General features: G+C 44.1%; 1 protein-coding gene and 1 pseudogene across 1 annotated transcript; both read left to right on the top strand.

Annotated features, from left to right (window-relative positions):
• Positions 1–36992: 36992 nt before the first annotated feature.
• On the top strand, positions 36993–40858 carry LOC123183108 (disease resistance protein RGA5-like). Its single transcript, XM_044595846.1, has 2 exons — positions 36993–37867; positions 38741–40858. Exons 1-2 carry the CDS (start codon positions 37068–37070, stop codon positions 40704–40706), a joined length of 2766 nt encoding a protein of 921 aa, XP_044451781.1. The 5' UTR covers positions 36993–37067; the 3' UTR covers positions 40707–40858.
• A 4217-nt stretch (positions 40859–45075) lies between these two features.
• On the top strand, positions 45076–68982 carry LOC123059194 (disease resistance protein RGA5-like; annotated as a pseudogene).
• Positions 68983–72089: the final 3107 nt, after the last annotated feature.

The following is a 72089-nucleotide window of genomic DNA, read 5'->3' as shown; positions in this document are numbered from 1 at the left end:
CACAGAAGAGCTTGATCGGCCCCGACGCATTGGGTATGACTCCTAGGTCGGTGATGAACTCCTTCACCCATATTGCTTCATGTGCTGCCTCCGAGGCTGCCATGTACTCCGCTTCACATGTAGATCCCACCACGACGCTTTGCTTGCAACTGCACCAGCTTACTGCCCCACCATTCATAATATACATGTATCCGGTTTGTGACTTAGAGTCATCCAGATCTGTGTCGAAGCTAGCGTCGACGTAACCCTTTACGACGAGCTCTTCGTCACCTCCATAAACGAGAAACATTTCCCTAGTCCTTTTCAGGTACTTCAGGATATTCTTGACCGCTGTCCAGTGTTCCTTGCCGGGATTACTTTGGTACCTTCCTACCAAACTTACGGCAAGGTTTACATCAGGTCTGGTACACAGCATGACATACATAATAGAACCTATGGCTGAGGCATAGGGGATGACACTCATCTCTTCTATTTCTTCTGCCGTGGTCGGACATTGAGCTGAGCTCAATTTCATACCTTGAAACACAGGCAAGAACCCCTTCTTAGACTGATCCATATTGAACTTCTTCAATATCTTATCAAGGTATGTGCTTTGTGAAAGACCTATGAGGCGTCTCGATCTATCTCTATAGATTTTGATGCCTAATATATAAGCAACTTCTCCAAGGTCCTTCATTGAAAAACTTTTATTCAAGTAGGCCTTGATACCGTCCAAGAGTTCTATATCATTTCCCATCAAAAGTATGTCATCTACATATAATATGAGAAATGCTACAGAGCTCCCACTCACTTTCTTGTAAACGCAGGCTTCTCCATAAGTCTGTCTAAACCCAAACGCTTTGATCATCTCATCAAAGCGAATGTTCCAACTCCGAGATGCTTGCACCAGCCCATAAATCGAGCGTTGGAGCTTGCACACCTTGTCAGCATTCTTAGGATCGACAAAACCTTCCGGCTGCATCATATACAATTCTTCCTTAAGGAAACCATTAAGGAATGCCGTTTTGACGTCCATTTGCCATATTTCATAATCGTAGAATGCGGCAATTGCTAACATGATTCGGACGGACTTTAGCTTCGCTACAGGTGAGAAAGTCTCATCGTAGTCAACCCCTTGAACTTGTCGATAACCCTTAGCGACAAGTCGAGCTTTATAGATGGTCACATTACCATCCGCGTCTGTCTTCTTCTTAAAGATCCATTTATTTTCTATGGCTCGCCTTTCAACGGGCAAGTCAGTCAAATTCCATACTTCATTTTCATACATGGATCCTATCTCGGATTTCATGGCTTCTAGCCATTTGTCGGAATCCGGGCCCGCCATCGCTTCTTCATAGTTCAAAGGTTCACCGTTGTCTAAAAACATGATTTCCAAGACAGGGTTGCCGTACCACTCTGGTGCGGAACTTGTCCTTGTGGACCTTCAAATTTCAGAAGTATCTTGATCATTATCATTAACCTCCTCTCTAGTCGGTGCAGGCACCTCAGGAACATTTTCTTGAGTTGTGCGAGTTTCCGGTTCAAGAGGTAATACTTCAACAAGCTCTACCTTCCTCCCACTTACTTCTTTCGAGAGAAACTCTTTCTCTAGAAAGGACCCATTCTTGGCAACAAAGATCTTGCCTTCGGATCTGAGGTAGAAGGTGTACCCAATAGTTTCCTTTGGGTATCCTATGAAGACGCATTTTTCCGTCTTGGGTTCGAGCTTCTCAGGTTGAAGTTTCTTGACATAAGCATCGCATCCCCAAACTTTTAGAAACGACAGCTTAGGTTTCTTCCCGAACCATAATTCATACGATGTCGTCTCAACGGATTTCGACGGAGCCCTATTTAAAGTGAATGCGGCAGTCTCTAAAGCATAGCCCCAAAAAGATAGCGGTAAATCGGTAAGAGACATCATAGATCGCACCATATCTAATAGAGTGCGATTACGACGTTCGGACACACCATTACGCTGAGGTGTTCCAGGCGGCGTGAGTTGTGAAACTATTCCACATTTTCTTAAGTGTGTGCCAAACTCGTGACTCAAGTATTCTCCTCCACGATCTGATCGTAGAAACTTGATTTTCCTGTCACATTGATTTTCAACCTCACTCTGAAATTCCTTGAACTTTTCAAAGGTTTCAGACTTGTGTTTCATTAAGTAGATATACCCATACCTACTTAAATCATCAGTGAGGGTGAGAACATAACGATAGCCACCGCGAGCCTCAACACTCATCGGACCGCACACATCAGTATGTATGATTTCCAATAAGTCGGTTGCTCGCTCCATTGTTCCTGAGAACGGAGTCTTGGTCATCTTACCCATAAGGCATGGTTCGCACGTGTCAAATGATTCATAATCAAGAGACTCTAAAAGTCCATCTGTATGGAGGTTCTTCATGCGTTTGACACCTATGTGACCAAGGCGGCAGTGCCACAAGTATGTGGGACTATCATTATCAACCTTACTCCTTTTGGTACTCACATTATGAACATGTGTAGCATCACGTTCGAGATTCATAAATAATAAACCATTCACCATAGGAGCATGACCATAAAACATATCTCTCATAAAAATGGAACAACCATTATTCTCAGATTTAAATGAGTAGCCATCTCGAATTAAACGAGATCCCGATACAATGTTCATGCTCAAAGCTGGCACTAAATAACAATTATTAAGGTTTAAAACTAATCCCGAAGGGAGATGCAGAGGTAGTGTGCCGACGGCGATCACATTGACCTTGGAACCATTCCCGACGCGCATCGTCACCTCGTCCTTTGCCAGTTTCCGCTTATTCCGCAGCCCCTGCTTTGAGTTACAAATGTGAGCAACTGCACCGGTATGAAATACCCAGGAGCTACTACGGGCACTAGTAAGGTACACATCAATTACATGTATATCACATATACCTTTTGTTTTGCCGGCCTTCTTATCCGCTAAGTACTTAGGGCAGTTCCGCTTCCAGTGACCGCTTCCCTTGCAATAAAAGCACTCAGTCTCGGGCTTGGGTCCATTCTTTGGCTTCTTCCCGGCAGCTTGCTTGCCGGGCGCGGCAACTTCCTTGCCGTCCTTCTTGAAGTTCTTTTTACCTTTGCCTTTCTTGAACTTAGTGGTTTTATTGACCATCAACACTTGATGTTCCTTCTTGACTTCTACCTCCGCTGATTTCAGCATTGAGAACAACTCAGGAATGGTCTTTTGCATCCCCTGCATGTTGAAGTTCATCACGAAGGTCTTGTAGCTTGGTGGAAGCGACTGGAGGATTCTGTCAATGACCGCATCATCCGGGAGATTAACTCCCAGCTGAGATAAGCGGTTATGTAACCCAGACATAGTGAGTATGTGCTCACTGACAGAACTATTTTCCTCCATCTTACAGCTGAAGAACTTATCGGAGACCTCATATCTCTCGATCCGGGCATGAACTTGAAAAACCATTTTCAGCTCTTCGAACATCTCATATGCTCCATGTCTCTCAAAACGTTTTTGGAGCCCCGGCTCTAAGCTGTAAAGCATGCCGCACTGAACGAGGGAGTAGTCGTCAACACGTGTCTGCCAAGCGTTCATAACGTCTTGGTTCTGTGGGACGGGTGGATCACCTAGCGGTGCTTGTAGGACATAATCTTTCTTTGCAGCTATGAGGATGATCCTCAGGTTCCGGACCCAGTCCGTATAGTTGCTGCCATCGTCTTTCAGCTTGGTTTTCTCTAGGAACGCGTTGAAGTTGAGGACTACGTTGGCCATTTGATCTACAAGACATATTGCAAAGATTTTAGACTAAGTTCATGATAATTAAGTTCATCTAATCAAATTATGAATGAACTCCCACTTAGATTAGACATCCCTCTAGTCATCTAAGTATTACATGATCCGAGTTAACTAGACCGTGTCCGATCATCACGTGAGACGGACTAGTCAACATCGGTGAACATCTTCATGTTGATCGTATCTTCTATACGACTCATGCTCGACCTTTCGGTCTTCTGTGTTCCGAGGCCATGTCTGTACATGCTAGGCTCGTCAAGTCAACCTAAGTGTTTGCATGTGTAAATCTGTCTTACACCCGTTGTATGTGAACGTCTGAATAAAACGCCCGATCATCACGTGGTGTTTTGAAACAGCGAACTGTCGCAACGGTGCACAGTTAGGGGGAACACTTCTTGAAATTAATATGAGGGATCATCTTATTTACTACCGTCGTTCTAAGTAAACAAGATGCAAAACATGATAAACATCACATGCAATCAAATAATAAACGTGACATGATATGGCCAATATCACATAGCTCCTTTGATCTCCATCTTAGGGCTCCATGATCATCTTGTCACCGGCTTGACACCATGATCTCCATCATCATGATCTCCATCATCGTGTCTCCATGAAGTTGCTCGCCAACTATTACTTCTACTACTATGGCTAATGCGTTTAGCAATAAAGTAAAGTAATTTACATGGCGTTTCTCAATGACACGCAGGTCATATAAAAGAATAAAGACAACTCCTATGGCTCCTGCCGGTTGTCATATTCATCGACATGCAAGTCGTGATTCCTATTACAATAGCATGAACATCACATATAGATCATTCATCATTCATCACAACTTTGGCCATATCATATCACAACCCACTTGCTGCAAAAACAAGTTAGACGTCCTCTAATTGTTGTTGCAAGTTTTACGTGGCTGAATTAGGGTTCTAGCAAGAACGTCTTCTTACCTACGTTAAAGCCACAACGTGATTTGTCAACTTCTATTTACCCTTCATAAGGACCCTGTTCATCGAATCCGCTCCAACTAAAGTGGGAGAGGCAGACACCCGCCAGCCACCTTATGCAACTAGTGCATGTTAGTCGGTGGAACCGGTCTCACGTAAGCGCACGTGTAAGGTTGGTCCGGGCCGCTTCATCCCACAATGCCGCTGATGCAAGAAAAGACTAGTAACGGCAAGAAAGTTGACAAATCTACGCCCACAACAAATTGTGTTCTACTCGCGCAAGAAGAACTACGCTCCCCAACTATGCTCCCCAACGCTCCCCAACGTCGCCCATAATCATGATGCCACTGTTGGGGAACGTTGCAGAAAACAAAAATTTTGCTACTCGTTTCACCAAGATCATCTAGGAGTTCATCTAGCAATGAGTCATCTGATGCATCTACATACCTTTGTAGATTGCGCACGGAAGCGTTCAAAAGAACGGTGATGATGTAGTCGTACTCGACGTGATCCAAATCACCGATGACCAGCGCCGAACGGACGGCACCTCCGCGTTCAACACACGTACGGGACGGGAGACGTCTCCTCCTTCTTGATCCAGCAAGGGGGAGGAGAGGTTGATGAAGATCCAGCAGCACGACGGCGTGGTGGTGGATGCAGGGCGTCACAAAAGCAGGGCTTCGCCAAGACTACGAGGGAGAGACATAACGGGGGGAGATGGAGGCGCCAGGGGCTGGGTGTGAAATCCCTCCTCTCCCCCCACTATATATAGGGGTGCCAAGGGGGGGGGGGCGCCGGCCCTAGTAGATGAGATCTACTAGGGGGGCGGCGGCCTAGGGGTGGGGGGGCTTGCCCCCCAAGCAAAGGGGCGCCCCCCTTAGGGTTTCCCCCAACCCTAGCCGCATGGGCCCTTGGGGGGTGGCGCCCCATCCCACTATGGGCTGGGTTCCCTCCCACTTCAGCCCATGGGGCCCCCCGGGATAGGTGGCCCCACCCGGTGGACCCCCGGGACCCTTCCGGTGGTCCCGGTACAATACCGGTGACCCCGAAACTTGTCCCGATGGCCGAAACAGCACTTCCTATATATAATTCTTTACGTCCGGACCATTCCGGAACTCCTCGTGACGTCCGGGATCTCATCCGGGACTCCGAACAACATTCGGGTTACTGCATATACATATCTTCACAACCCTAGCGTCACCGAACCTTAAGTGTGTAGACCCTACGGGTTCGGGAGACAAGCAGACATGACCGAGACGACTCTCCGGTCAATAACCAACAGCAGGATCTGGATACCCATGTTGGCTCCCACATGCTCCACGATGATCTCATCGGATGAACCACGATGTCGAGGATTCAATCAACCCCGTATGCAATTCCCTTTGTCAATCGATATGTTACTTGCCCGAGATTCGATCGTCGGTATCCCAATACCTCGTTCAATCTCGTTACCGGCAAGTCACTTTACTCGTACCGTAATACATGATCCCGTGACCAAACACTTGGTCACTTTGAGCTCATTATGATGATGCATTACCGAGTGGGCCCAGCGATACCTCTCCGTCATACGGAGTGACAAATCCCAGTCTTGATCCATGTCAACCCAACAGACACTTTCGGAGATACCCGTAGTCTACCTTTATAGTCACCCAGTTACGTTGTGACGTTTGGTATACCCAAAGCACTCCTACGGTATCCGGGAGTTACACGATCTCATGGTCTAAGGAAAAGATACTTTGACATTGGAAAACTCTAGCAAACGAACTATACAATCTTGTGCTATGTTTAGGTTTGGGTCTTGTCCATCACATCATTCTCCTAATGATGTGATCGCGTTATCAATGACATCCAATGTCCATAGTCAGGAAACCGTGACTATCTGTTGATCAACGAGCTAGTCAACTAGAGGCTTACTAGGGACATGTTGGTGTCTGTTATTCACACATGTATTACGATTTCCGGATAATACAATTATAGCATGAATAAATACAATTATCATGAACAAGGAAATATAATAATAATGCTTTTATTATTGCCTCTAGGGCATATTTCCAACACACCGGAAGGGTCCCGAGGGTCCACCGGGTGGGGCCACCTATCCTGGAGGGCCCCATGGGCTGAAGTGGGAAGGGATCCAGCCCAAAGTGGGCTGGGGAGCCACTTCCCCTAGGGCCCATGCGCCTAGGGGTGGGGAAACCCTAAAGGGGGGGGGGCGCCCCCTTGCTTGGGGGGCAAGCCCCCCACCCCTTGGCCGCCGCCCCCCTAGGAGATTGCATCTCCTAGGGCCAACGCCCCCCCTAGGCCCCCCTATATATAGTGGGGGGGATGGAGGACCTCTTACCTTTGCCTTTGGTGCCTCCGTCTCCCTCTCCAACACCCCCTCCTCCTCCATAGAGCTTGGCGAAGCCCTGACGGAGTACTGCAGCTCCACCACCACCACGCCGTCGTGCTGCTGCTGGAGCCATCTTCCTCAACCTCTCCTTCCCCCTTGCTGGATCAAGAAGGAGGAGACGTTACGCTGACCGTACGTGTGTTGAACGCGGAGGTGCCGTCCGTTCGGCGCTAGGATCTCCGGTGATTTGGATAACGTCGAGCACGACTTCCTCATCCCCGTTCTTTGAACGCTTCCGCGCGTGATCTACAAAGGTATGTAGATGCAATCCGATCACTCGTTGCTAGATGAACTCCTAGATGGATCTTGGTGAAACCGTAGGAAATTTTTTGTTTTCTGCAACGTTCCCCAACAGAGAGATCGGTCGGTGTACGTCCATTTGTTAGAGGCAAATAAGGCCCAGCGAGATGGATAGACAGAGAGAATGGAGCTAGGAGGTGGTGCGAGAGGCCCAACTACTAGCTAGATAGTGGGAGGAGTGTGTGGTTGTGAGAGCGATGAAAAGAGGGGCGAGAGTTTACACGTGTGTTTGACCGTATGAGAGACACGAGGCAAGGACACATAAAGGAGGAGATTGAAGGTGTGTTTGTATGTTGTAGGCAGGCATCGCTGGAGAGGTTTATCGATCGGTGTGTGTTGGAAAGGAGTTGTGGAGACTCTGGGAGAACGACCTAAAGAAAAAAATGAATGTGCCAGGTGGATAGAATGCCAAGGGAGGGGGAGGGCGAGGAGGGCATGTGCATGCACGAGAGAAAGTTAGTGGTAGCTACAAAGGTTAGAGGATTGTGTGGGTGTAAGAGACTAACAAAGATCATAATTTGATATGAAAGCGGATTCATATATTTGAATAGGAGATCATAGTGTTTTAAACATTGCATGCATGAATATAGCGGTGATACACGTGATGTGCACATGTTATACCATAATGTGATAATGCATGGCGTTTGCAACTCACAGCTAAATGCCGAACAATCTAAACCATACTATACATCAAATGATCTCACATTTTATTTGAATTTGTGATAATGTGTGGCGTTCGCAGCTTACAACTAAATATCGAACAATCTAAACAATACTATATATCGAACATTCTCACTTTTTATTTGAATTTGTGGTAATGTGTGGTGTTTGCAACTCACATCTAAATACTTGTAGGCGTAGGGGGCGGGGCACCATACATAATGTGATAAACACATTATACATATGCGACATGGTTTATATTATGAAGATCTAGCTAGAGCTAGAAATGTAATGTGATTTGAAATCAAAATAAAGTGGATTCAAAAAATCTAGTTCGAGTTCATATAGTACACATAGTTCATATGTAACTCGAGACTAATCATGTGGTGTGCTGTGAAGATAATACACAAACGATGGTTTAACTTGACAATAATGATGATTGTAGATCTTATTAAAACAGAGAAACGAATTCAAATGCTTTGACTTCACAACAATCATTACCGTAGATCTTATTCAAATAGAGAAACGAATTCAAATTTAGTTCATATTGAAGCGGTAGTATATACGTTTGGAATGCACTAAAACGTTCATTTGAGTAGTAGGTTGCATGCATTATACATGTAGAGAAATATTTTAATTGAACATAACACGAATTCAAAGTTTTGAATGACATTTGTAGGGCGCATTGATTTGGGACAGTACACGTTAGGCTTGTCCGGAAATTTCAACCCGCGCCTTGTTAGCCCGAAATATTTAAGATATATCTTTGTATCGTTGTGCTCCGACAACTCCCTCCATCTCAACCCGCGCCTTGCTATTCCGAAATTACAACGCGCGCGAAAACTCCCACCTCCTGTGAAATCCCGACACGCGAAATGCCCGTGGTACCCCTGAACCGAAAGAACCGCCTCAAATCGGTGGGGGTACTTTCGTAACTTACCCCACATTTCAGACAAGCGCGTCTTTAAGCCATGGTTCCCCACTGCCATCCCATCCGCCCACCCATTCATACACCGAGGCCGTGAAAACCCGCGACGAAACCCCACACCCTGCTCCGTCCGCCACCCAGCCGGAGCCTCTTCCCCGACGACGTCGTCCATAGCAACACCTCGATGTCCCTCATCCACCGTACCAGATGAGGATCCGTCGTCGATCTCATCGTCCCGCCGGTTCAGCCACCCTGTCCTCCACCTCCAAGGAGCTGCCCCGACGTTCCCCTCATCTTTCGCGCCACCTCCATTCCCACACCGCCGTCTTCACCTGCACCACCGGAAGAGCATCATCATCACCGTTTCCTCGGATGGAGCTGCGGCCTAATCGGCGCCACCAACGAGGTTGTACACTAATCGCCGCATTTTCTTCTTGATTCGATCTCACGGTGCTGCCGGCGCTCGGTCCCGAGCCGACACGGCGCGGCTCCATCCACGGCGTCGCTCCCTCGGCGGCGACGTCCACATCAGTAGGACCTGCTGCTGCGTTAGCTCTCGCTCGCGCTTCTGCTCTGCTCTTGCTCTCGGTCCCCTGCCTGGTCTGCTCTTGCTATTGCTCTTGCTCGCGCTGCTGCTCTCGCTCTTGCTCTTGCTTGTGATGCTGCTCCGATTTAGCTACACTTTAGTTGACTAAATCGAATTTTGGGTCAGTCGATTTTCAGGGGTTGGGGGGGCTCGCCGGGGTGAAGGAAGAACCAGCCGCAGCGGGGAGGGGGGCTCGCCGGAGAGGTACCCCACTATCTATCTTAGGGTTCAGGATGGGGGTGGTGGTCGCCGGCGGTGGCGGGGCGTTGGCGGGGTGGTGGCGTGGGGATCGCCGAAGAAAAAGCTAGGCACGGGGGGGGTGGGGGCTAGAGGGATGGCCGGGGCGGCGGCGGACCGGCGGTGGGGAGTGTTTTCGGGGCGGGCGGGGCGGCGCACCGCCGGCCGCGGGCGGCGGGGGGCTGTTGTTTGGCCGGCTCAGGGGGGTGGAGGTTGAAGATGAACCGCAGGCCCTTGATTTCGTATCCAACGGCTGCAAAATCGACTGACCAGAGATGAAAAAGTCAGTCGACCGACGTGTAGCCTCACCTTGCTAGTGCGTTCAGTTTCGACAGCAAAATTCAGTTTCGACAACAAAATTCAGTTTCGACAGTTAAGTTCAGTTTCGACAGTTAAGTTCAGTTTCGACAGTTAAATTCAGTTTCGATAGTTAAGTTCAGAGATGAGCGGCTGATGTATTTTACATCTAGCACTTTGTGGTTTTGTATTTTACGGCATGTATTGGAGATGCTATTAGAATTCCACTCAGGTTAACGTTGTTCGTTGTCTCTCTTGTCCTGCTTCAGCCTCGGCGTCGTACAACTCACCGGAGCTGCTCCAACGACGAAACCCTCCATCACAGCGGAGCAGTACCTCGGGCTCCATCTCCAGACGCCTAAGATCTTCTTCCCCTTCTCCGACAGCCAAGTCAGCCAGAGCATCCTCACCGGCCAACCCAATCACGCTGAGATCGACATGGCTTGGCCAAAGAGGTTCTACACTTGTTGCATCTCTTTTTTACTCTACATGTTATATATATTGTCCACTGAGCACACGGATTTGTTCCTTTAGTGTCTCCTTGAAAGAAAAAACGTAGGAATTTTAATTTTCACTTGTCCTCCTTTTCAAATTCCTATTCATGAATCACAAGACTAAGAGATAGTAGCATAATAGCATTATAACCGTACATGTTCTTGTGGTTTGACTTAATGTCACCATGCTTCTTTGCATCCTGTGATCTTCCAATTGTTGTGAATCAAACACCCAAATTGGCAGAAATCCTGTGTTTTTAAATTCTCTGTTTTGCACGTGCATTCCTATCCTATTCATGTCTATTTCCTATCCCTGCATTGTTGGAATCCTCCAATTCAAACGAGCCCTTACATAATTAATTCTCTTACAGATAGTTGTCAAAGAAAACCTTGCGTGGTTTGTCCCTCTCCTGCTGCGCCGTCGTCCACCCCAGCTCAGCTGCTCCAACGACAGAAGGGTCCAGCACAGTAGGGATCCGGCCTCCAGACTGTCTTTCGCCGCCTCAGATCATCTTCCCCGCCGCTGGCAGCCATGAAAACTGCACTACCATCATCAACCGAGCAGATGACCTCGAGGACTACACGGGTCCGCAAGAGAGGTCTCACTGTCTGCTTACGTTATGCATCGCTTAATATTACATGCTACTTTATCGTCCTGTTCACCGATTAGACTCTGAGTCAGCTCCAAACTAATGGTCAAACTTGAGTTTTTAAATGGTTGTGGGGTACATATCGGGGCCGCTATCAATAGTATCTATCTACTCTCTGGTTAATCTCCGGTGTCTACTATGAGTTTCATGTTGGGTGGGAAACAAACAGTAAAGAAGCCATTATCTTTATTTTTTAACTGAAGCCATTATCTGCCTGCTATTATTGGTTTTGGGTCTATCCACAAGTTGCTACCATCACTCTGGATTTCTACATGCACTCCTTACATAATCTCACTATGTTTTATTCCTATGCATGACAGTTATTGTAAACAATGGAACTGAACATGTAGAGCAAAAGAGACGAGCCTTGCGTGGCAATAAAACTTCATGCAGACGTCGCTCCATGGTAGGCGCAAAGGCAGCCCCCCTCCACGCATTTCGGATTGTAATCGAGAGGAAGATATCTGTTCTGAGGGGGATTCAGAAGGAGAAGACAACTCCTATTTACCCCCTGAGGTCTTCGCTCTAACTTGACATGCTGATGTTGGTTATATCATGCATATGGTGTCTTGCATTGCTTACTTTATACATCAAATATGTCATCTGCTTAGTTTAGACATCCTTTGTGCGAATGCCATCTGTTTAGTTTATTCATCGTTTATGTGAATTATGCAACGCCATCTTGTTTAGCCAGGCATCATATATGTGAATTTTGCAATGCCATCCTGCTTAGCCAGTCATCTTATATGTAAATTATATCAGGCCATCCTTTTTTTTGGTTACATATTACATTTGTCAAAAATGTTATTACATTCAACTGCTCTTCGTGTGCATCAGCCATTTGACACGGTGATGGAAAATTCTGGAGTGAAAACAAGGTCTTCAGAGCAGACTATGCTATCTGACGAAGCGCATATCTCGCTGGTTACGGATAGCTCCTCAGAGGAGGATTCAGAGACAGATGACCAGTCCTATTCCCCCCCCCCGAGGTGTATGCTCTAACTTGGCAGGGTTATGTTGCTCATATCGTGCGTATGGTGTCTCGCATTGCTATGTCATTTGATTAGTTTAGACATGCTTTGTGTGAATGCCACCTGTTCAGTGTCTAATTACCATATATGTGAATTATGCATTGCCATCTTGTTGCAAGACATTATATATATGAATTATACAATGCTATCTTGTTGCAAAGGCATTATATATGTGAATTATGCAATGCCATGCTGTTTAGCCAATCATCATGTATGTGAATTATATCATGCTATCATTTTTTTGTATTACGTGTTCCATTTGTCGACAACGTTTGTATATTCAACTACTCTTCCTGTGCATCAGCCATTTGAAGCGGTGATGGAAGTATCTGGAGTGAAAACAAGGTATTCAGAGCAGACAATGCTACCTGCTGAAGCAGACATCTTGCTGGTTACAGAGAGCTCCTCAGAGGAGGATTCAGAGACTGATGACCAGTCCTATTTTCCCCCCTGAGGTCTATGCTCAAACTTGGCAGGGTTATATTACCCATGTCATGCATGTTGTCTTCCATTGCTTAGTTTTTACATCATATATGGATTGCCATCTGCTTACTTGCTTACTATATAAATCATATATTTGAATTATATCATGCCATTATGTTTACATAGTACATACACATCATCTATCTGAAATATGGCATGGCAACCCATTTAATAAAGACATCATATAGTTATATCATCTCATCCTGTTTAGTGTTTACAGTCATCATATTTTGAATTATGGCATTCTATCCGTGAATGTATGTGAATTATGGCATGCCAACCTATATAATAAACACATTATATAGTTATGTCATGTCATCCTGTTTACATAGTCTCATATTTTGAACTATGTCTTTCCATCTTTTTAGTTAGCCATCATAATGTGAAATTGTGTCATGCTATCCTGTTTAGTTAGCCATCATATATGTGAAATTGTGTCATGCTATCCTGTTTGGTTAGACAACATAAATATGAATTATTTCATGCCCTCTTTTATTCCCCACTATCCATTGCACCTGTCTATCATAAAATGTCTATACTTTCAATTACTTTTCTTGTTTATTAGCCATTTGAATTGGAGAGCGTGATGGCAGTATCTAAGGGAGTAACAACATGGTCTTCAGAAAAGATAGTGCTACCAGTTGATGCAGATAGAACCACGGTTGTACTTGCCCAAGGACCAGATCCACCGCACATAACCCAGACTCTCGCAGATTGTACCCCTACCCAGTTGGACAGAGAACCAGCTACACCCCTTCTAACCCCAACCCCGGCAAATAGTAACCCAGTTCCAGTTGACACATCACCGTCTCCACCACAGAGCACCCAAACACGAGCAGTTAGTAAGGGAACTGCAGTGCCCAAAGCACGATGACCACCACTCCGAATCCCAACTCAACGCTTAAAGGAGAAGAAGATTTGTTCTCAGGTCAGGTTCTGTAGCTATGGTTCATAGTCCTTTGCTCTTGCATGACTGTATTTACTCATACCAACTATTTTCAAATTTGAAGGATGGAATTGAAACTCCAATGGCGCATCAGGTATGTTTTAAACCTGTTTTTTAACTGGTTTGCTGTTGTAACCTACTCTATGTTGATTTCAGTTTCAATTGAATAAACAGTTATGTTCTCATGTCATGCACATTACAAGTGTTGTTATTCCTCTATAGTTACCCACACTTATATTCTGTTTATTCTGCTTTGTCTTGAACAAATATTATTTGAACTGTGTCTCTATCTTGATTTGGCAACAAAAACTAGAATGATATGGACCATAAAGTGACCATGGCTCATAGATATATGTTTGTTTCATGATGTTATCCTGTCCACTTTACTACTGAACTCATTTACCAAAATGAGTTTCATATACAACATGGTAAACATGTGATGTGTCTGCTTGTTTCTCTTTTAGAATGCGGACAAAATATTGGAGAAAAGTACCGCGTTATCCAATGGTAAAGGAAGTAATGCAGATAAGGTTCAATATAGTGAGACATCCCTATTGGTCTCCAAGAAAGCTGATAAAAACTATCTTGACGACAGTGAGGGAACCCAAAAGTCCTGTCTTGATGTAGTGTTCGAGTTACTGGCCACTACTGCTTGCACAAGCTCTTCGAACTCGCTGCCTGAATCAGTTCGTCTTCTTGAGTCTCAACTTCAAGTTGAAAGACATCGATCAGATGTGCTGCGACAGGAAGCTGAAGGACTGAGGAAGTCCCTGCAGAATTCAGATGCATATTTTCTGGTGCAGCAGCAAGCGCTGGAGGATTTAAGCGCCAAACAAGAGAAAGTTAATAAGCTTGCTAAGCATCTTGCCAGCATTATGGGTACCCAGGATATTGTTTCTTGAGATCTTCTGAAGTGGTTTCAGTTCTGGATTTGTTTTGCTGCGGCGTTTATTTGCGCTGGTCGCCAACTTTGACAACCAGTGTATATGATATGCTGCTTTGTTCCTTATATTTGCACTGGTGGCGAACTTTGATGCCCAGTGGGTGTAATATGTGTAATAGCCGTGATAGCCTAGCGTTAGTTGCTTGCTTATTTATTTCCTTGTTGTCTTGTTTATTTGTTTGCTTGTAGTCATTGCAGTTCTTTTTCCGCGGTTAGCTAGTGGCTGCAATAACCTATTTTTTAAAACTAGGCCACAATAACCACGGGCTAATATTTACTGTAGTGACACTGGGCCTCCTACTGGCCGTAGAAAAAGTGGGCCTTCTACGGGCCGTAGAAACAATGGGCCTTCTACGGGCCGTAGAAACAATGGGCCTTCTACGGGCCGTAGAAACAATGGGCCTTCTGCGGGCCGTATTATCAATGGGCCTTATACGGGCCGTATAATCGATTGGCCAAACAGACCGCATTATGGCCGTAAACAGGCTAGAGTTGGAATCGTCCGTTCATGGGCCGACCATAACGGGCCATCATTAATAGGCCGTATTTGATGACGCTATGAAATCGGCCCAACGTATTAACGGACCACAAACGGGCCGACTGTAACCACGGGCTGAATTTGGCCCACAAGCAGAAAATGATAGTAACGGGCCGTAAGTAAACGAATGCTGGAAATGAGCCCAAGAATAAATGGGCTCTGAGAAGGCCGAAAGATAACATGGGCTGGAAACGGCCCAACGGAATAACGGGCCGTTAATGGGTATAAAGTGATACACTGTTCATTACGGGCCAGTTTCACCACAGGCCGTCAATGGGTCTAAAGTGATACACTGTTCATTACGGGACAATTTCACCACGGGCCGTTAGTAGGCCAAGAGTTACATAGGGCCTCATATGGGCCGAAAGACGTCATGGGCCAGAAGTGAAAACGGGCTGGAATCATATTGGATGGCCCAGATGACGCTACTGGGCCTAATTCGGATAGGGCATAGCGGGCCTTGTGTTAGCGGGCTGTAAATGGGCTATATTCGAACAGGCCGTTAACAGGCTTTCCATGGGCCGGCCCGCCAGCTTTTTACCAAGTCAAACAGGCCGGCCTTTTCACAGGAATGGGCCTCTGTTGGGCCGTGCCACGTGTCGACGTATCATAGGCGCCTATCTAACCCACTCATGAGCTGACACGTGTTTCGTCCAGCCAATAAGAATTTTACACGTGGAAATTTCCCATTGGTCGGGGCTGTTAACGGGTTATCGGATCCAAAACCCGACCCGATAGCTTAACGGCGTTCCGTCACGGTGGATGCCATGTGTCGGTCACCCTTGATGAAAGCACTTCTGTGACGCACGATTTATCGTCATGGAAGTGGACACTTCCGTGATGATAATTTTGGTAATGTCATGGAACACTTCTACGACAGCACAGGTATGACTATCTTGATTCTGTCATAAATTTGTCATGGATGTACATGCATGACAAAAAAAAGCGACTTACTATGACAAACACGTATCATCATGGAAGTGTATTTTTTTGTAGTGTTCTCCGCCTCGCCAGCAAGGGCGGAAGAGACCCGCCGCCGCTCCGGCTGCTCCGGAGCGTCGTAGTCCTTCTCCTCCGCCTCGTAAGCAAGCACGAAAGAAGACAGCCGCAGCCGCTCCGTCTGCTCCGGCGTCTAGCAGTACAGCCAAAGGCGGGAGGCAATACAGATTCGGTCCTTCTCTTAAGACTCCGCCGAAGTTACCATACGAGAGGACCATGGAGTAAAACACGAATATCATGTGAGCCAAAGTGACGAAATTCTTTGAAGGGGAGAAAGCAAAGAAACACCCACCTCCGGAGGAGAAGATAGATCCGGTGAAAGCGAAGCGCACTCTGGATGCCCTGAAGAAACCACCAAAGTCTTCGCCGAAAGCCAACTATGACCGCATTATTGAAAAGTCATTTCTCGAAGCGAAGCGGTCGGGAAGTACTATCAGTGATCAAAGGTTAGCAGAACGACGAGCTGGGAAAAAAATTGCCCAGCTCGGCGAACAAGCGGACCAATCGTGCCCCCCGCTCAAGGTGTCTAGCGACATCGTCGCTAATGATCCGAGGATGGTGCCCGGTCATAGCAATCTTGGAGATTACCTGTCCGACGATGTACATTATGATTTCTTAGAGGTGGACAAACACAGATACGAGTACAGGAAGCCTCTCGTCAAAGATGAAAAATCTCTAACAACGATGATGCGAAGATTCCATGATTGGTACATGAAAACCTGCAGAGAGTCTGGGGGACGAATATTTTGACGCTGAGAGTTAAAGAGGAGCATGACCTCGTTGGAATTGAACTGTTGAATGTTCCATTTGAGGAGTTCTTCCAGTTTTTCAATCAACAGGCCCTCGATAAATTAACGATCACTTGCTACTATCTGTAAGTACTACTTCTGTCATTAAGTCTCTCTATATAGATCAGTTCTTTCATTGCATGTATTTATAATTATCCTCACTATATTATGCAGATTGAAGATCGCCAAATTGAAGAAAAGACAAATCGGTGATTTTGGGTTCATTAACATAAATCTCATAGATGCAAATGAGGTTAAATTTCATGCCAAAGATACCGAGGCCAACTTGCTACGATCGTTGGTAATAAATGAAAAGAAAGATATAATACTCTTTCCTTACAACTTCGAGTGAGTGTTACTGTCTTGTGCATATTCGGTTTCCCTTATTAGTCCAGGTTATAGTAATGTAATTGATGAGGTATGCATGCGTGCACACCTTCCACTATATTCTCCTAGAGATTAAGTTTGAGCAGGGACTAGTAACCGTCTTAGACTCGAGACGAAAATATCCTAAGGAGTATGCGGACATGACTGAAATGCTCGAGAAGTAAGTTAAATCGATCATTATCGCACCATATCAGCAACTTTGTTCATTTCCTGATACAAAGTAATTGTTTTCTTTGTCTGGCAGGGTTTGGACAAAATTCACCAAAAAAGCTCCGGGACTGCCGAAGAAGCTACAATTTAGACACCCGAAAGTAAGTACTACTAGCATGTTCAGCGCATCTCCTAGTGATTCAAGCGCTAGTTTCATCAATACCATTTATAGCGTGCTTGCTTATCAGTTTGATTAACCTCTATTTCTTGTAAAGTAGTTGTGGCAGGAAGCCGGGAATAATTACTGTGGATACTACGTTTGCGAGTCCATCCGCCACACGACCTGTGAGCGGGTCTACTTTGACGAACAATATGAAGTGCGTAAGCAATAATATTCACAATTTTATTTTATTACCATCATTTGTTTTGAGTTTCATTTACTCATATATATATATATATGTATGTATTGACCCCCTTCTTCAAATTAGATCTTTCGGATGCGGGATGAACTCCTACCACCAGATCATATGTGAGCAATTCAAGAGGAATTGGTGGCATTCTTTCTTGACCACGTGATCGCTAAAGACGGAGAATACCATGTGGACCCTGTGTTCATATATAATTAGGAGATTATATTGGAAGAGAAAATTATATTTTATATATGTAGGCAATAGCGTCGAATAGATATACGAAAACTTGTTGTTCGACCAATCTCTCGGAGAAGGAGAGGTGGTCGATATCACTTCTCTCTGTATGCATATGTTCATGACGATCTTCTGTTTCCTTCATTTGCTTACTAGCTAGTGTGTCGAGTCCTCTCTATACGTATAATATGTAGCGTACGTCGACCAAGCACGGAGATAAGAGAGGACACTTCTCTCTATTAATTAGCTAGATAACACAATATATGAAACACCTAAATTAACCCCCCAAAATCCCTAAACCACCCTCTTTAAAAAAACTTAGCTCCTGCCAGCTGCTGACGCGTGGACGCCTATTGGTCCCGGTTTGTGCCACCAACCGGGACCAAAGGGCCTCCTATCTGGGCTCGCCGCATGGGCCACGTGGAGGCCCATCTGTTCCGGTTCATGTAAGAACCGGGACTAAAGGCCCAGAGCATTAGTAACGACACTTTAGTCCCGGTTCAACAACCGGGACAAAAGGCCCTTAAGAACCGGGACAAATGTCCCTTTTTCTACTAATGTATGTGCTTACGCGATTTATTTGTAGTATATTTATTTCATGGGCTGGGCCATGCGTGATAAACCCCATGATAGGATACGCCATGAAGAGGTGTTGTCGCCATGCAGAGTACATGACATGATGCTTGATTTGATCCTAAGCAGGTGTGATGAAGATAACTTTATAAGTGTGGCATACAATTATAAGGCTGGTCACAATGGGCAAGAACATAAGCTAGTAACTTACACACTTCCCTAGACTATGTTACTACCTCCATAGTGGGTAGGAACATCTATGTAGTGTCATGCAACGATGTATTTATTAGGTTATAGACTCATTGTTTCTTGGAGTGTCTGATGTTCCGGTAACTTAGCTAGTTACCATAAGCACCTCTCTCTTCATTAAATATGTGCCACATAAGTAAAGTTGTATTGGAGTGTGTGATGTTACTCCTAAGTTCCTCCCCATTGTGACCAGCCTAATGACATGGCAAGACCGAATGGCAATAAATACAAGGTTGCCCGGTTATCTCTGAGTTCTATGGCTGGTGGTGGAGCAACATATGCGGCAAATTTGACAAATCTGACCTATAGACGAAATCAAATCACAGAATGAACTGTCCGTTAAACTATTTCACGCAGCTGACCCGTGGCGCCTAGCTCTCAGGCGCTGCACTAGTGCAACGCCCGGGAGCTAGGCGCTGCACTAGTGCAACGTCCGGGAGCTAGGCGCTGCACACTGTTTTAGTAATTTTCGAGTTACATGGGTATGACGCTGGCCGTGTAGCGCCTATCTGTGAGGCGTTGCACAGTGTAGTGTGGCGCCGTCGTGGCGGGCGCTACACAAAAGGGTCAGACGTGTGAAATAGTTTCACGGGCAGTTCATTTCGTGAATTGATTTCGTCCATAGGTCAAATTTGTCAAATTTGCCAACATATGCCCCAACTATTGATGTCAGCCTATCACAAGTTCGGTCATTTACACTGTTTTGGACCTCCCTGCCTTCTCTTTTGTTGTTCAAGTATCTCCGGGTGTTGAGAATAGAAGAATGCAGCCAAGGTAGGGAGGCCACATTTGACCTCACTACTATTGGTCAATTGTTTCTCTTGAGGTATTTGCATGGTTCAGTGTCATGTTACGTACAGCTCCCTGCTAAATTTCAAGGGCTTGTTTACTTGGAGACGTTGGACATACCTGCAGCACATCTCAATCGCATCCCCTCGGATATAGCCCAGTTGTCTCGCTTGTCCTATCTTGATATTAGGATGGAATCCATGCCTGAATGTATTGGGAATATGAAATCACTGCGCAGTCTGGCAATAGATCGTGATATGTTGTCCATGAAGGAAGTTAATTCAGTGAAGGTTATTATGGGTCTCGGAGAGCTGACCAATCTAAGGAAACTCCAGATTGGAGTGAATGGTTAGGGAAAACCAGAACATGATGCTCTCGCCGGCTCCCTTGGAAAGCTCCGTAACTTCAAATGTCTTTATTTCAGTAGTGGCTATACTGAAGAAGATAACCAACTGGGCTCATTATCGAATCCTTTTCCGCATCTCGAGGAATTTGTCGGCACCCGTGCATGGGAAATCCGTAGAGTTCCCGTATGGATGGGTGGTCTAAATTGCCTACGCATCCTGGAGCTACGTGTGATGGAGGCGTCAACTCAGGATGTCAATCTGCTTGGAGAGCTTCCGTCCCTCGTTGTACTCTCGGTCTGGGCATCACATATCCCTCAAGAAAGGGCTATACTGGGCACGGGACTGTTCCCTGTTCTGAAGAGCCTCCTATTTTGGGCTAAGGAAGATGTTGGGGCTTACCTAGGGTTCAAGGCGGGGGCCATGCCTAACCTACAGAAACTCCTAATCCCCACATCTAGGAAGCAGTGCGTTATACCAGTTGGCCTGGAGCACCTGTTACGCCTTCAGACGATATGTCTGCTTGGCGCTCGCACGGGTCGCACCGGTGATGCCACAGTGTCTGCGTTCACGGACGCTTTATCAGCGCACCCAAACCACCCTTATGTCCGCCCTTGATATTAGTTGATTTCTTGTGTCGAACTGCAGTTTGTATTTATCAGACTGCGTGGTCATTATGTTTTACCAACTGTGAGCTGCTCAGCAGGCCTTTCAATTAACGATGGGTATGCAGACTAATTTGGTACCATGTAATGTAATCTTGTCTGCCTCCGAATATTATTAATTTGGTACCATGGGTATGAGGGTCACACCGAACTGGACTTTGCCTATGATTTTTGTAATGGAATGTGCATGGTTTGATATATTGTGTGATGACTGGATTGTGCATTACTACTGATGACACTCTATTGAGTTGACAGTGATTAGCCCGTGACACAACGTACCTAGTTTGTTGCAACTGTCAATAAGCTTGCAAGGTCGTTAATTAACTAATGGTGGCAATAAAACTGTATGGCATCTCGTGTTTGCTTAGTTACGCAACGAGCATGTTAGTTAATTAATTGTTTGCAAAGGTCGTTAAGAATTTTCTTCTTTGAGTTCAGTATTGTGATGACTACCGGAAGCGTGCACGCAAGTCGGAAATCGCCCAGCTCTTGTGCTATCTTGTTGCCCTTGGTCAGGACATATATAGATGTGGTGGGTTATGTCAGTGTACGTTGTTATGAACCAGGCTAATGGTTGACCAAGTCGTGCTCTTGTGCCATCTTGTTGCCCTTGGTCAGGACATATATAGATGTGGTGGTTTCAACCTCCTTTTCAAATAAGGACCCGGCTAGATGTAAGTCGACTGAATATTATATTTGGGACAGTAATTTTTTTTGTGCGGAGTCCAAAGCCGCGGCTGCGTTGAATCCTTGCGCAACGTCCACTGCTCTAATGGTAGGATTACCAGATCGACATGCAGACGTACGCATCTTCAGTTTAACTGCTTTGCCTAGTGCTAAGCACAATGCAAATTCCGATGAGGTATAGCTCTATCTCTAGATGGCTGCGTTGTAGGCTAGCTAGCTTTGTATCCTGACCATGTTAGTTGTACACATTCAGATTTCACTACGAATTTTTATTCTGAATGCAGAGGCTCAACCTCATGTAGTAAATTTGCATAGACTATTCCTTCAGAAATTAACAGTAATACTGATAATCTTCGGGTTAAGTAAAAAAATCAGAGTTACAGTTAGTGAAACTTATATAATATACAAGAATGAACATATAATGTAGTGGAACTTTTGCAAAAAATGAAGTTTTCTAAAAAGGAATAAATTAGTAGCATTAGTATTATCCATAGATAAAAAGAAAAAGAAATGAAAACTAAAACAAATATAAAAAAATCACACAATTTACACAGAAATTGCACTTCCTTATAATAGGCAAGACTGAACATAAGAAAAAAAAAGAACTAGTGGCACTGTTATTTGATCCATGATGTCTAAAATTGCCGCCGCTGCTCTCGACGATCGTCCTTCTTTCTTCATGGTGTCGATCACCTCCATATTATCCGCTATCTGCACTAAGTACTCAGTCTAACTCAGTTATAAGAAAACATATGTTTCCTTCTGGGTTTCACGTCGAATAATTGTCGCCAACATCTTTGACCTTGGAATGATTAGCGCGCCATCCTGTACCTAACGGGCCACCTAACCAACCCGTTAACATAGGGAGAAAAAAGCAAAAGCCGCTAAATAAAATGAACCAAGGCCTCTCGCTGTGACGTCCTCCCTACCTTACCCTGATAGATCAATAATCCACGGAACAAACTGATCTAGGATAATGAATCTAAAGACTGAAGAAAAAAAAGAGCACTAATGAATGAAAGGGAATAAGAATCAGATACCTGGAGAATCTAAACACTACTGAAGAATCTAAAGAAGAGAAACAGAATCTGAAACAGAAAACTTATACTAACAAACCATGGGGTATGATCACTGAAAAATAATGACTGATAAGTACTAATATGACTAGGAAAACAAACAAATGAAACTTGCTGAGGTACTGATGAAGCAAATCTGAAAAACTGAAGAATTGTTCTAGAATACTGAAAAATGGTAAAACAATGAAAACTATACTATGAACTGAACCAAAACTAATAATAGTCTGAGAAATAATAAATGAAGAATTGTGCTACATTACTGACTACTGACTTATAGAACTGAACCGAAACTAATAATAAACCATGGAGACTCATCTCTATACTACTTAGAAAGAATGTAAGGTTCCCATTTCACCTTTCTTCCCATCATCATTTCATCCAACCTTCCATGTATAATCAATCACCTTTAATTATCTTCTGAACCAATTCCACTTTAATTTACTTACCAAACTTCTTATCAAAATATAAGGTAATTTACGGTCACAATTTGATGAACATTTTTTACACAATCCATTATTATTGACAAGTAAATCACAAGCTAACGTATTAGAATACTTATATCCCGTTGCAACGCACGGGCATTATTCTACTCCTTCCGTTCCAAAATATAGTGCGTCCACGGTTCCCGAGGTCTAACTTTGACCATAAATTTAAACAATGAGAGAAAAATATTATATAATTAAAAATTTCTTCTGAATACGAATTTACTGGTATAACTTTTGCTTCTGCGCAGAAGATGTCGTAGGCTCATCGTAGACATGTACATCGCCGACACAACCCTGTGGTGGCCGACTATGATGGATGGCCCTTTGATTTCCTTGAGCACCCTCTTTTTAGGATCAATTATTAGCAATTTCATGTGCGCATATCCAATATGGAGTACGAACTTCTCGTCTTATTTTTTTAGATCAAAAGAGCTCAAGATCTCAATTTCATTACCATGAAACTGATAAAATTATCACGAATTTGTCAAGTTCCACCAAAACGCACTCATGGCGGAAACTACAAATGAGCCTGCAAAGCTAAAGAGACGCCCAGCCACAAGACAACCAACGAACAGAACAATTGAACTACTAGGGACACAGTTATTTGTCTCACACACGACAGATATAAGTAGTGCCTAGTAACAGCCATCAAGGTACATGTATAAAAGCAGGGCGTACAAAACAACGTGCAAGACACATATATAAGCAGAGCCTAGGAACCTCAACATCTCCAAGCTGTCATCGTATCCATCAAATATCTTTGTTTTTCAGGGCCCTCCATGTCTAGGAGTGGCAGGCGCCCATCCTTGCTTGTGGTTGAAGAAATCATGGGCCACCATGACCAACATGCTTGCCGCGTTGCGACAAAGGCATTGAACCTTTTGTCTCTACAATGCAAACCAGTAGTTAATATAATATGCTACCTATCATGCAATGTTACTAGGGTCTGACGGTATAATCCCATCAAAACATGTATTGTTTCTGTACTTTTTGTTTGACCACACTATAACAGATACACCACAAGCACTAATTCATCTCCGACTAACATGATACTTCCCAAGCCAAACCAGTATATCTTCAAAAGCACTAGGAGTTTCTTGCAAATTAAAAGCACAGTTAATCACATTCTATACATACCTAGCAATAGGACATGAGAAAAAGAGATTATCAATCCCCTCTCTAGAGTTAAAAAACATACAAGTTGCAGTCTTCCATCCTCTATGTAACATCACATCCTTACTTAGTATGATTTTCTTAGTAATCAGTGATAAGAAGACTTTAATTTTGAGGGGGGCCTTGATAAACCATAATTTTTTAAAGGATATTGCACCTGGCTAGTGTTAGTAGCATTATACATCGAATTCACTTAAAATGTCCACGATAAGGTACATACATATCTATCACACTCATAATTAAGTACCATACGAGCACAATCATTTTTTAACTCATCCACATGATAACCAATTCCCCCCAAAGATTTCTTCTAAAACTAAAACTAGCCCAGCCTCTAGTAAAAAAGTTGTCCACTCTAACATTCCTATTATAACAAAAATCACATAATCTAGGATATTTAACAGCAAAACTAACATTCACATGCCATTCATCTTCCCAAAACCTAGTCCTTTGACCATTCCCTACTTTTCTTCTACAGAATCGAAGGAACATATCTTTCACCTTCATCAGCCCAAACCAGAAATGGGAATTAATATGCTTTAGTTTACATTGAGAAAATGTGGCAACACTCTGATATTTCTTTCTAATAAGATCCTGGCATAGTTCTTCTTTGTTTTCTAATTTCCAAAGCCATCTACTAAGCAAACATGCATTCATAACATAGATTGGTTGCACCTAAATATCCCATATCCCTATATTTACAAATCTCCTAACAATGTACGATACTTTCAAACGTCTCTATTTTCTTGCCAAAACATTCTACTCGAAAAAAATCATTCTTTTTTCTGTACCTTTAGGAAGTCATACATGGACATTATATAAAAAGAACGTGATATTATACTATAGAAAAAAATTAAAATCATGCAGATATGAATTCATTTATATTATGGATCATTGGATACAAATTGTAGATTATAAAAGTGTCTCTAGTACTTAAGTAGTACTTGGATAAAAAATATATTACCCTAGCAATCTCTCTAAACTTCCATGAATTAGAGCTGAACATTTATAAGTAACATACGAGCCCTGACAAGTTAAAATAAGCGATTATCGCTTATTTATACTAAACATTTTTACTTATTTATAACACATTATTTACATACGGTCTTAGTGGTTATTATTTCAGTTTAAATCATTAGAATTAGCCACATAATCCAGCTGAATATTAAGATACAATTTTTCAAATACAATTTAAACATCAATCTTGGAAATGCACCCGCACTAAAATTAAAGCATAAAAACAAAATGACAGTATTTCTTTTCTTGTGGATAGTGTTTTCTTCAAACATCCTGGTTAAATTAATTTTTTCTAGATCAAGGAAAAATAAAAACAACAAGACTTGAAGTCATTACATATTAGTTTGCATCTCTATGATGACTACATATATATATATATATATATATATATATATATATATATATATATATATATATATATATATATATATATATGATTTCCTGTCTATTATATTATCCTTAAATATACCGGGAGAGTGCTCGGAAGCTAATAAAGAATTCTAGAGCACATGATTTTAGTTAAGTAAGTAAATTGAATGGATAGCTATCAACATACTAGAAAACTCTAAAGTATGTATAATATTTATGAGGGGTTTGTTCTCAGATATTTATTACTACTTGTTTATTTTTATGATTCAGCAATTATCAAGTGTTAAATTTTCATTTGTTCTTGATATAGCATCGTTGCATCAAGTGTGTCCAATTTCTTGGCATGCCATTGTATTTATTACAGGGCCATGAGTCAAACAATAGTGAGAGTGATTAAGTGATCATGCACGTTCTTCTCTTTTGGTCGATTCAAGTCCATATGTGTTTGTAAGGTGTATATTTTGTCGAATAATGTGACAATGTGACATCAATATTAAAATGTTCGTGGATGAGAACTAATTTAGTAAATGAATACGTATACAGGGGAGGGATCGTTTATGTTTCAAGTCGTGTTCATAAAGGTGAGTAGCCATTAATAAGTCCGAAGAAGAATGACCAGATCGATCATAGGCCCAACCTCGGTTTCGGCCCAAAAGCATAGAACTCCGCCGAAAGGATTTCCGCGCACAATGCTCTTCTTTTCCTGGAAACTTTGACACGCCGGCCACTCTGACTTTTGTTGCAGGAGCAAACGTAACATGAAGCCGAAGCATGCAAATGTGCAACTACAGGCTCAGCTAATTGCACGACCGATGGATATGCACTTGTAAGCACTCCACTAATTAATCGAGTGGACACCCATGCTGGCAAGCTAAAGATAGATGGACAGCTTAATGCTCCACCGTTTTCCTACCATATCATGGAGCCGCCCAACACCGGAGTGGCAGCATTTTCCTTTCCTTTCTCAACTCGACCAGCATGTTGCATTTGTGCATCCATTCTCGAGATAGATTGCAACCTGCAGCTACAGATCCACGGGAGGTTTTCTTTTAATTAGTTGATCGATGTGAGTTTGACTGATGTCCGACTGGTCGATTCTGCCGCTTCCCCAGTTTCTTTCTTCCAGATTTTCTTCCCACCGATTTTTATTCTCACCTCGGTTCCCAGACTTGTTTTACACGTCTAGTTTTATATCAATTAGTCTAGATTGCAGAGAAGAAGAAATAAAGGGCTATCCATGGGAGATTTTCTTTTAATTAGTTGATCGATGTGAGTTTGACTGACTTCCGACTGGTCGATTCTCCCACTTCCCCGGTTTTCTTTCTTCCATATTTTCTTCCCACCGATTTTTATTCTCACCTCGGTTCACAGACTTTTTTTACACGTCTGGTTTTATATCAATTAGTCCAGATAGCAGAGAAAAAGAAATAAAGGGCTTATAAAAGGAGATTTGAACTCTGGTCTCCTGAGTAGCTACTATAGCCACTAACCAACTCACACATCTTCTTCTATTGTCCACCATACATAAACAGGGGTATTTGAACCCTTCTTCTTTCTATCATATTAGCAAAAAATAGTCTTGATAACTTGGCATAAGCAACGTGATAACTATGACATGACCATCATGGTAACTTCAACATAACGCCCTGATAACAAACAACATGACAAAGGTTGACTACTCTATCGTTAGAAGATTGATAACTAGAATATGAGAAGCATGGTAACTTTAGCATGATAAGGTTGCTAATTTCAATGTTATCACCCTGATAACAAACAGTATGGTAATTTAGGTTGATAACTATATCATTAGGATGATGATAGCTAGAGCATGAGAAGCATGCTAAGTTTAGCATGGGCAACATGAAAACTTTACACGGAGATTATCGGGATATATTTCAACAACTTTTCTCCCGGTGAAAATTTACTATGGTGTTTGAGTCTAAGTTATTAGCTATGAAAATACCTCTATTTTTGCACATAAGTTATGCATTTTGGTTACTGGGGTATATTTTCAACAACGAAAAATCGTCTGGTGTGGATGCATATATTATCATGTTATTTACACAGAAATTATCGGCCATATGTTTTCAATAATATTTCCACCTGGTTCAAAGTTATTGTGGTGTTTGTACCCAAGTTATCAGATCTATAGTGCTTAAATGATCATGCTATCTACACAGAAATTACCGGGGTATATTTTCAACAGCAAAAAGCGTCTGGTCAAAGAATTCTTCTTCTGGTTACTGTTGTTGGATAGACTGAACACCAGAGATCTGCTAACCAGGAAATTTTTCTATTTTGAGACACCCATATTTGTTCTTTGTGATGATGAACCTATATAGTATCTAAAGCATCTTTTTTTTCTCATGTGACTTTAGCCAGAATTTCTGGCTATCACTTGGAATTGAATGGAACACAGACTTGAACTGCAATGACATGCTGATTGAGGCTAAGAACAGGTCACAAGTCCAACCATTTAAAGAATGCCTAATAGCTGGTTGTTGGACCATATGGAAGCATAGGAACAATATCATATTTGACAACAAGAGCAGGAATATGTGCTACTGCATTACATGCTTCAAAGAACACTGCGGCACCATCATCAAAAGAGTTAAACCTGGTCTTAAAGAGGGAATGCAGAACTGGCTAGATTACTTGTGAACATTACGATACCCTCTTTACCCCTATCATGTTGTATACCATCTGTAATTGACCACCCCATATTAATGAAAAAGTAGAGTTACAGTAGGGGTTTTACCCCACTGTTTTTGCTAAAAAAAGTGTCTGGTCAAGGTTACGGGGGTGTTTGTATGCAAGTTATCATGTGTGGATGCGTATATTATCATGCTATTTACACAAAAAGTTATCGGGCGAATGTTTTCAATAATTTTTGCACCTTGTTCAAAGTTACATTGGTGTTTGTACCCAAGTTATCAGATCTAAAGTGCTTAAATGATCATGCTATTTACACAGAAGTTACCGGGATGATTTCAATAACAAAAAAATTGGTTGGTAAGGTTAGCACCGTGTTTGTATGTAAGTTATCATGTGTAGATGCGTATATTATCATGATATTTTCATAGAACTTATGGGGTGTATGTTTTCAATATTTTTTACCTGGTCGAAGTTATCGCAGTGTTTGTCCCTAATTATCAGGTCTACTGTGCTTGAATGATCATGTTATTCACACAGAATTTACCGGGGGTATGATTTAGCAACAAAAAACCATTTGGTCGAGGTTACCACAGTGTTTGCGTTTAAATTATGAAATTTGGATGTGTATATTAACATGATATTTACACATAAGTTATTGGGTATATGTTTTTAATATTTTGTTCATGTAGTCAAAGTTACCACGGTGCTTATACCTAAGTTATCAGGTATATAGAGCTTAAATAATCATATTATTTACACAGAAATTACCACGTTTTAGTAAAAAATATCTGAGTCAAAGTTCATGTAGAAACCTTTTCGGTCCCACAAACAACGAAATGATTGCATTTATTGTGGAAACCTATTCGGTCCCACATTATTACGTAGCTTATAAGAAAATGAGTTAATTTTATTTTTTTACCCATAAGTTTGAGGTTTGTGACTGGTATATATTATCCCATTTAGAAGTATTTTCACATTTGTACCCTATTTAAGCAAACGTGTGCCAGTATGTACTCCTTTTAAAATTGTTTTGCATGCTCTGATTGGTTGGCCCAACATTTCAGTGTTGACTTGGCATGCCACATAGACTGCTTAGGCCCTGTTTGATAACAAAGTATTTTCAAAATATTTTGAGAATAGTACCCTTTTTTTAAAATACCATAGTTTAATTTATTATGAGTTGTTTGTCTATCAGTGAAAATGGTGGTATTAAAACTACTGTATTTTCTAAGCCACGGTATTTTCTCTGTCTAAAAAGAAGAACCCTTGATCTCTTTTTTTATACCCGAGCACGCGAAAAAACGTTGCATCGTTATCTTCTTCCTCCCTCCAAGTCGCAGCCACCATGTCCTCTCCGAAGATCGTCTCAACAGGAGACAAACCAAGAGACGGTAAAGGAGAGAACGACGTGACCATGCTGATCTTCGTCCTCTCGCCTCTCCGCACTGGTTGTCGGCCTCCGCGCGGCCACGTCATTTCCCTTCCTATTGTAGAGTGCCAGCCAAGAGGAATGAATCGCCGAGAGCAACATTGTCTTGTTGTCATGGTTTTGAGGTTTAGCAACATGCTTCCCTTGGTCACCTACAGTACATGCTAGCACTATGGTTTTTCAATACTCTGGTTTTTGCAATACCATGCTACCAAACATAACCTTAACTACTTTGGCATACTTTTTTTATGTGGTTCATTTTGGTGTTTCTCCTCGTCCCATGTTACTACTGCAATGCAACCCATCTTCATCAGATCGTCGGGCACTAGACCCAGTGATACGTCCATTTTGCATCATGTTTTCATATTGTTATTTAGAATGTTTTTATGCAAAATAATGCTTTATGGAGTAATCCTAATGCCTTGTCTCTCATAAAATGCAAGGTTTACATAAGGAGGGAGAATACCAACAGCTGAAAATCTGGACCTAAAAAAGCTACGTCAGGCCACCTATTATGCACGGCTCCAAACAAGCTGAAACTTCACGGAGCATTTTTATGGATTATTTAATAAATATTGGAGCAAATAACTACCAGAGGGGGCCCACCTGGGCGCGCCTGGGAGCCCAGGCGCGCCCTGGTGGGTTGTGCTCCCCTCGGCCCACCTCCGGTGCCCGTATTCTAGTATATAAGTCATTTTTACCTAAATTAACTAAGGAGAGGACTTTCTTGACGGAGCGCCGCCGTTTCAAGGCGGAACTTGGGCAGGAGCACTTTTGCCCTCTGGTGGAGCGATTCCGCGGGAGGTACTTCCCTCCCAGAGGGGGAAATCGAAGCCATCGTCATCACCAACAACTCTCCCATCTTGGGGAGGGCAATGTTCATCAACATCTTCACCAACACCATCTCCTCTCAAACCCTAGTTCATATCTTGTGTTCAATCTTTGTACCGGAACCTCAGATTGGTACCTGTGGGTGACTAGTAGTGTTGATTACATCTTGTACTTGATCACTGTATGGTTTATTTGGTGGAAGATTATATGTTCAGATCCATTATGCTATTCAATACCCCTCTGATCATGAGCATGTTTATCACTTGTGAGTAGTTACTTTAGTTCTTGATGTCATGGGAGAAATCATGTTGCAAGTAATCATGTAACTTTGATATGGGTTCGATATTTCGATTATATGTATGTTGTGATTCCCTTAGTGGTGTCATGTGAACGTCGAATACATGACACTTCACCATACTTGGGCCTGAGGGAATGCATTGTGTAGTAGTTATTAGATGATGGGTTGCTAGAGTGACAGAAGCTTAAACCCTAATTTATGCGCTACTTCGTAAGGGACCGATTAGGGCCCAAATGTTTAATGGTATGGTTAGATGTTATCTTAATACTTTTCTCATAGTTGCGGATGCTGATACGTCTCTAACGTATCTATAATTTTTGATTGTCCCATGCTATTATATTATCTGTTTTGGATGTTTAATGGGCTTTATTATACACTTTTATATTATTTTTGGGACTAACCTACTAACCAAAGGCCCAGTGCAAATTGATGTTTTTTTTGCCTATTTCAGTGTTTCGCAGAAAAAGAATATCAAATGGAATCCAAACGGAATGAAACCTTCGGGAGAGTGATTTTTGGAACAAACGCAATCCGGGAGACTTGGAGTGGATGTCAAGAAAGGAACGAGGAGGCCACGTGGCAGGAGGGCGCGCCCAGGGGGGTAGGCACGCCCCCCACCCTCGTGGGCCCCTCGTGGCTCCCCTAACCGACTTATTTTGCCTATATATACTCATATACCCCGAAAACATCCGAGAGCACCACGAAACCCTATTTCCACCGCCACAACCTTCTGTACCCATGAGATCCCATCTTGGGGCCTTTTCCGGCGCTCCGCCGGAGGGGGAATCGATCATGGAGGGCTTCTACATCAACACCATAGCCTCTATGATGATGTGTGAGTAGTTTACCACAGACCTTCGGGTCCATAGTTATTAGCTAGATGGCTTCTTCTCTCTCTTTGGATCTCAATACAAAGTTCTCCTCGATCTTCTTGGAGATCTATTCGAAGTAATTCTTTTGCGGTGTGTTTGTCGAGATCCGATGAATTGTGGGTTTATGATCAAGATTATCTATGAATAATATTTGAATCTCCTCTGAATTCTTTTATGTATGATTTGTTATCTTTGCAAGTCTCTTCGGATTATCGGTTTGGTTTGGCCTACTAGATTGATCTTTCTTGCAATGGGAGAAGTGCTTAGCTTTGGGTTCAATCTTGCATTGCTCGATCCCAGTGACAGAAAGGGAAACGACACGTATTGTATTGTTGCCATCGAGGATAAAAAGATGGGGTTTATATCATATTGCTTGAGTTTATCCCTCTACATCATGTCATCTTGCCTAATGCGTTACTCTGTTCTTATGAACGTAATACTCTAGATGCATGCTGGATAGCGGTCGATGTGTGGAGTAATAGTAGTAGATGCAGAATCGTTTCGGTCTACTTGTCATGGACGTGATGCCTATATACATGATCATGCCTAGATATTGTCATAACTATGCGCTTTTCTATCAATTGGTCGATAGTAATTTGTTCACCCACCGTAGAATATGCTATCTTGAGAGAAGCCACTAGTGAAACCTATGGCCCCCGGGTCTACTTTCCATCATATAAGTTTCTGATCTATTTTACTTTGTAATCTTTACTTTCAATCTTTATTATAAAAATACCAAAAATATGTATCTTATTATCTCTATCAGATCTCACTTTTGCAAGTGGTCGTGAAGGGATTGACAACCCCTTTATCGCGTTGGTTGCACGGTTCTTATTTGTTCGTGTAGGTACGAGGCAATTTGCGTGTAGTCTCGTACTGGTTTGATACCTTGGTTCTAAAAAAGTGAGGGAAATACTTACGATACTTTGCTGCATCACCCTTTCCTCTTCAAGGGAAAACCAACGCAGTGCTCAAGAGGTAGCAAGAAGGATTTCTGGCACCGTTGTCGGGGAGATCTACGCACAAGTCAAGACATACCAAGTACCCATCACAAACTCTTATCCCTCGCATTACATTATTTGCCATTTGCCTCTCATTTTCCTCTCCCCCACTTCACCTTTGCCTTTTCTTCGCCTTCTTTCCGTATGTATCTTTGTTTGTGTTTCCATGTGCCTTCTATTTGCTTGCATCTTTGCTTGCTAAAAATCTATTGATATGGATCCACTTAAAGTGTTCTACTTGGATCATCTTCGATCCTTATGCCCTCGTGTTGAAACCCCAACTAGCCTAGCTGATGAGAAATCTTTAGATGAGCATGCTCATTTTGTGCGTCACCGTTTGTCTGAGAAAGGGAAACTCTTATGGGATCAAATAAACAGATTGCTGTGTTATGCTTGGAATCTTTGTGAAATTTATAATTTTACTTGTTGCTCTAATTAAGAAACCTAAAAAACACCTCCCCTACCTATGTGAGTTTAATGATAATGAAATCTTATGTTCTTATGCAAAGGGTGTTTATAGTTACTATGATATCGAACAAATTGAAGAATTTGTTGCTTTTAAAGGTGCTTATGAAGTTGCTTCTTTGATTGAAAAGTATGATACTGATCTCTACGAATCTGAAAATTTTGACATACTTAAATATTGCTATGAAAACTATGCTCATAATGTCTATGTCAAAGAATTTATTAAGAGAATGACCGTTGCTTTGGAAGAAAATAATGATATGCATGAATCTATAGATAATGATGATTCCGATGATTTGATTGAAATATCCCTTGATGAACATGATGCTTGCTATTCTTGTGGCCATGATGCCAATATTTATGAAGATGAATTTGCTATAGTCCCTTATGTTAAACATGAGATTGTTGCTATCGCACCCATACTTGTTAGTTCCTTCGGTGAAAAGCATGATCGCAATGATGTTATTATGAATTCTCTTGTTATCAATTTTGCTAATAATATGCAAAACCCTAAGCTTGGGGATGCTAGTTTTGCTACGTCTACTACTTGTTGCAATGATCATGATTGGGGTGATTCTTCTTATGATCTTGAAAATCTATTTAAGCCCCATGATGAATATGAGATTGATAATAGTGTTTGCAATAATATTGAAAGTGGGTTTGGAGAGGTCATGACTTTAGTTAATGATAATCTCACTATTTTGGAAGAGTGTCAACTTCGCATGCATGTGGATCGTATTGAGAATATGTTATGTGATAGCTATTTTGTTGAATTTTCCTATGATCCTACATGTAATTATTATGAGAGAGGAAAATATGGTTGTAGAAATTTTTATCTTACTAAATTACCTCTCGACATGTTGAGATTGCTATCGCCTCTTTCTTCTTCCTTGCATAGGCTAATTTTTGCTTGCTATGACAATTTGTTTGCTTATAAAATACCTATGCATAGGAAGTATGTTAGACTTAGATGCGTTTATCACGTGTTCTATGATGCTCTCTTTATGCTTTAATTCTTGTCTTTGATGTGAGCATCATTAAAATTATCAATGCCTAGCTAGGGGCGTTAAACGATAGCACTTGTTGGGAGGCAAACCAATTTTATTTTTATACCTGTTTAGTAATAAATAATTGATCTAGCCTCTGTTTAGATGTGGTTTTATGTTTTAATTAGTGTTTGTGCCAAGTTAAACCTATAGGATCTTCTTGGATGATGGTTATTTGATCTTGCTGAAAAAGTCAGAAACTTTCTGCTCATGAAAACAATTGTTAAAAATCACCAGAACGTGATACAATACTGATTCAAATTGCAGTAGATCAATAAACAAATTATCTAGGTCGTGCTATTTTGGTAGATTTTTCCGAGTTACAGAAGTTTGCGTTAGATACAGATTACTACAGGCTGTTCTGTTTTTGACAGATTCTGTTTTTCGTGTGTTGTTTGCTTATTTTGATGAATCTATGGCTAGTATCGGGGGTATGAGCCATAGATAAGTTGGAATACAGTAGGTTTAACACCAATATAAATAAAGAATGAGTTAATTACAGTAACTTGAAGTGGTGGTTTGTTTTCTTTCGCTAACGGAGCTCATGAGATTTTCTATTGAGTTTTATGTTGTGAAGTTTTCAAGTTTTTGGGTAAAGATTTGATGGATTATGGAATAAGGAGTGGCAAGAGCCTAAGCTTGGGGATGACCAAGTCACCCCAAGGTAAAATTCAAGGACAACCAAAAGCCTAAGCTTGGGGATGCCCCGGAAGGCACCCCTTTTTCGTCTTCGTCCATCGGTAACTTTACTTGATACTATATTTTTATTCACCGCATGATATGTTTTGCTTGGAGCATCTTGTATGATTTGAGTCTTTGCCTTTTAGTCTACCACAATCATCCTTGCTGTACACACCTTTTGGGAGAGACACACATGAATCGGAATTTATTAGAATACTCTATGTGCTTCACTTATATCTTTTGAGTTAGATAATTTTGCTCTAGTGCTTCACTTATATCTTTTAGAGCACGGTGGTGGCTTTATTTTATAGATATTATTGATATCTCATGCTTCACTTATATTAATTTGAGAGTCCTTTAGAACAACATGATCATTTTCTTTGGCTATAAAATTAGTCCTAATATGATAGGCATCCAAGATGGATATAATAAAAACTTTCATATAGAATGCATTGAATACTATGAGAAGTTTGATACTTGATGATTGTTTTGAGATATGAAGATGGTAACATTCCAAATTTTGCTTGTCCGATGGCATGTATTGACGCAGTAGTCGGATTGTCTGGTTGTATCGGAAGTTACGCTGCATGTGTAATATGGACTTGGGGTTTGCTAATTAAGGTACCCGGATGTGGAAACAAAAATTTGAGGTGCGACCATCTGACTGGTCACTGTGTGCAGATGCGCCTGATTGCGCTTGTGGAAGTTTGAGGGTCCGATTTTGTGTATCCGATTGTAGATGCTCTAAGTGCTATGTTGTTTGAGCATTTTGTCTTCTCTACAACATTTGTCTCTGTTTTACTTTGTTTAATTCATTTCAAGCGAAGTAAATTTAAAAATATTTCATTCACCACCCTCTGGTTGATATGTGTGCTTACAAGGCGTAGCTCGACAACCTTCGGGCCATCGCTAGGTGACCCGCCCCAGTCATCGTTGTCGTTCCGGTGATATCTCCAACGGGCATTGTACAACAATGAGTAGCATTGAAGAATGTCATGACTCTGCACATGGCAGCATGTTTCACGTATATATGTCTGCACAATGTTCTCCAACGGGAGCAGCTTACATCACGCGTTCTCAAGCTGTACTGCACAATGTTTTTCATTTGTGTATTGTCGCTTGTCACTGTGGTCACCCTTGCGGCGTGATTACTGCCCAACTAGTTTAAGCTTATTATTGCAGCATGACCTGGACTTGGAGTCATGTGTACCTGAGACAGTCTAGGTGTATGGACGAATTTACGTACCCAACCTATGGTAGCTTAGCTAGTCTGGTCTCTGACTCCTTTAAATTTGGGTCTTCTCCTGACCCTGATCGCCATGAACACTATCTATCTATGCAACCTCCATGGAAGATGCGGCGAAGGTGGCCGGTACCTATTCAAATGTTTGCGACGTTAGTGATCTGCAAATATATGCATGATCTATGTGCTCGACAACACGGGCCAGCTTTTGTGAATTTTAATCAGCAAACCAACGTAGCTTTAGTAGGTATTGACCAGAGACAAAGGTCACGAAATTTACAAGTCTTGAAACGCCAACAAACACGCTAGCATGCCTGCATCTGCATGCGATGCAACCATCTTTTGAGAATTTTAATCATGGACAAACGTTGCTGTGTGACAAACAAACGCCAACAAACACCGTGTGACCTACACGAGCAAAGACGCGCTTGACGATTAGTTTTACACAAAAGCTGACCACAACACATGCAACCATTTTGGTGTTCTCAAGACGGAATCTCGTGACGTCTTGCGTGGAAGGTGTGTTTACCACTAGATGATTAACATTCAAACAAAAGCTAGGCCCGGTTACCTCTGGCGCAATATTCAATTTGGAGATGGCTCGCGCGCATTAGCTAGCTAGCTCTTGTCCTGCAAGTATCCTATGCCCTGGTTCATTTGCTAGCCAGCTAGTTTTAAACCAAGCAGTCTTTTAACCGGCCTGTATAAGATTTTAAACTAGTAACCACTTTGCAGCAGCGGCCTTGCCCGTGGCCAGGCTTTTGAAAGCACATGCTTGCACACACGCCCCAATGAGGTTTAAATAAATATCTTAATAATGGCTTGGCGTGGATCTATATACAGGCTGCCTTCCTTCCACTCTTTACATCAACTCTGCCTTCCATCCACTCTTCACCACCAACTGTTCCTTCACACAATAGCTACCTAGCCACAGAGCCAAGGGATCGAGCACACTAAGCTAGAAGATGGCCGGCGGAATTGTGACCGTGGCTGGCGGGGTGATGAACCCCCTCATCAGCAAGCTCACCACACTCATGGGCGATGAGTACAAGAAGTTCAAAGGGGTCAGGAAGCAGGCCTCATTCCTCCAGAAGGAACTCAGCGCCATGAACGCTGCCCTTCACAAGCTAGAGCTCATTGATGAGATCAATCCAACCATTAAGGACTGGAGAGATGATGTCAGGGAGATGGCATACGACATGGAGAATTGCATCGATGACTTCATCCGCCAATCTCGAGCTGATAATGCCAAGGGAGGCTTTATCAAGAAGACTGCTCGATGCGTCAACAAGTTGCGAGAGCGAATTCGGATTGCGCACCAGATGGAAGAACTGAAGACTCTCGCATTAGATGCAAAGGATCGGCACGAGAGGTATGAAATTGATAATTGGAAGCCTGCCTCTGGCTCTGTGGTTGTAGATCCTCGGTTGCGGGCAATCTACGAGGAGGTAGATACTCTAGTGGGCATTGATGTCCCAAGGGAGGAGATTTCCATTCGGTTGATGGATACTCAGAAGAAACTCAAGGTGGTGGCCATCGTGGGTTTTGGTGGTCTTGGTAAAACTACAGTTGCCAAGCAGGTTTACGACAAGATTGCCTCACAATTCAATTGCAAGGCATTCTTTTCAGTTTCACAGAGGCCTCATATGGCTGAATTACTCAACAATTTCCAACTTAAACTAGGGATGAACGGTCCCCGTTCATCTCACACTCGCAAGGTTGAAGACATGATTGAAGAGATACGGGGGCATCTCAACAAAAAGAGGTATTATATACTGTTGACGTTCACTCGTGTTAAATTTAAGCTCATCAATTTATTAATATGTAGTATTTGGTACTGGCTTTTGTACATTATCCAAGATGCATGTTTGATTGTTTGGTTCTTGGTGTACTTATGATAAAAATTAAAACCTATAAAGGAAACATGTAGAAAAAATATATCATTAGAAAAAACTGATTGAAATGTGCGCGTATGTATTAGAAACACTACCCCCATTTGCCTTAAGTGAGAAGAGTTATTTTTTACTAAAAAAGCTACCGAATGCGTATGGGAGCCATATGTGCTACACCGGACTAAAATTTTGACAAAGTTTTTAGATTTATTTAAGATTAAACATACCCCTCCATACCATTTTTTTGCGCGAGAATAGTTAATCTAAAGATCAATTTATGAGGCCACATTCACATGTTTGAGAGTGGTTTTTTTACATGCATATGAGATACACGGTTGTTTTCTTGTTTGGGCCTTTGTGATACACATTGGCAATTATAGAGGAAACATATTGCAGAAATGCAATCATCAAATTGCTTAAACGAAGCTTGGGTATATTTTCCATCTAGTGTAAGAATTCCCAGGGCATATTATAAGCACTTTCTTACTCATCTATGCATTCAGGAAAGAGAGGTATTTTAAAAATAGCCTCCGGAATGCCTATGTGATCCTTTGGTTTTAAACTGACATGTGCTTTGGTATTACTTTTGAATTCATTATGATAATTCGTAGCTTATCAGAAAATGTTCTGTATCAGTCTGGTGAATTTTTTTCCTAAAAAAGATTTTGTCAAAAAAGTGTAGATAGTGTCCATAATTTACTAACATTATATTACCATGTAACTAACCTATGCAAACATTTGAATAGGTACCTTATTGTTATTGATGATGTGTGGGATAAATCCTCATGGAATATTCTTAAGTGTGCTCTCCGCGAAGATAATAATGGAAGTAGAGTAATAGTTACAACCCGATTGGTAGGTGTGGCAAGTGCAGCCTGCCAGAATGATTGTGAGGGAATTTACAGACTGAAACCCCTCAATGAACAAAACTCAAGAATGTTATTTTTGAATAGAATATTTGGGTCTGAACATGGTTGTCTAGTCCAACTTAAAGAAGTCATGGCTGATATTTTGAAGAAGTGCAATGGATTGCCACTTGCACTTATCACAATAGCTAGCCTATTAGCTAGTGAAGAAAGATCAATAAAGGGTTGGGAGAGTATAAGGGATTCTTTGGGTGCTTTGTCTGCCACAAATCCCACCTTGGAAGAGATGAAGAGTATATTATACCTTAGCTACAAGCAGCTTCCTGCTCATCTGCGGGCATGTTTGTTGTACCTTGGTATGTATCCTGAAGACCGTGAGATTTCAAGGGATGATTTGGTTCGACAGTGGATAGCTGAAGGGTTACTAGTTCATAATTTGCATGTGACAGATCTAGAGGATTTGGGGAGGAGTTATTTCAATGAGCTCATCAACAGAAGCATGATTGATCCTTGTAAAACTGAGTATGGAGAAGTGTTGTCTTTCAGGGTGCATGATATAATGTTAGATTTTATCCTAAGCAAGTGTGATGAAGATAACTTTGTAAGTGTAGCAAACAATTGTGAAGACATGGCAAGTTTGCATGGCAGCAAATACAAGGTCCGTCGATTATCTCTGAGAGGAGAAACATATGGCCCAACTATTGATGTTAGCCTATCACAAGTTCGATCATTTACACAGTTTGGAAAGTTCATGCCTCCTCCTTTGCTGTTCAAGTATCTCCGAGTGTTCAGAATTGAGGGATACATGGAATCACTTGACCTCACTGCTATTGGTGAATTATTTCAACTGAGGTATTTGCATGTTTCACGAGTATATTCTGTGAAGCTCCCTGCTGAACTTCAAGGACTTGTTTACTTGGAGACACTGGACTTAGATGATGCACGAATCAAGAGCATGCCATCAGATATAGTCAGTTTGTCGCGTTTATCCTATCTTCATATTTGGATGGAAGTAGAGCTGCCTGAATTTATTGGCAATATAAAATCACTTCGTAGTCTGATAATACATAGAAACGAGCTGACCAGTGATCCGTTATCAAATTCGATGAAGGTTATCATAGGTCTTGGTGAGCTCATCAATCTAAGGGAATTGGAGATCCAAGTGGAGTCTTTGGATAAGGCAGAACATGATGCTTTGGCCTGCTCCATTGGAAAACTCAATAACCTCAAAAATCTCAAATTTTTAGGGCGTCATATGGAAGACAATAATCAACTGGGATCATTATCCAAACCTTTTCAACATATAGAGAAATTTGACGGTTATATATGGAAATTTCGTAGAGTTCCATTATGGATGGGTGGTCTCCGTTACCTTCGCATCCTTGATCTGCGTGTGGAGGAGACCTCAACGGAGGAGTTTCATGTTCTTGGTGAGCTTCCCTCCCTCGTTGAACTCAAATTCAGATCATCACATATCCCTACAGAAAGGGCTATATTGGGTATGGGACTATTCCCAGTTCTGGAGTATTTTGAGTTTTCGTCCATTGAAGACGTTACGGCATACCTGGGGTACGATGTGGGGGCCATGCCCCATGTACGAACCCTTGCTCTCCATAACAAGAAGGAGTGGGATGGCAGTATACCTGTCGGCATGGAGTACCTGTTATGCCTCGAGAAGATCAAACTGCATGGGGCCTACTCGAGTGATGACGCCATAGTGTCTGCTTTCAGGGGCGCCCTATTAGTGCACCCAAACCGCCCTTCCATTGAACATTGGCATGTAACAAAGACCTCCTATGGATCAAGCGCTGTTATGCAGGCAGCAATTCCACCGCCCTCCTTATGAGCCAAAGAAGGTAGCAGCTCAACAGAGGGAAGATCCTGCTGCCAATGCTATAGTGGACATTTTCTCCCGGAAGTGTTCCTGTCCTATACCATCTGTCGAGGTGATAGTATGCAGAGGCGGGTGTGTGCTCATTGTGTTATGTATCCTCTTGATGCTCCATTTTGAGCAAATAAAATCCACCCTTTGTCGAAAAAAAGCTTCAATTCCTGTTGCAAGACCTGCAATACCTTTCCTATTTGTCCTGAGAATTGCTATTGATTCCTTTTATTAGCACTTGCTTTTACTCTGTCCTGTGAGGTAGCAGCTTGGTTGGGGTTAGCTATGTATGTATGCATGCCGAGAACTAGTTCCAAATCTGGGATGATTGAACTAGTTTCAAACCTGGGGGACTTGTTCGTATTGTTCCTCAGTATTGTGTTTGTGTGTATCTTCCTCGATCTGTAGTCTCTTCTTCACATATAGCCTATAGTGCCTCCCCTTTCTTGCTCTGAAACTCGTTTTCTGTTCAAAGAAGATGAAGTCTCTGCAACACAATGATGTTCTTTTTTGTTTGCTGACAAATGCAGCATGTAGGTATACCTCCATCGGCCTAAACTGCAGAATAATAGAAGCTAATGACGTACCAAATGAGACTGCATTCTCATTAGTGAAAATTTAAAGTCAGAGGATAACTCCAGGAGGGTTACATAGAAGAAGTGAACATGCGTGATTAATCAGGTATACTGTTGAAGCAATATATCTCTGTCTCAACTTTGTGACACAATCTCGAAATTAGGAACAACTTAACCTGACTCATCACCATGCATGCATACATGTAAAGGTGAGCTGCCATGCTAATGCCATCACACATGCATGCAGCCTAGAGCACATCAGAATCTTGGGAATTTTTTTATTTAGTTAACGGAGTTGGTGATGGTGAGGCCGTGCCTGTTGGACACCGAGTCTCCCTCGTCCTCTCTACCGTGGTAGGCACAACCAGGAGCTCGCTGCTCGATTGTAAACATGATCGTTTCGCAAAAAAAAAAAAGATTGTAAACATGATCAAGGCACGACAATACCTCGAACAGGTTACTGGCAGGTTACAGGCACTCTGCAGTTTACACACCCAAAGCAGAGAAACAGAGGATGGATGAACCACCAAGAACACACACAGGGGATTGGGGTCGGCACTACATCGCTTTCCTTTATGATATTTTCTGGGGTTAAAATACCTGGTACATTAGTGGCTAATAAAGCAGGCAAATTTTCGGGAGTATTATGGACCGTCCATTATTTCTATACAATCCAAAGGTTTAGATTAAATGAGGCAATAGATAATATATGAGAAGTATTAGGTCACCCAACACTAATATTTGGTGTGTTAAAAAACACAAACATTTGGTATGTTAGAAAAAACAGGAAACACCAGAAAAGAAAGCATCCAATCAATGAGTTGCCTCTCCGGGGGTGGATAACCAAAAAACCCTGTAAAATGCCATAAACAAGTTTTCAAATGAAAACTACTTATTAACCCTCAAGAAAACGGGTGTCCCATGCAAGTGCCTGTTCATCCACACCATCAAGGTCCCTACATTCAGATGTCCTTTAAATGCATAGAGGGAAAAGAAATATCATTCTTAAGAAGTGATTTGCCACTCTAAAGGTGGGGTGAATTAATAAATTTTGTAAAATGCCAGGAGATTGATTCCTAATGAAGAACTAATTATTAATCCAAAGAGGTTTTCTCAGGAAACCGCCGGTTGATCCACACCACTGAGGTTCCTGCATTTGGATGTGGAAGTGCATGTATTGCCCTACAGAAGGTTCTGGATAATTAAATGACGAAACATATAAGGGACTAATGTGTTTGTGGGTGTGCACATGAGAATGTCCCTGAGAATTTGGTTTAACCAATCAGTTATGACCGCTAAAAATGTTATGAATACATTGAAGAACAAGATGTGCCCTTTGGTTTAACTCTTCTTGAGTCATACTGCCAACTGTATTGTTCCGGCGAGGGTTGGGGGGGGGGGGGGGGGGTCCAAGTGAAGCTAAGACAATATGTGTTTCATGTGTGCTCAATCAGAATTATTTCTTCAGAGAGTGAACACTTGAAATCTCCTTTGGCAAAGTCTTCAGGCTCTCGTGCCGAAGGTGATTCTTCGATACACCAAGTTTGATTTCTTCACAGGAGTTAGCAAATCTTTCTTTGAGGTTATCATGATCCAAAGAATTTGTGATTTTAAATTTCCTCTGCTATGACAGCTAGCAACAGCACGTCGGTAGGTGCATCCTTTCCAAGGGTCATATCCTCCCCTGGGCTGCGACCTAGGCTATAAATAGCAACCTACATCACCCTTCAGTGGTTAGCTGCTACATGAGAATTTTAGATAAGTGTTGTGTGAGCAACTCATCCTCCCAAAGATATGAGAGAAATCCGAAGTGAGGAAAAACCTCTGAGCCTAAAAACGAAGTGATTCGGCATCACCGAAGAACGTGTCGAAGCTGAACTAAAACCTATTACTCTTGAAGACTGTACATCTTCCGGACAGTTAGGCGTCGTTCAGAGCATCTAACATGTGGAATTGCCGAAGAATAGGTCTATGAAGGTCTAGAATTACCTCAATATCTACACGAGTGTTGGACGAGTTCTGTGGAACATAGTTCAACGAGAATAAGGTGAAGACTTTCGTGTCCTCGGAGTTGTGGCTCACCCTCTCCAACCCAGACATAGAGTTGTGCCAACAACTTGAATTGGGGTAAACAAACCATGTGGCTTCACCGAGCAAACCAGTCCCAATTTCTTCAGGATCCTCTTACTTTGAGTATTTTGCCTCTCAGATGAAATTGCTTCCCCCTTTACCGAAGAATTCTCTGAATTCTTTCTGTTCCGATGCATGTCATTATGCTATGTTTCTTATTCAGCCTATGCATTGGAAAGTGTATTTGCTTATTCGTCAGACTAGTGTACTTGTGATGTTATCTATTTATCTTGCTATCTAGTGTTCTTCTTTCTCTGTTAGTTCTGATAGCATGCATAACTAAGTTATTTACGGTTGTGCATAACTAAGAAAACGGGTGTCTCATGCACCTGCAGGTTCACCCACACCATCGTGGTCTCTGCATTCGGATGTTCTTTCAATGAACAGGATGAAAAGAAATATCATTCCCACGACATAATTTGCCACTTTGTGTAGGTGGGGTAAATCAACAAATCCTATAAAATGCCAGAAAGTGTTGCCAAATGAAAGCGGGTGTCTCACGCAACTACCGGTTCATCCACACTATCGCGGTCCCTGCATCCAGATGTTCTTTAAATGGGCACATGGAAAAGAAATATCATTCCCACGACGTGATTTGCCACTCCGGAGGTGGCGTAAGACGACAAATCCTGTAAAATGCCAGGAAAGTGTTGCCAGATGAAAAACTAGTTATTAATTTTCAAGAAAACGGGTGTCTCACGCGGTTGTTGTTTCATCTACACCATCGAGGTCCCTGCAAGTTACCTTAGACGCATGCGGCCAAAATTGCCCTGTCACTACTGGTCTAAAATGACTGATTTAAAATACAGGAGCTAGCCGGCCAAAGGTCACTACTGGTCTACAAATAATATGTTAGGCCAAAGGTAACCGGCCAGGGCTTAATTAAAACAAAAATCGTTTGTTGGGGTTTGTCACGTAGCGTTTGTTGATGATTAAAAATCGCAAAAGCTGGTTGCAGACGAATGCAGCAGGCATGGTAGTGGCGTGTTTGGTTGTGCTATCAAGATTTATAATCTGGTGGTGTATGTCTGGTCAACATCTGCTACTAAAGGTGGGTTTTACGAGCTGATTAAAACTGTACAAGAGCCAATTAGCAGTGTTGCCGATCGAACACACACGCACGCCCATACAGATCATGCATATCACCCGCGTGTACGTCTCGTGCCCTAATACAAGCTATCTACTAGCTCTTGTCCTGCATGTATCCTATGAACGCACATATAGCTAGTTTAATCAAATTTACCGCAATTTATTAGATGCACATACCTGCACAACTACGTACAAATGCCTAACGAAAATTACAGTTAATCTTTTTTTAGGAAAAAATTACTGTTGAGCTAGTCCGGTTGAGTTGAGATGATTTTTAGTGCACTCGGGGTCAAGTCTACGTTGCACTGTCTTCTTCGTACACCAACTAGCCAGTCTTTAATTTATTTTTATTTTTTAAAGCTAGTCTTTAACCTGCCGCCCGACATATGCACATGCGTCATACACAACCCAATGAATGGTTCCAATACCTTCATGTCTTGGCGTGGATCTATACACTGGTTGCCTTCCTCCTACTGTTTACACCAACTATTCCTTCACACAATAGCTTGCCAGTGAGACAACAAACCGGTCTCTTAGAGATGGCCGGCGGAATCGTGACCGTGGCGAGCGGGGTGATGAACCCCCTCATCGGCAAGCTCACCACACTCATGGGCGACGAGTACAACAAGTTCAAAGGGATCAAGAAGCAGGCGTCCTTCCTCCAGAAGGAGCTCAGCGCCATGAACGCCGCCCTACAGAAGCTTGAGCTCATGGATGACGACCTCGATCCAACCATCAAGGATTGGAGGGACCATGTCAGGGAGATGTCCTACGACATGGAGAACTACATTGATGATTTCATACGCCAATCTCAGGCTGTCAATGCCAAGGTGGGTTTTGTCAAGAAGACTGCTCAGCACATCAAGAAGTTGCGATGGCGTCTTCGGATTGCTGACCAGATGGAAGAGCTGAAGAACCTTGCAATAGAGGCGAATGCTCGGCGCCAAAGGTATAAGATTGATGATTGGAAGCCTTCCTCTAGCATTGTGGTTGTTGACCCTCGAATCCCAGCGCTCTACCAAGAGGCATCTACTCTTGTGGGAATTGATGGCCCAAGGGAGGAGGTTGCCACTTTGTTGTTGGATAATCGAAAGGATGTCAAGGTCGTGTCCATAGTCGGATTCCGCGGTCTTGGTAAAACAACACTTGCCAAACATGTATATTCAAAGATTGGATCACAATTCAACTGCAAGGCATACATTTCAGTTTCACAGAGGCCTGATATGACCGACCTCCTCAAAAATTTCCAATTGAAACTAGGGATGGAGGATCCCAAGTCATCTCGTGGCAAGGTTGACGACATCATCGAAGAGGTAAGAAAACATTTGAAAAATAAGAGGTATTACTTTGCATGGGCTATACTCTTGTTGTATTTCAGTTCAACAATTGGTTAACAACATTAATTCGTGTTGATTTTTCTTCCATCCGAAATGCACGTTTTCATTGTTGGTTCTTTGTGTGTATATGATAGAAACTGAAAAATCAGGAATAAAACATTTAGAGAAAATATTGTTGGAAATATGCCCTAGAGGCAATGATAAAATGATTATTGTTATATTTCCTCGTTCATGATAATTGTCTATTGTTCATGCTATAATTGTGTTATCCGGAAATCGTAATACATGTGTGAATACATAGACCACAACATGTCCCTAGTGAGCCTCTAGCTGACTAGCTCGTTGATCAACAGATGGTCATGGTTTCCTGACTATGGACATTGGATGTCATTGATAACGGGATCACATCATTAGGAGAATGATGTGATGGACAAGACCCAATCCTAAGCATAGCACAAGATCGTGTAGTTCGTTTGCTAGAGCTTTTCCAATGTCAAGTATCACTTCCTTAGACCATGAGATTGTGCAACTCCCGGATACTGTAGGAATGCTTTGGGTGTGCCAAACGTCGCAACGTAACTGGGTGACTATAGAGGTGCACTACAGGTATCTCGGAAAGTGTCTGTTGGGTTGGCACGAATCGAGACTGGGATTTGTCACTCCGTATGACGGAGAGGTATCTCTGGGCCCACTCGGTGATGCATCATCATAATGAGCTCAATGTGACCAAGTGGTTGATCACGAGATCATGCATTACAGTACGAGTAAAGAGACTTGCCGGTAACGAGATGAACGAGGTATCGGGATACCGACGATCGAATCTCAGGCAAGTATCGTACCGATAGACAAAGGGAATTGCGTACGGGGTTGATTGAATCCTCGAAATCGTGGTTCATCCGATGAGATCATCGAGGAGCATGTGGGAGCCAACATGGGTATCCAGATCCCGCTGTTGGTTATTGACCGGAGAGTCGTCTCGGTCATATCTGCGTGTCTCCCGAACCCGTAGGGTCTACACACTTAAGGTTCGGTGACGCTAGGGTTGTAGAGATATTAATATGCGGTAACCCGAAAGTTGTTCGGAGTCCCGAATGAGATCCCGGACGTCACGAGGAGTTCCAGAATGGTCCGGAGGTAAAGATTTGTATATAGGAAGTCCAGTTTCGGCCATCGGGAAAGTTTCGGGGTCACCGGTATTGTACCGGGACCACCGGAAGGGTCCCGGGGGTCCACCTGGTGGGGCCACCTATCCCGGAGGACCCCATGGGCTGAAGTGGGAGGGGAACCAGCCCCTGGTGGGCTGGTGCGCCCCCCATGGGCCTCCCCCTGCGCCTAGGGTTGGAAACCCTGGGGGTGGGGGGCGCCCCACCAGACTTGGGGGGCAAGTTCCCCCCTTGGCCGCCGTCCCCCCCTTGAGATTGGATCTCTTGGGGCCGGAGCCCCCCCTAGGGCCCTATATAAAGAGGGGGGAGGGAGGGCTGCGCACCCAAGCCCCTGGTGCCTCCCTCTTTCCCCGTAACTCCTCTCCCTCTCGCTGAGCTTGGCGAAGCCCTGCCGAGATCCCCGCTGCTTCCACCACCACGCCGTCGTGCTGCTGGATCTCCATCAACCTCTCCTTCCCTTGCTGGATCAAGAAGGAGGAGACGTCTCTCCCAACCGTACGTGTGTTCAAAGCGGAGGTGCCGTCCGTTCGGCGCTTGGTCATCGGTGATTTGGATCACGACGAGTACGACTCCATCAACCCCGTTCTCTTGAACGCTTCCGCTCGCGATCTACAAGGGTATGTAGATGCACTTCCCTCTCCCTCTTTGCTAGATGACTCCATAGATTAATCTTGGTGATACGTAGAAAAATTTAAAATTCTGCTACGTTCCCCAACAGTGGCATCAGAGCTAGGTCTATGCGTAGTTTCTATGCACGAGTAGAACACAAGTTGTTGTGGGCGTCGATTTTGTCAATTTACTTGCCATTACTAGTCTTATCTTGATTCGGCGGCATGAGGGATGAAGCGGCCCGGACCGACCTTACACGTACACTTGCGTGAGACAGGTTCCACCGACTGACATGCACTAGTTGCATAAGGTGGCTAGCGGGTGTCTGTCTCTCCCACTTTAGTCGGATCGGATTCGATGAAAAGGGTCCTTATGAAGGGTAAATAGAAATTGGCATATCACGTTGTGGTTTTGGCGTAGGTAAGAAACGTTCTTGCTAAGAAACCTATAGCAGCCACGTAAAAAATTTGCAACAACAATTAGAGGACGTCTAACTTGTTTTTGCAGCATATGCCGTGTGATGTGATATGGCCAAAAGGATGTGATGAATGATGAATGATATATGTGATGTATGAGATTGATCATGTTCTTGTAATAGGAATCACGACTTGCATGTCGATGAGTATGACAACCGGCAGGAGCCATAGGAGTTGTCTTAATTTATTTATGAACTGTGTGTCAACATAAACGTCATGTAATTACTTTACTTTATTGCTAAACCGTTAGCCATAGTAGTAGAAGTAATGGATGACGAGACAACTTCATGAAGACATGATGATGGAGATCATGATGATGGAGATCATGGTGTCATGCCGGTGACAATGACGATCATGGCGCCCCGAAGATGGAGATAAAAAAAAGGAGCAAAATGATATTGTCCATATCATGTCACTATTTGATTGCATGTGATGTTTATCATGTTTTTACATCTTATTTGCTCAAAACGACGGTAGCTTAAATGAGATGATCCCTCGCAATAATTTCAAGAAAATGTTCCCCCTAACCGTGCACCGTTGCGAAGGTTCGTTGTTTCGAAGCACCATGTGATGATCGGGTGTGATAGATTCGAACGTTCGAATACAACGGGTGTAAGCCAGACTTACACATGCAATACACTTAGGTTAACTTGACGAGCCTAGCATGTACAGACATGGCCTCGGAACACGGAAGACCGAAAGGTCGAACATGAGTCGTATAGAAGATACGATCAACATGAAGATGTTCACCGATGATGACTAGTCCGTCTCACGTGATGATCGGACACGACCTAGTTGACTCGGATCATGTATCACTTAGATGACTAGAGGGATGTCTGTCTGAGTGGAAGTTCATTAAATAATTTGATTAGATGAACTTAATTATCATGAACTTAGTCTAAAATCTTTACAATATGTCTTGTAGATCAAATGGCCCACGCTAATGTTGCCCTCAACTTCAACGCGTTTCTAGAGAAAACCAAGCTGAAAGACGATGGCAGCAACTACACGGACTGGGCCCGTAACCTGAGGATTATCCTCATAGCTGCCAGGAAAGCATATGTCCTTAAAGCACCGCTAGGTGAAGCACCTATTTTCCCAGCAGAACAAGACGTTATGAACGCTTGGCAGACGCTAGTGATGATTACTCCCTGGTTCAGTGCGGCATGCTTTACAGCTTAGAACCGGGGCTCCAAAAGCGTTTTGAGCAACACGGAGCATATGAGATGTTTCAAGAGCTGAAAATGGTTTTCGAAGCTCATGCCCGGGTTGAGAGATATGAAGTCTCCGACAAGTTCTACAGTTGTAAGATGGAGGAGAATAGTTCCGTCAGCGAGCACATACTCAAAATGTCTGGGTTGCACAACCGCTTATCTCAGCTGGGAGTTAATCTCCCGGATGATGCGGTCATTGAAAGAATCCTCCAGTTGCTCCCACCTAGCTACAAGAGCTTTGTGATGAACTTCAATATGCAGGGGATGGAAAAGACCATTCCTGAGGTATATTCAATGCTGAAATCAGCGGAGGTGGAAATCAAAAAGGAACATCAAGTGTTGATGGTTAATAAAACCACTAAGTTCAAGAAAGGCAAGGGTAAAAAGAGCTTCAAGAAGGACGGCAAGGGAGTTGCCGCGCCCGGTAAGCAAGCTGCCGGGAACAAGCCAAAGAGTGGACCCAAACCTGAAACTGAGTGCTTTTATTGCAAGGAAAACGGTCACTGGAAACGGAACTGCCCCAAGTACTTAGCGGACAAGAAGGCCGGCAACACCAAAGGTATATGTGATATACATGTTATTGATGTGTACCTTACCAGTACTCGTAGTAGCTCCTGGGTATTCGATACTGGTGCGGTTGCTCATATTTGTAACTCAAAACAGGAGCTGCGGAATAAGCGAAGACTGGCGAAGGACGAGGTGACGATGCGCGTCGGGAATGGTTCGAAGGTCGATCTGATCGCCGTCGGCACGCTACCTCTACATTTGCCTACGTGATTAGTTTTAAACCTCAATAATTGTTATTTAGTACCAGCTTTGAGCATGAACATTGTATCAGGATCTCGTTTAATACGAGATGGCTACTCATTTAAATCCGAGAATAATGGTTGTTCTATTTATATGAGAGATATGTTTTATGGTCATGCCCTACTGGTCAATGGTTTGTTCTTAATGAATCTCGAACGTAATGCTACACATATTCATAGTGTGAATACCAAAAGATGTAAGGTTGATAATGATAGTGCCACATACTTGCGGCACTGCCGCCTTGGTCACATTGGTGTCAAACGCATGAAGAAGCTCCATGCAGATGGACTTTTGGAGTCTCTTGATTACGAATCATTTGACACATGCGAACCATGCCTCATGGGTAAAATGACCAAGACTCCGTTCTCCGGAATAATGGAGCGAGCAACCAGCTTATTAGAAATCATACATACTGATGTGTGCGGTCCAATGAGTGTTGAGGCTCGCGGTGGCTATCGTTATGTTCTCACCCTCACTGATGACTTGAGTAGATATGGGTATGTCTACTTAATGAAACACAAGTCTGAGACCTTTGAAAAGTTCAAGGAATTTCAGAGTGAGGTTGAGAATCAACGTGACAGAAAAATCAAGTTCTTACGATCAGATCATGGGGGAGAATATTTGAGTCACGAATTTGGCACGCACTTAAGGAAATGTGGAATAGTTTCACAACTCACGCCGCCTGGAACACCACAGCGTAATGGTGTGTTCGAACATCGTAATCGCACCCTATTGGATATGGTACGATCTATGATGTCTCTTACCGATCTACCGCTATCATTTTGGGGTTATGCTATAGAGACTGCCGCATTCACTTTAAATAGGGCTCCGTCGAAATCCGTTGAGACGACACCGTATGAATTATGGTTTGGCAAGAAACCTAAGCTGTCATTTCTGAAAGTTTGGGGATGCGATGCTTATGTCAAGAAACTTCAACCTGAAAAGCTCGAACCCAAATCGGAAAAATGCGTCTTCATAGGATACCCTAAGGAAACCATTGGGTATACCTTCTACCTCAGATCCGAAGGCAAGATATTTGTTGACAAGAACGGATCCTTTCTGGAGAAAGAGTTTCTCTTGAAAGAAGTAAGTGGGAGGAAAGTGGAACTTGATGAAGTACTGCCTCTTGAAGCGGAAAGTAGCGCAGCTCAGGAAGATGTTCCTGTGGTGCCTGCACCAACTAGAGAGGAAGTTAATGATGATGATCAAGGTACTTCGGATCAAGCTCCTAGTGAACTTCGTAGGTCCACAAGGACATGTTCCGCACCAGAGTGGTACAGCAACCTTGTCTTGGAAATCATGTTGTTGGACAACGGTGAACCTTCGAACTATGAAGAAGCAATGGCGGGCCCAGATTCCGACAAATGGCAAGAAGCCATGAAATACGAGATAGGATCCTTGTATGAAAAGGAAGTATGGACTTTGACTGACTTGCCCGATGATCGGCGAGCCATAGAAAATAAATGGATCTTTACGAAGAAGATAGACGCGGATGGTAATGTGACCATCTATAAGGCTCGGCTTGTCGCTAAAGGTTATCGACAAGTTCAAGGGGTTGACTATGATGAGACTTTCTCACCCGTAGCGAAGCTGAAGTCCGTCCGAATCATGTTAGCAATTGTTGCATTCTACGATTATGAGATATGGCAAATGGACGTCAAAACGGCATTCCTTAACGGCTTCCTTAAGGAAGAATTGTATATGATATAGCCGGAAGGTTTTGTCGATCCTAAGAATGCTAACAAGGTAAGCGAGCTCCAGCGCTCCATCTATGGGCTGGTGCAAGCATCTCGGAGTTGGAACATTCGCTTCAATGAAATGATTAAAGTGTTTGGGTTTACACAGACTTATGGAGAAGCCTGTGTTTACAAGAAAGTGAGTGGGAGCTCTGTAGCATTTCTCATATTATATGTGGATGACATACTATTGATGGGAAATGATATAGAATTCTTGGAAAGCATAAAGGCCTACTTGAACAAGTGTTTTTCAATGAAGGACCTTGGAGAAACTGCTTATATATTAGGCATCAAGATCTATAGAGATAGATCGAGACGCCTCATTGGTCTTTCACAAAGTACGTACCTTGATAAGATATTGAAGAAGTTCAATATGGATCAGTCGAAGAAGGGGTTATTGCCTGTATTGCAAGGTGTGCGATTGAGCACGGCTCAATGCCTGACCACGACAGAAGATAGAGAAAAGATGAGTGTCGTCCCCTATGCCTCGGCCATACGGTCTATTATGTATGCCATGCTGTGTACCAGACCTAATGTAAACCTTGCCGTAAGTTTGGTAGGAAGGTACCAAAGTAATCCCGGCATGGAACACTGGACAACGGTCAAGAATATCGTGAAGTACCTGAAGAGGACTAAGGATATGTTTCTTGTTTATGGAGGTGACAAAGAGCTCGTCGTAAAGGGTTACGTCGATGCTAGCTTTGACACTGATCTGGATGACTCTAAGTCACAAACCGGATACGTGTATATTTTGAATGGTGGGGCAGTCAGCTGGTGCAGTTGCAAGCAAAGCGTTGTGGCGGGATCTACATGTGAAGCGGAGTACATGGCAGCCTCGGAGGCAGCACAAGAAGCAATCTGGGTGAAGGAGTTCATTACCGACCTAGGAGTTATTCCCAATGCGTCGGGCCCGATGACTCTCTTCTGTGACAACACTGGAGCTATTGCCCTTGCCAAGGAGCCCAGGTTTCACAGGAAGACCAGGCATATCAAGCGTCGCTTCAACTCCATTCATGAAAATGTTCAAAATGGAGACATAGATATTTGTAAAGTACATACAGACCTGAATGTTGCAGACCCGTTGACTAAACCTCTTCCACGGGCAAAACATGATCAACACCAGAACTCTATGGGTGTTCGATTCATCACAATGTAACTAGATTATTGACTCTAGTGCAAGTGGGAGACTGTTGGAAATATGCCCTAGAGGCAATGATAAAATGATTATTGTTATATTTCCTCGTTCATGATAATTGTCTATTGTTCATGCTATAATTGTGTTATCCGGAAATCATAATACATGTGTGAATACATAGACCACAACATGTCCCTAGTGAGCCTCTAGCTGACTAGCTCGTTGATCAACAGATGGTCATGGTTTCCTGACTATGGACATTGGATGTCATTGATAACGGGATCACATCATTAGGAGAATGATGTGATGGACAAGACCCAATCCTAAGCATAGCACAAGATTGTGTAGTTCGTTTGCTAGAGCTTTTCCAATGTCAAGTATCACTTCCTTAGACCATGAGATTGTGCAACTCCCGGATACTGTAGGAATGCTTTGGGTGTGCCAAACGTCGCAACGTAACTGGGTGACTATAAAGGTGCACTACAGGTATCTTCGAAAGTGTCTGTTGGGTTGGCACGAATCGAGACTGGGATTTGTCACTCCGTATGATGGAGAGGTATCTCTGGGCCCACTCGGTGATGCATCATCATAATGAGCTCAATGTGACCAAGTGGTTGATCACGGGATCATGCATTACAGTACGAGTAAACAGACTTGCCAGTAACGAGATTGAACGAGGTATCGGGATACCGACGATCGATTCTCGGGCAAGTATCGTACTGATAGACAAAGGGAATTGCGTACGAGATTGATTGAATCCTCGACATCGTGGTTCATCCGATGAGATCATCGAGGATCATGTGGGAGCCAACATGGTTATCCAGATCCCGCTGTTGGTTATTGACCGGAGAGTCGTCTCGGTCATGTCTGCGTGTCTCCCGAACCCGTAGGGTCTACACACTTAAGGTTCGGTGACGCTAGGGTTGTAGAGATATTAGTATGTCGTAACCCGAAAGTTGTTTGGAGTCCCAGATGAGATCCCCGGACATCACGAGGAGTTCTGGAATGGTCCGGAGGTAAAGATTTGTATATAGGAAGTCCAGTTTCGGCCATCGGGAAAGTTTCGGGTCACCTGTATTGTACCGGGACCACCGGAAGGGTCCCGGGGGTCCACCGGGTGGGGCCACCTATCACGGAGGGCCCCATGGGCTGAAGTGGGAGGGGAACCAGCCCCTGGTGGGCTGGTGCGCCCCCCATGGGCCTCCCCCTGCGCCTAGGGTTGGAAACCCTGGGGGTGGAGGGCGCCCCACCAGACTTGGGGGGCAAGTTCCCCCCTTGGCCGCCGCCCCCTTGAGATTGGATCTCTTAGGGCCGGCGCCCCCCCTAGGGCCCCTATATAAAGAGGGGGGAGGGAGGGCTGCGCACCCAAGCCCCTGGTGCCTCCCTCTTTCCCCGTAACTCCTCTCCCTCTCGCTGAGCTTGGTGAAGCCCTGCCGAGATCCCCGCTGCTTCCACCACCACGCCGCCGTGCTGCTGGATCTCCATCAACCTCTCCTTCCCTTGCTGGATCAAGAAGGAGGAGACGTCTCTCCCAACCGTACGTGTGTTGAACGCGGAGGTGCCATCCGTTCGGCGCTTGGTCATCAGTGATTTGGATCACGACGAGTACAACTCCATCAACCCCGTTCTCTAGAACGCTTCCGCTCGTGATCTACAAGGGTATGTAGATGCACTCCCCTCTCCCTCGTTGCTAGATGACTCCATAGATTAATCTTGGTGATACGTAGAAAAATTTAAAATTCTGCTACGTTCCCCAACAAATACACCTTTAGACATTCCGATTCAATATTCGTGTATTCTCCATCCAGTAACATAATGGCTAGGTATTATAAACACGTTAACCACATGTGCCTTTATCCATAAGAGCTTTTTTAAGGCTCTTAAATGCTTATGTGACCATATTTCCTAAATTGGTCTAAAGTTAGGCAAAGCTATGATTGTATTTCAAAATTGTTAATCTGAAGATCAATTTATGAGTTCACCGTTCTGAATTTTCTTGTCTATGCATGTGACATTTGTAATATATATTTTTACAATTATAGAGAAAAATATTGTAGGGATGCAATCATCAAAGAGCTTGATTGAAGTTCTGGTATACTTTCATCTATTGAACAAATTGCTAGGGTATATTAAAACATTTCTGGTACTGATGTATGCCTTTCCAAAAGATAATTCTTTCAAAAGAAAGGCACATGAATGCCTATGATATCCTTATGTGCTAAACGATCATATATTTTCATATGACTTTTCCTCCATTATGATAATTCATAGCTTCTCTAGAAGTTCCATGTAGGCCATTGGTGAAAAGAGTTTTTGCTATAACTATTTTGTCAACTAAAGTATGAATTTTCTATAATTATATTATAGTGTGAATAACCTCTGGAAACATTTCAACAGGTACCTTATGTTGTTGACGATGTGTGGGATGTACCAGCATGGAATATTATCAAGTGTGCTTTTCCAGAAGATGGTAATGGAAGTAGAGTACTAGTTACAACTCGATTGGAACATGTGGCTGGCACGGCCTGCCAGAATGACCGAGGGGGCATCTACAAATTGGAACCTCTTAGTGAGGAAAATTCAAGAATGTTATTGTTGAATAGAGTATTTGGCGATCCAAGCCCTGGACCTGCGCGCCGATGCTACCGGCCTCTCTCCCGAGGAGTGGCTCTCCTGCTACGACTTGGAAGATCAGCTCTCTGTCATCTACACAGATGAAGAGGCCTACTGGCATTTGCATGGTGCTCAGAAATGGGTCTTGAAAGGCGACACGAATATAGCTTATTTTCAGGCCATTGCTAATGGTCGTCGTAGGCGCAACACCATCCCTCTCCTTTGGGATGGTCCGACCCTCTTGCAGTCCCCCCGGGACATTTGGTCCCACGTCGACGGCTTCTATAGGGCCCTGTTCACGGCCGTCCTCGGAGCGGCTTATCTTTGGCCCTTGAATGCTGGTCCGGTGGCCAACTTGTTTCCAAACTTGAGAACGCGGCCCTGATGGCCCCCTTCTCAGAGGATGAGGTCTCGGCCGCCATCAAAGGCATGAATCCTACCTCGGCCCCTGGCCCGGATGGCCTTCTAGTCAAGTTCTTCCAAAGCTTCTGCAATGTGATCAAGCCAGAGGTCATGGCCATCTTCGACGAGTTCTATGTTGGGTCCATCGATCTCGGGCGCCTAAATTACGGGACGATCTCGCTCATTCCCAAGGTCCCTGGCGCTTCTGACATCCGTTAGTTTCGCCCAATCACGGTGATCAACGTGATCTTCCGGATTCTGGAAAAAGGGTACGCCAATAGGGTGACCCTGCTCGCGGACCAGATTACTCACCCCAACCAATCGGCTTTCATCCAAGGCCGTTATATTCTGGATGGGGTGCTGGTCCTTCACGAATTCCTCCATGAGGTCCGCTCCAAACACCTCAAGGCGGTCTTCCTGAAGATCGATTTCCATAAGGCCTATGACACTGTTAGCTGGCCCTTCCTTCGGGAAGTTCTTCTGCGAAAAGGCTTTGATGACCGTTGGGTGACGCGGGTTATGCAGATGATCTCGTGTGGGCACACCGCCATCAACATCAATGGGGAGATCAGTCCCTACTTCCCCACTTTCTGTGGGGTGAGGCAGGGCGACCCATTCTCTCCATTCCTGTTTAATATGGTGGTCGATGCTCTTGCGACCATTCTGGATAAGGCCAAGGCCGCGGGCCATATTAGAGGTATCACCCCCCACCTGACTGGGGGTGTTGGCATCTCCCTGCTCCAGTACGCTGATGACACCATTATCATGGTCGAAGGCTCGGATACGGACATCGCTAGCCTTAAATTCCTCCTCCTCTGCTTCCAAAAAATGTCTGGCCTTAAGATCAACTTCGACAAGAGTGATGTGATGGTGATGGGCTATTCTCCGGCTGAGGCCCTTGACATTGCCAACCGCCTCAATTGCCGCCTGGGCTCCTTCCCAACGACCTACCTGAAGGAAATATGCCCTAGAGGCAATAATAAAGTTATTATTTATTTCCTTATATCATGATAAATGTTTATTATTCATGCTAGAATTGTATTAACCGGAAACATAATACATGTGTGAATACATAGACAAACAGAATGTCACTAGTATGCCTCTACTTGACTAGCTCGTTAATCAAAGATGGTTATGTTTCCTAACCATGGACAAAGAGTTGTTATTTGATTAACGAGATCACATCATTAGTTGAATGATCTGATTGACATGACCCATTTCGTTAGCTTAGCACCCGATCGTTTAGTATGTTGCTATTGCTTTCTTCATGACTTATACATGTTCCTATGACTATGAGATTATGCAACTCCCGTTTACCAGAGTAACACTTTGTGTGCTACCAAACGTCACAACATAACTGGGTGATTACAAAGGTGCTCTACAGGTGTCTCCGAAGGTACTTGTTGGGTTGGCGTATTTCGAGATTAGGATTTGTCACTCCGAATGTCGGAGAGGTATCTCTGGGCCCTCTCGGTAATGCACATCACTTAAGCCTTGCAAGCATTGCAACTAATGAGTTAGTTGCAGGATGATGTATTACGGAACGAGTAAAGAGACTTGCCGGTAACGAGATTGAACTAGGTATTGGATACCGACGATCGAATCTCGGGCAAGTAACATACCGATGACAAAGGGAACAACGTATGTTGTCATGCGGTCTGACCGATAAAGATCTTCGTAGAATATGTAGGAGCCAATATGGGCATCCAGGTCCCGCTATTGGTTATTGACCGGAGACGTGTCTCGGTCATGTCTACATTGTTCTCGAACCGTAGGGTCCGCACGCTTAACGTTACGATGACAGTTATTATGAGTTTATGTATTTTGATGTACCGAAGGTTGTTCGGAGTCCCGGATGTGATCACGGACATGACGAGGAGTCTCGAAATGGTCAAGACATAAAGATCGATATATTGGAAGCCTATATTTGGACATCGGAATCATTCCGGGTGAAATCGGGATTATACCGGAGTAGCGGGGGGTTACCGGACCCCCCCCCCGGGGGTTATTCGGCCTACATGGGCCATAAGGGAGAAGAGGAGGGCCGGCCAGGGCAGGCCGCGCGCCCCCTCCCCCTAGTACGAATAGGACAAGGAAGGGGGGGGGGCGGCGCCCCCCTTTCCTCTTCCCCTTCCCCCTTTCCTTTTCCAACAAGGCAAGAGGGGGGAGTCCTACTCCCGGTGGGAGTAGGACTCCTCCAGGCGCACCCCAAAGGGGCCGGCCGCACCTCCCCCTCCCTCCTTTATATAGGGGGGCACCCTAGAACACACAAGTTGATCTTCGTGATCATTCCTTAGCCGTGTGCGGTGCCCCCCTCCACGATATTACACCTCGGTCATATTGTAGCGGTGCTTAGGCGAAACCCTGCGACGGTTGAACATCAAGATCGTCACCATGTCGTAGTGCTGACGGAACTCCTCCCCGAAGCTTTGCTGGATCGGAGCCCGGGGAGCATCATCGAGCTGAACGTGTGCCAAGAACTCGGAGGTGCCGGAGTAACGGTGCATGGATCGGTTGGACCTGGAAGACGTACGACTACTTCCTCTATGTTGCGTCAATGCTTCCGCTTCGGTCTACGAGGGTACGTAGACAACACTCTCCCCTCTCGCTGCTATGCATCACCATGATCTTGCGTGTGCGTAGGAATTTTTTTGAAATTACTACGTTACCCAACAGTGGTATCCTAGCCTAGGTTTTATGGTTTGATGTTATATGCACGAGTAGAACACAAGTGAGTTGTGGGCGATATAAGTCATACTGCTTACCAGCATGTCATACTTTGGTTCGGCGGTATTGTTGGATGAAGCGGCCCGGACCGACATTACGCGTACGCTTACGCGAGACTGGTTCTACCGACGTGCTTTGCACACAGGTGGCTGGCGGGTGTCAGTTTCTCCAACTTTAGTTGAACCGAGTGTGGCTACGCCCGGTCCTTGCGAAGGTTAAAACAGCACCAACTTGACAAACTATCGTTGTGGTTTTGATGCGTAGGTAAGATTGGTTCTTGCTTAAGCCCGTAGCAGCCACGTAAAACTTGCAACAACAAAGTAGAGGACGTCTAACTTGTTTTTGCAGGGCATGTTGTGATGTGATATGGTCAAGACATGATGCTGAGTTTTATTGTATGAGATGATCATGTTTTGTAACCGAGTTATCGGCAACTGGCAGGAGCCATATGGTTGTCGCTTTATTGTATGCAATGCAATCGCCCTGTAATGCTTTACTTTATCACTAAGCGGTAGCGATAGTCGTAGAAGCATAAGATTGGCGAGACGACAACGATGCTACGATGGAGATCAAGGTGTATCGCCGGTGACGATGGCAATCATGAAGGTGCTTCGGAGATGGAGATATGGCCATATCACATCACTTATATTGATTGCATGTGATGTTTATCTTTTATGCATCTTATCTTGATTTGATTGACGGTAGCATTTTAAGATGATCTCTCACTAATTATCAAGAAGTGTTCTCCCTGAGTATGCACCGTTGCCAAAGTTCGTCGTGCCCAGACACCACGTGATGATCGGGTGTGATAAGCTCTACGTCCATCTACAACGGGTGCAAGCCAGTTTTGCACACGCAGAATACTCGGGTTAAACTTGACGAGCCTAGCATATGCAGATATGGCCTCGGAACACGGAGACCGAAAGGTCGAGCGTGAATCATATAGTAGATATGATCAACATAGTGATGTTCACCATTGAAAACTAACCCATTTCACGTGATGATCGGTTATGGTTTAGTTGATTTGGATCACGTGATCACTTAGAGGATTAGAGGGATGTCTATCTAAGTGGGAGTTCTTAAGTAATATGATTAATTGAACTTAAATTTATCATGAACTTAGTACCTGATAGTATCTTGCTTGTCTATGTTGATTGTAGATAGATGGCCCGTGCTGTTGTTCCGTTGAATTTTAATGCGTTCCTTGAGAAAGCAAAGTTGAAAGATGATGGTAGCTATTACACGGACTGGGTCCATAACTTGAGGATTATCCTCATTGCTGCACAGAAAAGTTACGTCCTGGAAGCACCGCTGGGTGCCAGGCCTGCTGCTGATGCAACTGACGACGTTAAGAACGTCTGGCAGAGCAAAGCTGATGACTACTCGATAGTTGAATGTGCCATGCTTTACGGCTTAGAACCGGGACTTCAACGACGTTTTGAACGTCATGGAGCATATGAGATGTTCCAGGAGTTGAAGTTAATATTCCAAAAGAATGTCCGGATTGAGAGATATGAAGTCTCCAATAAGTTCTATAGCTGCAAGATGGAGGAGAATAGTTCTGTCAGTGAGCATATACTCAAGATGTCTGGGTATTGTAATCACTTGATTCAACTGGGAGTTACTCTTCCAGATGATAGCGTCATTGACAGAATTCTCCAATCACTTCCACCAAGCTACAAGAGCTTCATGATGAACTATAATATGCAAGGGATGGATAAGACAATTCCCGAGCTCTTCGCAATGCTAAAGGCTGCGGAGGTAGAAATCAAGAAGGAGCATCAAGTGTTGATGGTCAATAAGACCACTAGTTTCAAGAAAAAGGGCAAAGGGAAGAGAAAGGGGAACTTCAAGAAGAACAGCAAACAAGTTGCTGCTCAGGAGAAGAAACCCAAGTCTGGACCTAAACCTGAAACTGAGTGCTTCTACTGCAAGCAGACTGGTCACTGGAAGCGGAACTGCCCCAAGTATTTGGCGGATAAGAAGGATGGCAAGGTGAACAAAAGTATATGTGATATACATGTTATTGATGTGCACCTTACTAGAGCTCGCAGTAGCACTTGGGTATTTGATACTGGTTCTGTTGCTAACATTTGCAACTCGAAATAGGGACTACGGATTAAGCGAACACTGGCAAAGGACGAGGTGACGATGCGCGTGGGAAATGGTTCCAAAGTCGATGTGATCGCGGTCGGCACGCTACCTCTACATCTACCTTCGGGATTAGTATTAGACCTAAATAATTGTTATTTGGTGCCAGCGTTGAGCATGAACATTATATCTGGATCTTGTTTGATGCGAGACGGTTATTCATTTAAATCAGAGAATAATGGTTGTTCTATTTATATGAGTAATATCTTTTATGGTCATGCACCCCTGAAGAGTGGTCTATTTTTGATGAATCTCGATAGTAGTGATACACATATTCATAATGTTAAAGCCAAAAAATGCAGAGTTGATAATGATAGTGCAACTTATTTGTGGCACTGCCGTTTAGGTCATATTGGTGTAAAGCGCATGAAGAAACTCCATACTGATGGACTTTTGGAACCACTTGATTATGAATCACTTGGTACTTGCGAACCGTGCCTCATGAGCAAGATAACTAAAACGCCGTTCTCCGGTACTATGGAGAGAGCAACAGATTTGTTGGAAATCATACATACAGATGTATGTGGTCCAATGAATGTTGAGGCTCGTGGCAGATATCGTTATTTTCTCACCTTCACAGATGATTTAAGCAGATATGGGTATATCTACTTAATGAAGCATAAGTCTGAAACATTTGAAAAGTTCAAAGAATTTCAGAGTGAAGTTGAAAATCATCGTAACAAGAAAATAAAGTTTCTACGATCTGATCGTGGAGGAGAATATTTGAGTTACAAGTTTGGTCTACATTTGAAACAATGCGGAATAGTTTCGCAACTCACGCCACCCGGAACACACAGAGTAATGGTGTGTCCGAACGTCGTAATCGTACTTTACTTGATATGGTGCGATCTATGATGTCTCTTACAGACTTACCGCTATCGTTTTGGGGTTATGCTTTAGAGACGGCCACATTCACATTGAATAGGGCACCATCAAAATCCGTTGAGATGACACCTTATGAACTGTGGTTTGGCAAGAAACCAAAGTTGTCGTTTCTTAAAGTTTGGGTCTGCGATGCTTATGTGAAAAAGCTTCAACCTGATAAGCTCGAACCCAAATCGGAGAAATGTCTCTTCATAGGATACCCAAAGGAGACTGTTGGGTACACCTTCTATCACAGATCCGAAGGCAAGACATTCGTTGCTAAGAATGGATCCTTTCTAGAGAAGGAGTTTCTCTCGAAGTGAGTGGGAGGAAATTAGAACTTGATGTGGTAACTGTACCTGCTCCCTTATTGGAAAGTAGTTCATCACAGAAACCGGTTTCTACGACACCTACACCAATTAGTAAGGAAGTTAATGATGATGATCATGAAACTTCAGATCAAGTTGTTACTGAACCTCGTAGGTCAACTAGAGTAAGATCCGCACCAGAGTGATATGGCAATCCTATTCTGCAAGTCATGCTACTAGATCATGATGAACCTACGAACTATGAAGAAGCGATGGTGAGCCCAGATTCCGCAAAATGGCTTGAAGCCATGAAATCTAAGATGGGATCCATGTATGAGAACAAAGTGTGGACTTTGGTTGACTTGCCCGATGATCGGCATGCAATTGAGAATAAATGGATCTTCAAGAAGAAGACTGACGCTGACGGTAATATTACTGTCTACAAAGCTCGACTTGTTGCAAAAGGGTTTCGACAAGTTCAAGGGATTGACTACGATGAGACCTTCTCACCCGTAGCGATGCTTAAGTCTGTCCGAATCATGTTAGCAATTGCCGCATTTTATGATTGTGAAATTTGGCAAACGGATGTAAAAACTGCAATCCTGAATGGGTTTCTGGAGGAAGAGTTGTATATGATGCAACCAGAAGGTTTTATCGATCCAAAGGGAGCTAAAAAAGTGTGCAAGCTCCCGCGATCCATTTATGGACTGGTGCAAGCCTCTCGGAGTTGGAATAAACGCTTTGATAGTGTGATCAAAGCATTTGGGTTTATACAGACTTCTGGAGAAGCCTGTATTTATAAGAAAGTGAGTGGGAGCTCTGTAGCATTTCTAATACTATATGTGGATGACATATTACTGATTGGAAATGATATAGAATTTCTGGATAGCATAAAGGGATACTTGAATAAGAGTTTTTCAATGAAAGACCTCGGTGAAGCTGCTTATATATTGGGCATTAAGATCTATAGAGATAGATCAAGACGCTTAATTGGACTTTCACAAAGCACATACCTTGACAAAGTTTTGAAGAAGTTCAAAATGGATCAAGCAAAGAAAGGGTTCTTGCCTGTGTTGCAAGGTGTGAAGTTGAGTAAGACTCAATGCCCGACCACTGCAGAAGATAGAGAGAAAATGAAAGATGTTCCCTATGCTTCAGCCATAGGCTCTATCATGTATGCAATGTTGTGTACCAGACCTGATGTGTGCCTTGCTATAAGTTTAGCAGGAAGGTACCAAAGTAATCCAGGAGTGGATCACTGGACAGTGGTCAAGAACATCCTGAAGTACCTAAAAAGGACTAAGGATATGTTTCTCGTATATGGAGGTGACAAAGAGCTCATCGTAAATGGTTACGTTGATGCAAGCTTTGACACTGATCCGGACGATTCTAAATCGCAAACAGGATACGTGTTTACATTAAACGGTGGAGCTGTCAGTTGGTGCAGTTCTAAACAAAGCGTCGTGGCGGGATCTACGTGGATGAAGGAGTCTGGATGAAGGAGTTCATATCTGATCTAGGTGTCATACCTAGTGCATTGGGTCCAATGAAAATCTTTTGTGACAATACTGGAGCGATTGCCTTAGCGTAGGAATCCAGATTTCACAAGAGAACCAAGCACATCAAGAGACGCTTCAATTCCATCCGGGATCTAGTCCAGGTGGGAGACATAGAGATTTGCAAGATACATACGGATCTGAATGTTGCAGACCCGTTAACTAAGCCTCTTCCACGAGCAAAACATGATCAACACCAAGGCTCCATGGGTGTTAGAATCATTACTGTGTAATCTAGATTATTGACTCTAGTGCAAGTGGGAGACTGAAGGAAATATGCCCTAGAGGCAATAATAAAGTTATTATTTATTTCCTTATATCATGATAAATGTTTATTATTCATGCTAGAATTGTATTAACCGGAAACATAATACATGTGTGAATACATAGACAAACAGAATGTCACTAGTATGCCTCTACTTGACTAGCTCGTTAATCAAAGATGGTTATGTTTCCTAACCATGGACAAAGAGTTGTTATTTGATTAACGAGATCACATCATTAGTTGAATGATCTGATTGACATGACCCATTTCGTTAGCTTAGCACCCAATCGTTTAGTATGTTGCTATTGCTTTCTTCATGACTTATACATGTTCCTATGACTATGAGATTATGCAACTCCCGTTTACCGGAGGAACACTTTGTGTGCTACCAAACGTCACAACGTAACTAGGTGATTATAAAGGTGCTCTACAGGTGTCTCCAAAGGTACTTGTTGGTTTGGCGTATTTCGAGATTAGGATTTGTCACTCCGAATGTCGGAGAGGTATCTCTGGGCCCTCTCGATAATGCACATCACTTAAGCCTTGCAAGCATTGCAACTAATGAGTTAGTTGCGGGATGATGTATTACAGAACGAGTAAAGAGACTTGCCAGTAACGAGATTGAACTAGGTGGATACCGACGATCGAATCTCGGGCAAGTAACATACCGATGACAAAGGGAACAATGTATGTTGTTATGCGGTCTGACCAATAAAGATCTTCGTAGAATATGTAGGAGCCAATATGGGCATCCAGGTCCCGCTATTGGTTATTGACCGGAGACGTGTCTCGGTCATGTCTACATTGTTCTCGAACCGTAGGGTCCGCACGCTTAACGTTACGATGACAGTTATTATGAGTTTATGTATTTTGATGTACCGAAGGTTGTTCGGAGTCCCGGATGTGATCACGGACATGACGAGGAGTCTCGAAATGGTCGAGACATAAAGATCGATATATTGAAAGCCTATATTTGGACATCGGAATCATTCCGGGTGAAATCGGGATTTTACCGGAGTACCGAGGGGTTACCGGAACCCCCATGGGGGTTATTGGGCCTACATGGGCCATAAGGGAGAAGAGGAGGGCCGGCCAGGGCAGGCCGCGCACCCCCTCCCCCCCTAGTCCGAATAGGACAAGGAAGGGGGGGCGGCGCCCCCCTTTCCTCTTCCCCTTCCCCCTTTCCTTCTCCAACAAGGCAAGAGGGGGGGAGTTCTACTCCCGGTGGGAGTAGGACTCCTCCAGGCGCACCCCAAAGGGGCCGGCCGCACCTCCCCCTCCCTCCTTTATATACGGGGGCAGGGGGGCACCCTAGAACACACAAGTTGATCTTCGTGATCGTTCCTTAGCCGTGTGCGGTGCCTCCCTCCACGATATTACACCTCGGTCATATTGTAGCTGTGCTTAGGCGAAACCCTGCGACGGTTGAACATCAAGATCGTCACCATGCCGTAGTGCTGACGGAACTCCTCCCCGAAGCTTTGCTGGATCGGAGCCCGGGGAGCGTCATCGAGCTGAACGTGTGCCAAGAACTCGGAGGTGCCGGAGTAACAGTGCTTGGATCGGTTGGACCGGGTAGACGTACGACTACTTCCTCTACGTTGCGTCAAGGCTTCCGCTTCGGTCTATGAGGGTACGTAGACAACACTCTCCCCTCTCGTTGCTATGCATCACCATGATCTTGCGTGTGCGTAGGAATTTTTTTTGAAATTACTACGTTCCCCAACACTACCTGGGAACGCCCATTAGTGACTCTCGGCTTACTGTGGCGGACCTTCGTCCTGCGGTGACCAAGTTGCAAACACGCATTGAGCCTTGGCAAGGTCGGTGGCTCTCGAAGGTGGCCCGGACGATTCTCATCAACTCCTCGCTCTCTAGTCTCCTCCTATTCCTTATGAGTTTCTACAGCCTCCACGAGACCCTCCATCACGAGATTGCCAAAATCCAGTCGCGCTTCTATTGGGCTGGGGACAATAACAAACAGAAGTATCATATGGTTAGTTGGCCCGACATCTGCAAGCCCCGGGAGCAGGGAGGCCTTGTCATCATGTGCTCGAAGCGCATGAACATTGCCCTCCTCTCCCGCTGGCTCTGGCGTATTTCACAAGGGCATGGAGGTCTGTGGTTAGACATCATCCGGAATAAATACCTGCGTGGCCAGCCTCTGGCCTTCTGCCAGCGTTCGGGTGGATCCTAGTTCTGGCAATCGGTCATCCAACTTCTCCCCGTCCTCCGCATTGGGACTTCCATCTCGGTCGGCTCAGGCTCAGCGACCTTGTTCTGGTTTGACCGATGGGCGGGTGATGCTCCCTTCGCTGCCCGCTTCCCGGACCTCTTCTTCATCGCCGTCGCCCCTACAACTCAGTTCAACAGGCCCTTATTGACTTAGGGCGCCTCGTGTTCCGGAGGCCATTTGGGCCTCAGGAAGTGGCCGCTTGGCATGAACTTCTTGATTGTATTGCTCTTCATGAACTGTCAGTTGATGCGGGCCCGGATGAGGTTCGATGGCGCCTCGAGACCTCGGGACAATTCTCCACCAAGTCCCTTTACGTGGCTATCGCCCCATCCTCCGCCCCGCCGCCCCTCCAGGCGGTCTGGTACATTCGCCTGCCCCTCAAAATTCTCATCTTCATGTGGCAATGGATCCGTGGCCGGCTGCCGCCTGGAGTTGAGGTCCGCAAGCGCAATGGCCCGGGCTCCGGCCTCTGCCCCCTGTGTGATACCCCCGAAGACTCTAACCACATCTTCTTCTCCTGCGTGTCTGCTCAGTTTGTTCGGAGCTGCTTTAGAGAGGCGGTTGGTGGGGATTGGTGCCACTCCAACTTCTCCGACCTACTCGCCGAGCTTCAGGCCTCGCCGTCGCCATCTCTCCCCATTAGGTGGCTTGAGATTGGGGCCCTCGCGTGGACGCTCTGGACTATTCGCAATAAGCTTGTGATTCAGCACTCCCCTCTTTGACGCTCTACTGACGCTTTCTTCAAACTGTCTGGTTACTTGCAGCTCTGGCGGCCGCTTAGCCGCCCACGGGACCGGGATACCATCTCCGCCTTCATCGCCGATCTTCGCTCGATGGCCGTCCGCCTGTCGCCACCACCACCGCCACATCCGCCTGAGCCTGATTAGTCGTCTGTTTGCTCTCCGGCCTTAGCCCCGGCTGAGCCTATCTTTTATGTCGTGTGTGTTTTGGGCTTGTTGAGTTGTGCCCTCAGCAGTACCTTTGGACTTCTCTGTTGTGCGTCTTGGGTGTGTGTGTCTGAACTAGTCCTTGTATGTGCTCTTGGCGGTTTGCTTTATTTATAAAGCGGGGCGAAAGCCTTTTTTGGTAATAGAGTATTTGGGTCTGGACATGGTTGTCCACCGCAACTTGAAGAACTTATGGCTTAGATTTTGCGGAAGTGTCATGGATTGCCACTTGCAGTTATCACAATCTCTAGCCTATTAGCCAATGAAGGGAAATCAAGGAAGGGCTGGGAGAGTATAAGAGATTCTTTGGGTGCCCAATCTCCCACAACTCCCACAATGAACAGATGAATGATATATTAAACCTTAGCTATATGCATCTTCCTGCTCATCTTCGGGCATGTTTTTTGTACTTTGGTATGTATCCTGAGGATAGCTTGATTGTAAGGGATGATCTGATTCGGCAATGGACAGCTGAAAGCTTTATCAGTAATTTATATGTGCAAGATCAGGAGGATATTGGCATGAATTATTTCAATGAGCTTGTCAATAGAAGCATGGTTCAACAGTTTGAATTAGACAATGGACAGATCATGTGTTCAGTACACGACATGCTGCTTGATTTGATCCTAAGCAAGTGTGCTCAAGACAACTTTGCAAGTGTGGCATACAGTTATCAAGACATGACAAAATTGCATGGCCGCGAATACAAGGTTCGTCGATTATCTCTAAGCTCCATGGCTGGTTGTGGGGCAACATATGGCTCAAATATTGTTGTTAGCATGTCACAACTTCGATCATTTACACTGCTGAGAAACTCCATGCCTAATCTTCTGTTATTCAAGTATGTCCGGGTGCTTAGAATTCGTCAAACCATGGAGACGAGGAGAGCCTTGACCTCACTGCTATTGGCCAATTGTTTCAACTGAGGTACTTGTATGTTTCAGGACCATCTGTCATACATCTCCCCGCTGAACTTCACAGGCTTGTTTACTTAGAGACACTTGACATACTTCGTACACGGTGCATGAGCATCCCCTCAGATATGGTCCACATGCCCCGCTTGTTCTATCTTGGTATAAAGATCGGGGAGATGCTGCCTGAATGGATAGGGAATATGAAATCACTGCGCAGTCTGGAAATATGGCCTGACTATGAAAGCAAGGAGAGGAACTTGAATGTGATGAAGGGTATTATGGGCCTCCGCAAGTTGACTGATCTAAGGGTACTGACGATAGACGTGAAGTCTTTGGAGAAGCCGGAAGTTGATGCTTTGGCCTGCTCCATTGGAAAGCTTTGTAACCTAAAATACCTTCGGTTGGTTGGGAGATGTATCGAAGGCAGCCGGTTGGGCTCATTATCCAATCCTTTGCAGCAGATCGAGCAATTTTATGGGGGTATATGGTGTTTCCCTAGAGTTCCCATATGGATGTGTGGTCTTTATTGCCTTCGCATCATCGAGTTACAGGTGGAGGAGACGTCAACTGAGGAGGTTCATCTTCTTGGAGAGCTTCCCTCCCTCGTCAAACTCAGCTTTCGGTCGTCACACATCCCTAAAGAAAGGGCTATGCTGGGCAGGAGACTATTCCCGATTGTGGAGCACTTCGAATTTCAGTCCGAGGAAGATGCTATGGTGTACCTGGGGTTCGAGGCAGGAGCCATGCCCAACCTACGAACCCTCGGTCTCGGTGACAAGAAGTGGGACGGCAGTATACCAGTCGGCTTGGAGCACCTGTTATGCCTTGAGAAGATCCAACTGCATGGTGCCTACTCCGGTGATGATGCCATAGTGTCTGCATTCAGGAACGCCTTGTCGGTGCACCCCAACCACCCTTCCATTGAACACTGGCATCGAGAAGACTCCGGTCATGTTATGCGGCCTGCGATTCAGCCACCTTCGTGATGAGCCAAAGAAGGTAGTAGCAGCTTAACAGAAGGAAGAGGCTTTTGCTAATGTTAATACTGGATATCTTTCCCTGGAAGTGGCCCTGGCCTATGTTTCTTCCGGTAGATGTTTTAGAGTCGACAGTGTACTGTAACGCGGAAGTGTTAATTCGTGCCAGTCGTTATGTAATCCTAGAAGCAATTAGACATAGCAATTTTAATTCCATATGTACGGGAAATATGACTATTGGTTAGCACATTTTGTAATATAAGTTACTCCCTCTGTTCCAAAATAGATGACTCAATTTTGTACTAACTTTGTACTAAAGATAGTACAAAGTTGAGTCATCTATTTTGAAACGGAGGGAGTACTTCGCTTGCCACTTAGCAGATATATTTTCTAATTCGATTCATTGAATTCCACCAATAAGCTTCAATTCCTTTCCTGATGCAAAACCTACAGTACCTTTCCTATTTGACCTGAGAATTGTTGCTAATACACAATTCTTACTAGCACTAGCATTTACTCTGTCCTGTGAGCGGTTGAGGTTAATTATGTACTTGTATGCATGCTGAGAACTGGTTCCAAATCTGGGATGATGGAACTAGTTTCCAACCTGGGACTTTGTTCCTGTTGTTCAGTATTATATATGTTTGGGTCCATGTTCGTGTAGAAAACTATAGGATTGCTGAATATTATGTTGTGTATGTTGTTGTATTGATCTGACCCTGGTAGGGGTATATATAAAGTACATGAGGGGTAGAGACTTGGAGTGCAAGGTAAGTAATACATTGTTTAAACCTATTCGATCTCTATCTCCTTATCTCTATCTTTAAACCCAATATGTATTCTAACATTCCCCCTCAGTCATAGCGGGAGTGAAGCGGACGATTACGACTGAATTTGAAGTCTTGCTCTTTTGTCGTCTTCTCCGCTACGCCATCATCAACTACGTCTCGTCTCTGATAGGTCAGCAGTTAAGGTGGTGACTGTGTCCCCTTTTGGTGCCTTCCTGCCTTCTCCTCTATTCCCTCCCGCAGTCACAGCGGGAGTGTCGTGGACGCAAGTGACGAGGCGGACGCTGTTGACTGAAGTTGTTGCCGATGAGTTGTTGTAGACGTAGCAATTAATGTCGAGGTAGCCGATCATGATGATGTAGCCGTGGTCGAGGTAGTCATGGTCGATGGTGTGGTCATCGTGGATGATGAAGCCGCACAAAGCCGGAGGCGCAAAAAAATGCGCTATGACGGAGCTGCAGACGTGGACGATGCACCTTGCGGATGTCAGAGGGTGCCGTCGGTGATGAATCCACCGATTTTGCCAAGACCGGAGGAAGCCCATCGAGCACACATCGGTTTTGCCAGAACCGTGTGGCCGTGTAGGGTCATCACTGTAGTGACGCTGTGTCGATGCAGTCGTGCCGTCGTAGATGACGCGGAAGATGCCGTCGTCGTGATGCGGTCATTGCCGTCGTCGAGGTCACGCCTTGCAGAAAAGTCTGTCAGAGGACGCTAGGTGTCCATCTTGTGGACGAGGCGGCGGCGACGGTGTGTTGACGATGATGCTGGTGAAGACCATGTTGATGAAGACCTTGGCGATGAAGTGTCGGCTATGGCGTTGCAACAGCGTGTCGACCATGATGTCGCTTGAAGGCGTCCCTCCACGGTGACGAAGTGTCGATGTCGTGCTGTGCCGAAGAAGTATGTTGGCTCATAGCCCGGCGTAGTCGTACAGGTTGATGTCGTTTGGCTCGGGGCGTGGAATATTGATGCAGATCACTCGGTGTAGATCGATGTGTCGGCTTGGTGTAGACGGCATGACGGCGCACGAGTGTCGTCAGTTTGATGGAGTCGGCTTGGTGGAGACTGCGTCCGTGCGTGTGCCTTGAAGTCGAAAACCTGCAGGCCCTCCCGGTGTCCGGCGCCGCGAGCCTGCTCGATGAAGATGTCTGACGTGCGGCCAGGTGCTGTGGTCATCGGCCAGATCAGATCGCGATGATGATTGTTCCCACCCGCGGATCGCAGAGACCGGCATGGCGTTGCTTTTCGATCGTTGCAGAAGGCCCGTGGCTGTAGTCCAAGGCTCCATCCAATGCGCGTACGCATGGGCGTCTTGGTGAGTTTTGCCATGCACTTATGCATGTGCACATGGCCGTGTTCCTTGCTGCTCCTTGCGCGCATGTAGTCGATGCAGATCGGGGCTCGGTGCAGATGGTTCGATCCCTCGATGCAGTTTTCTGGCGCAGTGCAGACCGGTCGGTGTAGTCGTTCGGCTCGATGATGTACTTGCTGCAGATCGCTCGATGCAGCGGCTTGGTGTAGGTCGCTCGGTGTAGCTGGGCTGTCCTCAGCCGATGGAGGAGACTGGATGTGCGGTGCCTTGATCCTGCCACCCATGCGCGCGATCCCTGGAGGTCGATGCAGCAGTACGTGAGCGCAGTGTGTGCATCATCCGCAGGAGGGAGTCCTTGCTTGCTGAGTTGATGAAGCCGGTCGGTGGAGGCAGGAGCCCTGGCTGCGCGGGTCAACGTAGATGGGATCGCATCTATGTCGCCGGCTGGTGTTGACGCGCTCGTATGCGTGGCCGGCTGCTGATGGCGCGTGGTGTTGATGTAGATCGCGCCGGGGAGGTGCTGGCCAGAGGCGGTTGCCGAGCCGAGGAAGATGCGCCTGGCGGTGGATCGAGTTGCACCGATCTGTACAATTTCTCACTAGATTTGAGGGTCGTTAGATTTGTTGGCTAAAAGAAAGCAATCTGAGAAACTTTGGAAACTAAATTGATCTAATCTAAGGAATTGATCTATTCTACGAAGTTGATCGACTCTTTGACGATCGAGTGCCGCGCCCCCGGGGAGAGAAGATTAATCTCCCCGGAGGCGGCGCGCTGCGGAGGTGGTGGAAGGTTCTAGAATCGGCGTCGTGAAACTAACCGCTCTAATACCATGTAGAAAACTATAGGATTGCTGAATATTATGTTGTGTATGTTGTTGTATTGATCTGACCCTGGTAGGGGTATATATAGAGTACATGAGGGGTAGAGACTTGGAGTGCAAGGTAAGTAATACATTGTTTAAACCTATTCGATCTCTATCTTCTTATCTTTATCTTTAAACCCAATATGTATTC

This window comes from Triticum aestivum, chromosome 1A (genome assembly GCF_018294505.1).
Source record: "Triticum aestivum cultivar Chinese Spring chromosome 1A, IWGSC CS RefSeq v2.1, whole genome shotgun sequence".
Taxonomy (NCBI): domain Eukaryota; kingdom Viridiplantae; phylum Streptophyta; class Magnoliopsida; order Poales; family Poaceae; genus Triticum; species Triticum aestivum.
The sequence above is the reverse complement of the archived record's forward strand: the minus strand, read 5'-3'. Positions and strand labels throughout refer to the sequence as shown.

What these genes read in the sequence shown, in the direction of transcription:
- LOC123183108 (XM_044595846.1), top strand. Translation starts at nt 37,068, where the DNA reads ATGGCCGGCGGAATTGTGACCGTGGCTGGCGGGGTGATGAACCCCCTC. An exon ending in GGGCATCTCAACAAAAAGAG is followed by an intron (nt 37,868 to 38,740) that starts GTATTATATACT and finishes ACATTTGAATAG; the next exon opens with GTACCTTATTGTTATTGATG.